General features: G+C 46.7%; 2 protein-coding genes, 1 long non-coding RNA gene and 1 pseudogene across 4 annotated transcripts; 1 reads left to right on the top strand and 3 right to left on the bottom strand.

The window, feature by feature from the left end:
• Nucleotides 1-21,773: 21,773 nt before the first annotated feature.
• On the bottom strand, nt 21,774-23,241 carry LOC118473440 (kinesin-like protein KIN-10A). The gene is made up of 5 exons (XM_035962820.1): nt 22,998-23,241; nt 22,806-22,913; nt 22,498-22,608; nt 22,058-22,413; nt 21,774-21,957 (listed from the first exon to the last, which is right to left on the bottom strand). Exons 1-5 carry the CDS (start codon nt 22,998-23,000, stop codon nt 21,774-21,776), a joined length of 762 nt encoding a protein of 253 aa, XP_035818713.1. The 5' UTR covers nt 23,001-23,241.
• A 4,685-nt stretch (nt 23,242-27,926) lies between these two features.
• Nucleotides 27,927-30,453, bottom strand: LOC103638278 (bifunctional phosphatase IMPL2, chloroplastic). The gene is made up of 3 exons (XM_008661237.3): nt 29,424-30,453; nt 28,539-28,650; nt 27,927-28,305 (listed from the first exon to the last, which is right to left on the bottom strand). Exons 1-3 carry the CDS (start codon nt 29,508-29,510, stop codon nt 28,235-28,237), a joined length of 270 nt encoding a protein of 89 aa, XP_008659459.1. The 5' UTR covers nt 29,511-30,453; the 3' UTR covers nt 27,927-28,234.
• A 421-nt stretch (nt 30,454-30,874) lies between these two features.
• Nucleotides 30,875-34,496, top strand: LOC103638279 (SPRY domain of Ash2 superfamily - glycerol kinase superfamily pseudogene; annotated as a pseudogene). The gene is made up of 4 exons (XR_004549286.1): nt 30,875-31,539; nt 32,359-32,424; nt 32,661-33,669; nt 34,125-34,496. The product of XR_004549286.1 is annotated as an SPRY domain of Ash2 superfamily - glycerol kinase superfamily pseudogene (transcript).
• Nucleotides 34,497-37,064: 2,568 nt separating this feature from the next.
• LOC103638277 (uncharacterized) lies at nt 37,065-38,576 on the bottom strand. The gene is made up of 5 exons (XR_002265037.2): nt 38,489-38,576; nt 37,791-38,013; nt 37,561-37,688; nt 37,290-37,447; nt 37,065-37,104 (listed from the first exon to the last, which is right to left on the bottom strand). It is a non-coding gene; the product is annotated as an uncharacterized lncRNA (long non-coding RNA).
• Nucleotides 38,577-71,268: the final 32,692 nt, after the last annotated feature.

The raw sequence follows: 71,268 nt of genomic DNA, 5'->3' as shown, positions 1-71,268 counted from the left end.
CATTTCCCAGTTCTCTACAAGTGGCCATACTCTGAAGGCTATATGCTCCTGGATTAAATCTCTTGTACCAATAAAAAAGCAGACAATACCGAAAGCTGAAAGTCGCCTAGAGTGGGGGTGAATAGGCAAATCTGAAATTTATGAAGTTTAAGCACAACTACAAGCCGAGGTTAGCGTTAGAAATGTAAACGAGTCCGAAAGAGAGGGCGAAAACAAATCACAAGCGAATAAGAACGGATGACACGGTGATTTGTTTTACCGAGGTTCGATTCTTGCAAACCTACTCCCCGTTGAGGTGGTCACAAAGACCGGGTCTCTTTCAACCCTTTCCCTCTCTCAAACGGTCACCTAGACCGAGTGAGCTTCTCTTCTCAATCAAACGGGACACTAAGTCCCCACAAGGACCACCACACAATTGGTGTCTCTTGCTTTGATTACAATGATCTTGGGAACAAGAAAGAAGGAAGAAGAAAAAGCGATCCAAGCGCAAGAGCTCAAAAGAACACAAAAGTCTCTCTCTCTAGTCACTAATTTGTTTGGAGTGATTCCGGACTTGGGAGAGGATTTGATCTCTTTGTTTGTGTCTTGGAATGAAGTCTAGAGCTCTTGTATGAGGTTTGATGGCTGAAAACTTGGATGCATTGAAGTGTGGTGGTTGGGGGTTATTATAGCCCCAACCACCAAAATGGTCGTTGGTGGAGGTTGCTGTCGTATGGCGCACCGGACAGTCTGGTGCGCCAGCCACGTCACCAGGTCGTTGGGTTCCGACCATTGGAGCTTCTGACAGCGGGGCCACCGGACAGTCCGGTGGTGCACCAGACAGTCACTGTTCACTGTCCGGTGCGCCTTCTGGCGTCTGCTCTGACTTCTGCACGCGCAGGCGCGCACTGTAGCGTTGCAGACGACCGTTGGCGCGGACGACCGTTGCTCCGCTTGGCACACCGGACAGTCTGGTGCGCCAGACCAGGGCAGCCTTCGGTTGCTTTGCTCCTTTCTTTTTGAACCCTTTCTTTGAACTTTGTATTGGTTTATTGTGAACCTTTGGCACCTGTAGAACTTATAATCTAGAGCAAACTAGTTAGTCCAATTGTTTGTGTTGGGCAATTCAACCACCAAAATCATTTAGGAAAAGGTGTAAGCCTATTTCCCTTTCAATCTCCCCCTTTTTGGTGATTGATGCCAACACAAACCAAAGCTAATAAATAAGTGCAGAATTGAACTAGTTTGCATAATGTAAGTGCAAAGGTTACTTGGAATGAAACCAATATACATTTCATAAGATATGCATGGATGCTTTCTTCATATTTAATATTTTGGACCACGCTTGCACCACTGGTTTTGTTTTTGCAAACTTTTTTGGAGATTCTTTTCAAAGTCCTTTTGCAAATGGTCAAAGGTAAATGAGTAAGATTTTGAGAAGCATTTTCAAGATTTGAAATTTTCTCCCCCTGTTTCAAATGCTTTTCCTTTGACTACAACAAAACTCCCCTTCAATGAAATTCTCCTCTTAGTGTTCAAGAGGGTTTTAGATATTAATTTTGAAAGGGGTTGTACCAATTTGGAAATTTTATCAAAAATAAGCTACCATTTGAAAAACCTACTTTTAATACAAATTTGAAAGACTTCATTTTTGAAACTGGTGGTGGTGCGGTCCTTTTGCTTTGGGCTAATACTTTCTCCCCCTTTGGCATGAATCGCCAAAAAGGGATACTTGTGAGTGAAATATAAGCCCTTTCTCAAACTTTCTCCCCCTTTGGTAAATAATATAGGAGTGACGATTTTACCAAATTGGAGAACGGTGTGGAGCGACGACGAAGGATGAATATTTCGATGGAGTGGAGTGGAAGCCTTGTCTTTGCCAAAGACTCCAATTCCCTTTCAATCTATGACTTAGCATGTAATATACTTGAAAATCACATTAGTCATAGCACATGAAAGAGAGATGATCAAAGGTATATAAATGAGCTATGTGTGCAAAAATATCAATCAAAATTCCTAGAATCAAGAATATTTAGCTCATGCCTAAGTTTGGTAAAAGTTTTCTCATCTAGTGGTTTGGTAAAGATATCGGCTAATTGTTCTTTAGTGTTAATATAAGTAATCTCAATACCCCCCCGTTGTTGGTGATCCCTCAAAAAGTGATATCGAATGGCTATGTGTTTAGTGCGGCTATGCTCAACGGGATTATCCGCCATGTGGATTGCACTCTCATTATCACATAGGAGAGGAACTTTAGTTAATTTGTAACCATAGTCCCTAAGGGTTTGCCTCATCCAAAGCAATTGCGCGCGGCAATGGCCTGCGACAATGTACTTGGCTTCAGCGGTAGAAAGAGCTACAGAATTTTGTTTCTTAGAAGACCAAGACACCAGAGATCTTCCCAAGAACTGGCAAGTCCCTGATGTGTTCTTCCTATCAATCTTACACCCTGCCCAATCAGCATCGGAATATCCAATTAAATCAAAAGTGGATCCCCTGGGATACCAAAGGCCAAACTTAGGAGTATAAACTAAATATCTTAAGATTCGTTTTACGGCCCTAAGGTGAACTTTTAGGATCAGCTTGGAATCTTGCACACATGCATACGGAAAGCATTATATTCGGTCGAGATGCACATAAATAGAGTAAAGATCCTATCATTGACCGGTATACCTTTTGATCTACGGATTTACCTCCCGTGTCGAGGTCGAGATGCCCATTAGTTCCCATGGGTGTCTTGATGGGCTTGGCATCCTTCATTCCAAACTTGGTGAATATGTCTTGAATGTACTTTGTTTGGCTGATGAAGGTGCCCTCTTGGAGTTGCTTCACTTGAAATCCTAAGAAATACTTCAACTCCCCCATCATAGACATCTCGAATTCTTGTACCATGATCCTACTAAACTCTTCACATGTAGATTTGTTAGTAGACCCAAATATAATATTATCAACATAAATTTAGCATACAAACAAATCTTTGGCAATTGTTTTAGTAAAGAGAGTAGGATCGACTTTGCCGACTTTGAAGCCATTAGCAATAAGAAAATCTCTTAGGCATTCATACCATGCTCTTGGGGCTTGCTTGAGCCCATAAAGCGCCTTAGAGAGTTTATAAACATGGTTGGGGTACTCACTATCTTCAAAGTCGGGAGGTTGCTCAACATAGACCTCCTCCTTGATTGGTCCATTGAGGAAGGCACTTTTCACGTCCATTTGATAAAGCTTAAAGCTATGGTAAGTAGCATAGGCAAGTAATATGCGAATTGACTCAAGCCTAGCTACGGGTGCATATGTTTCACCAAAATCCAAACCTTCGACTTGTGAATATCCTTTGGCCACAAGTCGGGCTTTGTTCCTTGTCACCACACCATGCTCATCTTGCTTGTTGCGGAAGACCCACTTGGTTCCTACAACATTTTGGTTAGGACGTGGAATAAGATGCCATACCTCATTCCTCGTGAAGTTGTTGAGTTCCTCTTGCATTGCCAACACCCAATCAGAATCCCTTAATGTGTCTTCTACCCTGTATGTCTCAGTAGAAGACACAAAGGAGTAATGTTCACAAAAATGAGCAACACGAGATCGAGTGGTTAGCCCCTTATGAATATCGCCGAGGATGGAGTTCACGGGGTGATCTCATTGTATTGCTTGATGGACTCTTGGGTGTGGCGGTCTTGGACCGTCATCATCTTTCTTGTCTTGATAATTAGCATCTCCCCCTTGATCATTGTCCTCCTCTTGAGGTGGCTCCTCTTGATCTTCAATTTCATCATCTTGAGCTTGATCCTCATCTTGAGTTGGTGGAGATGCTTGCATGGAGGAAGATGGTTGATCTTGTGCTTGTGGAGGCTCTTCGGATTCCTTAGGACACACATCCCCAATGGACATGTTCCTTAGAGCGACGCATGGAGCCTCTTCATCATCTAGCTCATCAAGATCAACTTGCTCTACTTGAGAGCCGTTAGTCTCATCAAACACAATGTCACAAGAAACTTCAACTAGTCTAGTGGACTTGTTAAAGACTCTATATGCCCTTGTGTTTGAATCATAACCAAGTAAAAAGCCTTCTACAGCCTTAGGAGCAAATTTAGATTTTCTACCTCTTTTAACAAGAATAAAGCATTTGCTACCAAAGACTCTAAAATATGAAACATTGGGCTTTTTACCAGTGATGAGTTCATATGATGTCTTCTTGAGGATTCGGTGAAGGTAGAGGCGGTTGATGGCGTAGTAGGTGGTGTTGATTGCTTCCGCCCAAAACCGGTCCGAAGTCTTGTACTCATCAAGCATGGTTCTCACCATGTCAAGTAGAGTTCTATTCTTCCTCTCCACTACACCATTTTGTTGTGGCATGTAGGGAGAAGAGAACTCATGCTTGATGCCCTCCTCAAGGAAGCCTTTTATTTGTGAGTTCTTGAACTCCGTCCCATTATCGCTTCTAATCTTTTTGATCCTTAAGCCGAACTCATTTTGAGCCCGTCTCAAGAATCCCTTTAAGGTCTCTTGGGTTTGAGATTTTTCTTGCAAAAAGAACACCCAAGTGAAGCGAGAATAATCATCCACAATTACAAGACAATACTTACTCCCGTCGATGCTTATGTAAGCTATCAGGTCGAATAGGTCCATGTGGAGTAGCTCAAGCGGCCTGTCGGTCGTCATGATGTTCTTGTGTGGATGATGAACACCAACTTGCTTCCCTGCTTGACATGCGCTACAAATCCTGTCTTTCTCAAAATGAACATTGGTTAGTCCCAAAATGTGTTCTCCCTTTAGAAGCTTGTGAAGATTCTTCATTCCAACATGTGCCAGTCGGCGATGCCAGAGCCAGCCCATGTTAGTCCTTGCAATTAAGCAAGTGTCGAGTTAAGCTCTATTGAAATCAACTAAGTATAGCTGACCCTCTAACACTCCCTTAAATGCTACTGAATCATTACTTCTTCTAAAGACAGTGACACCTATATCCGTAAAAAGACAGTTGTAACCCATTTTGCACAATTGAGAGACAGAAAGCAAATTGTAGTCTAAAGAATCTACAAGAAAAACATTGGAAATAGAATGGTCAGGTGATATAGCAATTTTACCAAGTCTTTTGACCAAACCTTGATTTCCATCCCCGAATGTGATAGCTCTTTGGGGATCATGGTTTTTCTCGTAGGAGGAGAACATCCTTTTCTCCCCTGTCATGTGGTTTGTGCACCCGCTATCAATGATCCAACTTGAGCCCCCGGATGCATAAACTTACAAAACAATTTTAGGCCTTGTTCTTAGGTACCCAAACGGTCTTGGGTCCTTTTACATTAGAAACAAGCACCTTGGGTACCCAAACACAAGTCTTTGACCCCTTGTGTTTGCCCCCAACATATTTGGCAACTACTTTGCCTGATTTATTAGTTAAAACATATGATGCATCAAAAGTCTTAATTGAAATGTTGGGTTCATTTGATGCAATAGGAGTTTTCTTCCTAGGCAATTTAGCATGGGTTGATTGCCTAGAACTAGATGCCTCACTCTTATACATAAAAGCATGATGAGAGCCAGAGTGAGACTTCCTAGAGTGAATTCTCCTAATTTTGTGCTTGGGATAACCAGCAGGGTATAAAATGTAACCCTCGTTATCCTGAGGCATGGGAGCTTTGCCCTTAACAAAGTTAGACAAACTTTTAGGAGGGGCATTAGGCTTGACATTGTTTCCATGTTGGAAGCCAATGCCATCCTTAATGCCAGGGCGTCTCCCATTATAGAGCATGCTTCTAGCAAATTTAAATTTTTCATTTTCTAAGTCATGCTCATTAATTTTGGCACTAAGTTGAGCTATGTGACCATTTTGTTTCTTAATTAAAGCTAGGTGATCATGAATAGCATCAACATTAATGTCTCTACATCTAGTGCAAATAGTAACATGCTCAACGGTAGATGTAGAGGGTTTGCAAGTATTTAATTCAACAATCTTAGCATGTAAAATAGCATTTTCATTTCTAAGATTGGAAATGGAAACATTGCAAACATCTAATTCCTTAGCCTTAGCAATTAATTTATCATTCTCAAACTTAAGGCTAGCAAGAGATTCATTCAACTTGTTAATCTTAGCAATTAAACCAGCATTATCATTTCTAAGATTAACAATTGAATCATCACAAACATTTGATTTCTCAACCTTAGCAATTAATTTGGCATTTTCATTTCTAAGGCTAGAAATAGTGTCATGGCAAGTGCTAAGCTTACTAGTTATTTTTTCACATTTTTCTACCTCTAGTGCATAAGCATTTTTAACCTTAACATGCTTTTTGTTTTCCTTAATAAGGAAGTCCTCTTGGCTATCCAAGAGTTCATCCTTCTCATGAATAGCATTAATCAATTCATTCAATTTCTCTTTTTGTTGCATGTTAAGATTGGCAAAAAGAGTAAGCAAGTTATCCTCATCATCACTAGAATTATCCTCATCACTAGAAGTTGCATACTTAGTGGAGGATCTTGATTTTACCTTCTTCTTGCCGTCCTTTGCCATGAGGCACTTGTGGCCGACGTTGGGGAAGAAAAGCCCTTTGGTGACGGCGATGTTTGCGGCGTCCTCGTCGGAGGAGGAGTCGGTGGAGCTCTCGTCGGAGTACCACTCCCGACAAACATGGGCATCGTCGCCCTTCTTCTTGTAGTATCTCTTCTTTTCTCTTCTCTTTCCCTTCTTGTCGTCGCCCCTGTCACTATCACTAGATAATGGACATTTAGCAATGAAATGACCGAGCTTACCACATTTGTTGCACACCTTCTTGGAACAGGGCTTGTAATCTTTCCCCTTCCTTTGCTTGAGGATTTGGCGAAAGCTTTTGATGATTAACGCCATATCCTCATTGTCGAGCTTGGAGGCGTCGATGGGGAGCCTACTTGATGTAGACTCTTCCTTCTTCTCTTCCGTCGCTTTGAAGGCGATGGGTTGCACCTCGGGTGTGGAGGTGGCGCCTTGCTCGATGATTTGTTTGGAGCCTTTGATCATTAGTTCAAAGCTCACAAACTTTCCTATCACTTCCTCGGGAGACATTAGTTTATATCTTGGATCACCACGAATTAATTGTACTTGAGTAGGATTAAGAAAAACAAGTGATCTAAGAATAACCTTGACCATTTCATGGTCATCCCATTTGGTGCTCCCGAGGTTGCGCACTTGGTTCACCAAGGTTTTGAGCCGGTTGTACATGGCTTGTGGCTCCTCTCCTTGGTGAAGCATGAAGCGACTGAGCTCCCCCTCAATCGTTTCCCTCTTGGTGATCTTGGTCACCTCGTCTCCTTCGTGCACAGTCTTGAGCACGTCCCAAATCTCCTTTGCACTCTTCAACCCTTGCACCTTATTATACTCCTCTCGACTTAGAGAGGCGAGGAGTATAGTGGTGGCTTGGGAGTTGAAGTGTTGGATTTGTTCGACCTCCTCCGAATCATAATCCTTGTCCCCCTTCTTTTGTACCTGCGCTCCATACTCAACAATATCCCATATGCTTTTGTGGAGTGAGGTTAGGTGATGCCTCATTTTATCACTCCACATAGAATAATCTTCACCTTGAAACATAGGTGGTTTGCCTAATGGGACGGAAAGTAATGGAGTGCGTTTTGAAATACGAGGGTAGCAAAGAGGCATCTTACTATACTTCTTGCGCTCATGGCGCTTAGAAGTGGCGGATGCCGATTCTGAGCCGGAGGTGGAGGGTGACGAAGAGTCGGTCTCGTAGTAGACCACTTTCTTCATCTTCTTCTTCTTGTCACCCTTCTGTTGGGACTTGATGGAGGAAGAGGATTCCTCCTTGTGCTTGTGGGCAGACTCCCTTGAATGCGTTCTCCCCGAGCTTGCGGACTTGTCGCCGGTCCCGATGTCCCTCATGGCGGATGCTCCCGACATTTCGAGCAGTTAGGCTCTAATGAAGTACCGGGCTCTGATACCAATTGAAAGTCACCTAGAGGGGGGGGTGAATAGGCAAATCTGAAATTTATGAAGTTTAAGCACAACTACAAGCCGGGGTTAGCGTTAGAAATGTAAACGAGTCCGAAAGAGAGGGCAAAAACAAATCACAAGCGAATAAGAACGGATGACACGGTGATTTGTTTTACCGAGGTTCGGTTCTTGCAAACCTACTCCCCGTTGAGGTGGTCACAAAGACCGGGTCTCTTTCAACCCTTTCCCTCTCTCAAACGGTCACCTAGACCGAGTGAGCTTCTCTTCTCAATCAAACGGGACATTAAGTCCCCACAAGGACCACCACACAATTGGTGTCTCTTGCTTTGATTACAATGATCTTGGGAACAAGAAAGAAGGAATAAGAAAAAGCGATCAAAGCGCAAGAGCTCAAAAGAACACAAAACTCTCTCTCTCTAGTCAATAATTTGTTTGGAGTGATTTCGGACTTGGGAGAGGGTTTGATCTCTTTGTTTGTGTCTTGGAATTAAGTCTAGAGCTCTTGTATGAGGTTTGATGGCTGAAAACTTGGATGCATTGAAGTGTGGTGGTTGGGGTTATTATAGCCCCAACCACCAAAATGGCCGTTGGTGGAGGCTGCTGTCGTATGGCGCACCGGACAGTCTGGTGCGCCAGCCACGTCACCAGGTCATTGGATTTCGACCATTGGAGCTTCTGACAGCGAGGCCACCGGACAGTCCGGTGGTGCACCGGACAGTCAATGTTCACTGTCCGGTGCGCCTTCTGGCGTCTGCTCTGACTTCTGCGCGCGCAGGCGCGCACTGTAGCGTTGCAGACGACCGTTGGTGCGGACGACCGTTGCTCCGCTTGGCACACCGGACAGTCCGGTGCTACACCGGACAGTCCGGTGAATTATAGCGGAGTGGCCTCCCCGAATTCCCGAAGCTGAGCAGTTCAGAGTGATTCTCCCTAGTGCACCGGACACTGTCCGGTGGCGCACCGGACAGTACGGTGCGTCAGACCAGGGCAGCCTTCGGTTGCTTTGCTCCTTTCTTTTTGAACCCTTTCTTTGAACTTTGTATTGGTTTATTGTGAACCTTTGGCACCTGTAGAACTTATAATCTAGAGCAAACTAGTTAGTCCAATTGTTTGTGTTGGGCAATTCAACCACCAAAATCATTTATGAAAAGGTGTAAGCCTTTTTCCCTTTCAAAAGCCTTTTGGCACGCTTCGGCGGCTTCGTCTATCTTAACCTTCGGCCTTCGAAGGCCGAAGCAGGACCAAATGGGGCACATAATAACCTCCTTAACATCCTCCCTCGCCACTAAGTCGTTCTTCACATAAAACCATTCTTCCATCCAATTCCCTGGCCACCTCTTCCGAAATGTTGGCACTGGGTAACTCGCGTTGGGACGGGCGATGAACCCGTAGCAACCAAAGTTTTTGTGATACTGTTCCTTCCCCGTGGCCTTCGTCTCATACATGAGTTCGTGCATGCTGCAGAAGCACTTTACACACGACTCTAACCCCTGACTCTTTACCGCCTAGACAAAAATCCCCATCCTTAATATAGCTTCGGGGGTAATCTGATGGAGGAAGATCTGATAAATTTTTAACACTTCGACCACAAACCTGCTCAATGGAAACCGAAGCCTAGCTTTGAAGAAGCTTCGGTAAATTACAACCTCGTTTTCCTCAGGGGCAGGGACGTTGTTGTCTCCGCCAGCTCTCATAATAAACATGTCCCAAAAGTATCTTCCCCTCATATTTTCAAGATGACTTTGCTTGATGGTCGATTTTCCGAAAATTGCATGACTCGATCTCCAGGGTCGATCCTCGGAGTCTTCGCCTCCACTCTCTGCATCATAACTGTCACTGTCACCAGTGTCTTCAGACAGGCCTTTCAGGATTTCCTTGGTAATCTTCTCTGTATTTGACTTCTCCATTGACTCGATAAACCTAGCTATATAAGGATTAGCAGCCTTCTTCTGCTCAAAGAGCTTCTCCTCTTCAGTGAGCTTCGTCTCAGCAGCAACTTTCTTGCCTTGAGACATCTTTTCTTCGAAAATGATGAAAATGTGTCCTTAAGACCGAAGCTTAGAAAGCCTGAGAAACTAAGCAAGCGTTGGTGAGCAAGAGCTATAAAATTGAGCAAACAAAGCAAATGGCACAAACAGTGTACCAAATCTGGTCAGGGTGAGTTCTTATTTATACGCTCGGCGCGCTCCAAATTGGAGGGTCCCGCCTGTCATTGACTGTTGCTATTCTAGCAAAGGGAAGGTGTTTTTTTGGACCTTCGACTTAAGGCCTTCGTCCATTTCGCAGTCTCAATTTGTTATCCCAAATAAATTAATACTGCGAGGGGCTATTGTTGGGGGCCTTCGTCCTTTGAAGGTCCTCAAAAACATGATTTAACAATGTCTTCCAAGTATGGCTTATGGACAGGTATCTTCGGATTCATGATAAAAGCGTACACAATGAAGAGCGTGATCGAGACGAAGGTTGTTGTTGCTCCAAAGCTGTGCATAAGGGAGCTTCGGCTAAATCGCAGAAAAGGGAACCGACTTAAAAGGGAAAAGGTCATTCAGTCCTCATAGATTTTTCTATAAGCCGATAGTAAATGTAAAGGGCATGCCTGTAATTTCTCATAGGTTGTGTCCTGTGCCTATAAATAGATGAACAGTACCCCCGTACTGTTCACGCTGACTTGTATCTGCTTTTGCATCACACTTGTGCTTTTTTGCCTTCTGACAAGCCGAAGGTATTTTTGTAATTCAATATTGTTCCTACTTTTCCATGATTATATAATGAAGAATAAATAATATAATATAATTATTTGTGTTGTCTCTTATATGTCATATGTTTCTTCTTCTATTTTTACATATATTGCAATGATGAAGGTATGCCCTTCATGACCTTCGTCTGAAGATCATTATATCCTAAGGGAAATAATGCTTTGACGGACGAAGGACATTAACATTTAACATTTTGTGTTGCCTTGTTCTTAACTCATAGCATTTGAGAACAAGTCCCCAACAGACTTCATCGAGGACGTAAACTTCTTTCTCAATGCATTCAAGTGCTCCGGGGATATCTTCGGCCAAAAGACTGGTCTCTTCGGATGCAGCTCCGACTGAATTGAATATACTTTTTAGCCGAGCAGCACATTGGGCTACAAAGTTCAAACATTTATTCTTCAGAGCTTTGAGTGCTTCACTCAGCTTCAGGTTCTTCTCAGCCTTAGCCCTGATTGTCATATTTAAAGCTTCGGTTTCACGGCTGAATCGGCTAGAGTTCTCTTCCAAAAGTATCTGAGTCTTCTTCAACTCTTTGCTTCATTTCTCATTTTGAGCCTGAGCTTCGGCAAGTGATCCTTCGGTTGAATGTAGCAGGTCATCTTTTTCTTTCAAAGAATCTTCAAGTTTTCTGATCTTATCTTCAAAGCCTTTGACGACAATTTCATTCTTTTTATCTTCGTCATCTTGTTGCATTTTCAAGACTTTGCTTAGCAGTAAACTCTGGAAAAATGAACTAAAGTTAGAATACCTAAATCAACATGAAGATACAACGATAACTTATAAAGGAGTCTTACTTTGAAGTTCGAGTAATATAAGCTGCCAATGATGTGCTGACATCTGTAGCAGTTGATATCCTTTTCAAGCTTTGGGAATCCAATGCTCTTAGACGGAGTGCTTATAATTTTAGCTCTGGTGCGGTCGCGGATGCATCCCACAATTTCTTCATCAACCCCACTGAAGAGCATTGATCCAGGCTGGTAACTGTAGGATATGGCAAATTCCTTTAACTCTGATATGTCCTCCTCGGAAAGCTGTTGGCCGCCCAGGTGCCGAAGGTCGAAGTTCAAACTTTTCGAAGAGGTTTCGTCAATTCTTTTCCCTTTATCAGATGGCACTATGGCTACATCTTTCTCCGCAACCACGTCCGATATAAGTCTGTCGATTTCTGACAGGGTGGTTGCGAGATTCTCGGCTTCGGCTGCAGCGGTAGCTTCGACATCGACGGGTATGGTAGCTTTGTCTGCCGAAGCTGAGGATGGGGTATGTTCAATAGCTTCCATTATATTCATCATAAACTGCTTCTTTTGCCCCCCCCCGTTTTCCCCCTCGGCAGTCGAAGCGATTTCCCTTGACTACAAGAGGCTAGTCAGATCCAACCTCAGATGACTTAGCAGTGCAAATGGGAAAGGTTCAGTCATTACCTTCAAAATCTCCGAGACCTCAGCATCAGAAGACAAAGAAGGGCTTATAGTCTACTTCGGCACATCTTGTACCTTTGTCTCCTCAAAGGATATCTTGACAAGCTTCCGTTTCTTGGGAGCCAATTCCTTCTGCTCCGATACAGTTTTCTGCTTTTTCAAAGCCTTATAGTCCTCTTTAACTGACAGGATAGCCTGCCTATTCAGAATGCTGACAATTCTCTTCCTTTTGATTCCTCCAGCCCCTTCATCAAGCCTTTCGTAATCAGGATACTCAAAGTTCAGAGCATCCATCACACGGTTTAGCCTTCGCTTTGGGCGGGTGCCAAAGGCAACGATCATTAATTGATCTTCTTTCTTTGTATAATTTCCAAGAATTTCATTGCACATGGTTTCTATTAATTCTAACCACTCATTGCATGGTTCTTTAAATCTTTTATGAAACTTAAAACGGTAAGGCAGACAGACAAGCTCATACTTTTTCCCTCTTCTTTCTTCTTCGACATTCCCCAACCGCCAAAAGTCGGGAATGCCCGGTTCGCCAGATATTCTTGTACCAAGTCTCTAGTGTTGATATGCTCAGCCACGACCCTGAACTCCACTTCAGCTAGCTGGCAAGGAGACCCCAACTACATATTGCACAGGGGGCGAGTCATGCCGAAGTTTAATCTCAGTGGACTCATCACCATGCTCATAAGTTTTTCCCTTTTCTTCTCGTCTGCTTTCATGTAAAACCATTCGCTCGTCCAACTAGTCGGCCACTTGGTGCGGTAGCCTATCACAGGAGCCTTCGTACCCTTTCGGTATGCGAAGTTGTAGCATCCAAAGTTTTTGTGCAGGCCATCAGCCCTTGCCTTCGTCTGGTAATGAAGCTCATATACCCGACAGAACCCTTCGGCGTTAGCACTCTTTCATTAGCTTCGGAGAGCCTAGATGTAAATGCTAAGCATGACAATGGCGTTCGGGGTTAGCTGATGGAGGTAGATCTCAAACTTCTTTAAAACTTCATCTATCATCTCGTAAAGAGGGAACCGAAGTCCCGCCCTGATGAAGCTCTTGAAAACCACAACTTCATCTTCCTTTGGCTCAAGAATTATTTCCTCTCCAGCAAAGCGAACCAGTTCATCATTTTGCCCGAAATATCCTAGCTTCTTCATTAGGATTAAATCTTTAGCCTTAACTATGGACCTCCCAAATTCAACATGGCTGGGCTTAGTTGGACATAGAATGCTATCGTCATCTTCACTTTCATTATCACTCTCAACTTCAGTCACGGTCTGTTCAGCTTCGACATTAGAGGCACCTTCGGTAATAGCTCCTTCTTGCAGAATCAACCCTAATCGCCTCATCATTTCTGAGATGGGTGCTGTCTCAGTCGTTTTAGTTTCATCTCCCTCGTGGGATACCCTTGCAGTGGATCTTACTTTGGCCATTTTGTTTCAGCCTTCAATGAGCTCCTGCTCAGTATTTTCCACCTACTGAACACCTGGGTCCTCAGTGGCTTGCTCGTCTACTCGCAACAATACAAACAAACATGGTACAATAGAAATTAACATGACACCAAACATGAGATCTGTCACACCCGAGTTTTAGGGGCACCAAGACTCGGGCGTGAAATAATCACCAAGTGTGCTAGGATCAAGTCTCACACATATGATGACTCATGGTACAGAAACGAATGTCACATCTTTACTATATAATAGGAGTTCTGTGCAAAATAAATAAATAATTACATGATATAAAGACAACGATCTAGCAACCCAAAGTTGACTGGGAGATGATGGCCTAGACCTCTCACGATCTCATCGCAGCATCCTTTATGCGCCTCATCCCGTGGTACCTGTTCTTGAACTGGGGGATGTGAGTACAACAAGGGTGAGCTCACATACGTTCATCGCTCAACAAGTTGTGGGGAATAAATAGTTCGCAAGGATGTAGATATCGACTCATGTGTTGCAAATATTGCTATGATTGCTGACTTGAATGCTAGAATTGAAAAATAAGTGTTCAAGTTATAAATGCTAATGATGAACTAGTGAAAATAAAATTTGCTAGGGTATACAATTGGTAGGCATCCCTCCATTAAGGATGGTCTTAGTTTCCATAAGGGAGCCAAAGCCAAGAAGAGACATGAGGCCCAAATTCATTAAGGAGAAGGGGAAAGCGCCTATGGCTAGTAGTGTTTATTCTTGTAAGAACCATGCTTACATTTATGTTAAGAATTTTCACCATGCTAATCACAATGTTCACGATGCTTGTGTTGATCATATTGTTTATCCTATGTGTCATGATGTTGTTTATGCTTCTCATGCAATGAGTGTGTCTTCTAGTAGTGCATCCTTTGTTCATGGTAAGAGTAGAACTAGGCACAATGATTTTCATGCTATAATTATTCATGTGCCTAATGTTAGGAATGCATCTCATGGTCATTCTATTTCATATTCCACTTATGATGCTTCCTACGTGCTTTATTGTAAATCTGGTAAAGTAGTTGCTTCTCAAGTGCGACTCAGGCACAAGAATGGCAAGACCTGCATTTGGGTGCCAAAATCATATGTGACTAACCTGACAGGACACAACTCTAGCTGGGTACCTAAACCCCAAGCCTAAATTCATTTTGCAGTTTTATGCATTCGGAGACTCAAGATGGATATTGATAGCGGATGCACAAACCACATGATGGGGGAGAAGCAGATGTTTTCCTCCTACGTTAAGACCAAAGGTTCCCAAGACAAAATAATATTTAGAGATGAGAATCAAGGCAAGGTAAAGGGGTTGGGTAAGATTGCCATAATTACCAAGCAAACTATTTCCAATGTTTTTCTGGTAGAATCACTTGGCTATAACCTACTTTCTGTTAGTCAGCTTTGCTCCATGGATTACAATTGCTTATTTCACTAATGTAGATGTAACTGTCTTTAGAAGAAGTAATGGTTCAATAGCTTTTAAAGGTGTACTAGATGGCCTTCTTTATTTAGTAGACTTTTCAAAAGATAATTGTGATCTAGATGCATGTTTAATTGCTCAACAAGGGTCGGTTGTGGCATCACCGTCTAGCACATGTTTAAATGAAGAAACTTCATAAGATTCTAAAGGGAGAACACGTGTTAGGACTAACTGATGTCTGTTTAGAGAAAGATAGACCTTGTGCAATTTGTCAAGCAGGGAAGCAGGTTGGAACAAGTCATACGAGCAAGAACATCATGATGACATCAAGACCGTTAGAGTTGCTTCATATGGACCTATTTGGCTCCGTTGCTTATCTTAGCTTCAGCAGAGGTAAGTATGGTCTTATTATTATAGATGACTTTACTCGCATCACTTGGGTATTCTTTTTGCAGGATAAATAAGAAACCCAAGGGACCCTTAAGCGATTCTTAAGGCGAGCTCAAAATGAGTTCAACTAGAGAATAAAAAAGATAATGAGCGACAATGGTACTGAGTTCAAGAACCTACAAGTGGAAGAGTACATTGAGGAGGAAGCAATCAAACATGAGTTCTTCGCCCCTACACACCACAACAAAATGGAGTGGTGGAAAGGAAGAACATGACGCTCATCGACATGGCGAGGACAATGCTTGGTGAATACAAGACGTCAGATCGGTTTTAGGTGGAAGTTGTGAAAACACAGCTTGCCATGCCATAAAATGCCTATATCTTCACTTCCTCCTCAAGAAGACTGCGTACAAACTCCTAACAGGTAACAAACCCAATGTTTCATACTTTCATGTATTTGGGAGCAAATGTTATATTTTGGTGAAGAAAGGTAGGAATTTCAAAATTGCTTCCAAAGCTTTAGAAGGGTTTTTACTAGGTTATGATTCAAATAGAAGAGCATACAGGGTCTTTAACAAATCCTGTAGACTTGTTGAAGTCACTAGTGATGTTGTATTTGATGAATCTAATGGCTCCCTAAGAGAGTAAGTTGATCTTAATGATATAGATGAGGAGGATGTTTCGACGACCGCACTAAGGAACATGGCGATTGGAGATGTGCGACCATAGGAACCACAAGAGCAAGATCAACCTTCATCCTCAACCATGGTGCAACCCCTACACAAGATGAGGAACATGTACCTCAAGATGATGGCATTAATCAAGGGGAGCATAGGTAGAAGAAGACAAGGAGGATTAAGATCAAGGTCCACAGGTGCCTCAACCCTGAGTCTGCACCACCATCCAAAGAAATCATCTGGTGGACATGATTCTTGGTGACATCAACAAGGGAGTAACCACTAGATCTCATGTTGCTAATTTTTGTGAGCATTACTCTTTTGTTATGCCCAAGTCATAGGTTTATACTTTGAGGAGACTTTTGCTCCTGTAGCTAGGTTAGAGTCAATACACATTTTATTGGCCTAGGTTGCTCACCATTTATTTAAGCTTTTCCAAATGGATATGAAGAGTGCCTTCCTCAATGGACCGATCAAGGAGGAAGTCTACGTGGAGCATCCGCCTGGCTTCGAGGATGACAGGTATCCCGGCCATATGAATAAGCTCTCTAAGGTGGTCATGGGCTTAACCAAGCACCAAGAGCATGATATGAATGCCTTAGAGACTTTCTAATTTCTAATTCATTCAAGGTTAGGAAAGCTGATCCCACTCTCTTTACTAAGAATTGTGATGGTGATTGTTTGCATGTCAAATTTATGTCGATAACATAATATTTGGTTCTACCAATCAAAAGCCTTGTGAGGAGTTTAGCAGGCTTATGGTGCAGAATTCAAGATGTCTATGATGGGAAAACTGAACTACTTCCTAGGATTTCAAGTCAAATAGCTCAAGGAAGACACTTTCATATCACAAACGAAGTACACGCAAGACATCCTCAAGAAGATTGGGATGAAGGATGTGAAATCCATCAAGACACTAATGGGGACAAATGGGCATTTGGACTTCGACACTGGAGGTAAGTCCATAGATCAAAAGATATATTGGTCTATAGTAGGATCATTGCTTTATTTATGTGCAAGTAGACTGGATATTATGCTTTTCATTTGTATGCGTGCTAGATTTCATACCGACCCCAAGGAATGTCACCTTGTGGATATGAAGCGAATTATTAGATATTGGGTTCATACATCTCAACTTTGACCTAATTGGGTACTCAGATTCTGATTATGCCGCGTGCAAGGTAGATAGAAAGAGCACACCAAGGACATGTCAGTTTTTAGGGAGGTCCCTGGTGTCCTGGAGATCTAAGAAACAAAAAATTCGTTGTCCTATCCACCACCAAGGTCGAGTATATTGATGTAGGCCATTTTTGTGCGCAATTGCTTTGGATGAGACAAATTCTAAGGGACTTTGGCTACAATCTAAGCAAAGTCTCATTCCTATGTGATAATGAGAGTGCAATCCGTTTAGTGGATAATCCTATTGAACACAGCCACACTAAGCACATAGACATTCGACATCACTTCCTGAGAGACCACCAACAAAGGCAAGATATCGAAATAGCCCATGTTAGCACCGATCACCAGCTATCTGATATCTTCACCAAGCCTTTAGATGAGAGTAGGTTTTATGAGTTGCATAGTAAGCTAAATGTCTTAGATTCGTGGAACTTAGATTGATTTATAGCATACATCCTTTATATGCCTTTGATCATGGTATTTATGCTTTGTTTCATATTATTGCTTATTTTGGTGCTCAAGTTGTAGAATGCCATCCCCAGACCTCACAAATTCAAGTGTAATGATGCACATGTTTAGGGGGAGGATATACTACAACTTGACCCTTTGAGACTAATGATTTGTTTGAGTTGAGTATATGTAGTCTCAAAGGAGGATTGAAAGAGAAATGGTGAATTTGGACAAAGGAAGAAGCTTCCACTACATAAACGATATCAATGTCATTTGGTTCAAATTCTCTTGGTTTCTCATTGTTTTCTATGTTCATTCACAATATTTGGTGAGGCAATGGGGTTAGGCCACTTAGTTTCTTCGTTTTTTTCTTAACGCCAAAGGGGGCGGGAAATTAAAGGTCAAAGCAACTCGATTGAACACCACTTGAGTTTTTAAAAAAGAATTTGAGGTTTAAACTTGTCTTTTTTATCACAACCCTCTTGATAGCAAAGAGGAGCCCTTTTATTGCAAAACCTGTTCTCTTATGAGGGAGAAGTTATCTTGTGAGGAAAAGGGGAAGTTTTTGGTATTTGATCAAACCAAGTGTTTAAAATTGATTTATTTTTTTGCAAAACCAAGTGTTTTTTACTTAGAAGTTAGAAAATGGTTTTGATTGCAAAATCCAAAACAAGTGATGGCTATGTGATCCAAATATACCAAATACTTCGACCAATTCATTTGTTTGAGTTTGCAATTCAATTTGCCACTTTTGACTCATATTAGTTTAAGTTAGCCATATTTGAGTTGCTTTAGGTGTATTGGCATAAATCACCAAAAAGGGTGAGGTTGGAAGGGAAATGTGCTAGATAGCCATTTCTACCTGTTTTGGTGATTAAATGTCCAACACACCACCATGGACTAACTACTTTGATATGAGTATGAGCACATGTTGGCTTGAAGGCAAATTGAAGGAGCAAAGTCCAAATAAGTTAAACTAGGAGGCCAAAAGTACAACTTTAGGTAAAACAAGATAAACATGAGGTTTTAGTGTTTGAATAAGTTGATTAGGCCTATTACAATGTTTCTAGCACTTGCATTTGGTCTCTAACTCCTTTTGTAGCAAAATGTGCATTTTGGACTTCGTTTGAGCCAATTCAGGAACTCTATTGAAGGTCTGTGAAAGAGGTGAGTTTCCCACACTTAGTCAATTGAATTAGGTACTAATTATGTTTGTCTAAGTCATAGGGAAGCTCCCAAGGGCAATGACAAAGAGTTGGAAAAGTTTGGCTCAAAAGAGCCAAAACTGGGTAGTTCTAGGCCTCACCAGACCGGTCTAGTGGTGCACTGGACTGAGACCACAGGGGCTCGGGACTTGGTATTTTGTTGGCCTAGTGCACTGGATCGTGCCGGTGTGCACCGGACCACCCATACGGATGAATACTGAAGTCTCGGGAATTTAATTTTATAATTCACCGGACTGTCACTGTTTATGGTTCGGTGGCACACCGGACCGCCTCCAATGGCTACTCTTCGGCGCACGCGGGCAAGCCAACCACTAGCTGACGTGAAACTAAGCCCGGAGGTGCCCTGGGTCGGTCCAGTGCCCATCAGCAAAGGAAACTACCGGTCAGAATCCCGGACTCGAGGCACGTGGACTCGGTCCGGTGGCACACCGGACTGGTCTGGTGCCCCCACAGGAAGTTGAATTTTCAGCATGCTTTTGCAAGGAAGGAGCAATGGCTATAGGGTATTTTGGGGCTATAAAGCACCCCCATGGTGACCTCCTTCAGCACCCAAGCACTCCAAGAGCAACACATAACTCCAACACTCTGCCACGACGTTGTCCAATGATTCTAGTGAGATCAGAGCGTTGTTTTGAGTCATTTCTTGTATTACTTGTGTTTGCACACTCGTGATCTTTCTAGCGTTATGTTGCTGTGTTTTACTCTTGTGTGTCTCCCCTCTCTTGCTTCGAGTTGTAAGTCTGATCTTGTGTACGGCTGCAAGAGACTCTAATTTGTGGAGATTTCTTGCGAACGAGGATATAAGTGATAATGAAGACTGTGACACTCAAGTTCGATCTTTGGAACACTTAAGAGGGGTTGCGTGCAACCCTTGATCGTTGAGACACCACAACGTGGAGTAGGCAAACATTTTAGGCTTGACCGAACCATGGAAAATCATCGTGTCTTATGTGCTTATTTGATTGTGATTTTTCTCCCTCTTCCTAAGTCTCTGAAATTCACATGCAATATTGCTCTTAATCTGTTTTATATATTGAAAGTGCAATCAAGTGAAGAGGACTTGCTTTCTTCCTCCCTCTACTTAAACCTGGCTTAGTTTCACTAACTCTCATTTCTAACCAAGTTTTGTGTTTTTAGTGTTATTTTTGCAGGATAACATATTCACCCCTCTAGGTGCTCTCACTTCCGTCTCGAAGCAGATTTGGTTTTTGCACTTATTGCATTTTCCTCTTCTCCTCAACCCCTCCACGTTGGATTTTGAGACAATCTTTGTTCTTGATGTTTGTGGGAATTGTTTGGGGTTACATGTTTGAGGACTACCCTGAGATCACTACAAGGCTTTGGTTCGAGCATATCTTCTTTGTGTGCAGCCTTGTAGCAGTTTTGTTCGAAATTGCAAAACCCCAAAAACCCCATTTGAAATCGAGTTTTTGAAATAGGTTTTGGTTCCACTGATCTTTTCATGCTCATACTTCATGAATCACTTCTTCCTCTGCGTTTGCTGTCTGCAAAATTTGGGGTTATTTTGACCATTTTTTGGTTGTGTGGCGCTGCTGCTCTGACGTGTGGCAATGCCGAACCTCCATGCGACACTGCCTCTTGGTTCTGCAGGTGCTTTTCTGGACTGTTTGGTGCAGCCAATCGACACTGCATTGGGTTGTTCCTGCTGAAGTGTGTTTGGTGTTCCAAGGGTCTAGATTGAATTCTAGAATCAAGTATGGTGTGCTCAAGTTTGAGAATAATTGAGACTCACATTCATCCCCTCTGATTGCCTTTTCCGGTCCTTCAAAATTAGAGAAGCAAACAACATCTAAGAAAGACAATTCTAATGTTTACATGTTTGACCATTTTACATGCAACTACATAACCAACGTAAGCAAATATCTAATTCTTCTCTAGATAATACTCCTTTCGTTTAAATTGTAAGACATTTTAGTTTAGTTTTTCTATATATTTGATTTTGTTATGTATATAGATATAATGTATATTTAATCATATAACAAAAGTTATCTCTACTACTTCTTATGTCTTTAGTGTAGGCGTCCACGTACCAGTTTTGACGCACGATTCTGGCATCGCGCGATTCCTCCTCCATCCCGCGTAGGCCGGCGAGATCCACGGACGGATGCCCCCGCCCGCGATTCCCCTCCCCGCGCCCGCAGCCGCCGCTGCCGTCCTCGCGCCCGTAGCCGAGGACAGCCGCCGCACCCGTTCTTCCCTGCATTCAAGTCGTCGCCCCACTGCAGCCGCATCCAAGGCGTCCTCCATTCCATCCATGGCTCCATCCAGGGCATCCCTGCCCTCACCGATTCTTCCCTTCAGCCGCGCCCACAACTCCCCTTTCCATGTCCTCGCGTCTTCCATTACAGCCGCATCCAAGGCGTCACCCCCTTCCATCCATGGCAGCCCGCGCAAGATTCTTCCCTGCAGCCGCGCCCACAAATCACGCGAATTCCCCTTCCATGGCGTCGCCCCTTCCATCCATGGCAGTCGCGCACCCTCTGCGCCCTTCCATCCATGGACGCGGCTCCCTACGCGCCGCGATTCTTCCCATACGCTCCCTCCGTGCTGTTTGCGGCTGCCAATCCTCTCCCTCCGCGCCGCGATTCTTCCCATCCTCTCGCGGCTGCCTTCCCCCATTAGTGTAGGCGTCCACTCTCCCTCCCTCCGCACACCACATCTGCGCACTCCGCGTCCACAACCGTCGTCGGTGCTCTCTCTAAGTGTGGCACCACTGCGTGCTCCAGGCACATCATCGGTGTGTCGCTGCCGGTGACGAAGAAGGAGCCCCGCTCCCACCGGCCGGTGTGCCGCCACTCCGCATCCGTGCCCAGCGCTGGTGTTCCACGGTAACCGCTCCTCTACTCATCTTCCTATCTCTCTCCAGACACCACATCGGTGGAATTCTGCTGATCAGGGGCCCGGGGCGAATGGGCGATGGGTTTGCCGGATTCGACCCCACGGAGAGCAACCTCGACTGTGTGGGACTTGGGAGCCAAGCAGACCACCGACAGAAGAAACCCGAAGGTGATGTGCGCTGCTGCACGCGCGGCGGGCCTGTCCCCAAGTTGACGACGCTGTGCCTCGTGTGGGACACTGACGCATCGCCCTGTGGCTTATCCGGTGGCGCAGTGCCGCGTCTCGCTCTCCCACAGACCACGACCACGAGACGGATAGGTTGATTAGCTCTCGCATTAACCTTCCTTGTCTGCCTGAACGCTCGAAACGCGCCATGCGACGGTGTGTGCGGGCGATCTGCTCCGACTCGCTTGTTAGAACGCTACTCCAAAGAGTTCCAACAATCGCTTTAGATGTTACTTTCAGCCAGTTCTCCTCTACAGATGACTCCTCGGAGCTCATTTTGTCCCTAGGTGTTGCGGCATGAGCAACACGGACAATACACTTTGCCTTAGCACCATATTCCAAAGTAGAAACTGTCTTGTGCAGTTCCTTTGCGTCAGGACTAGCACACAGAATCATCAGGATTTTTGATTTGTCATCCTCGAATGAATCCTGAAATGCAATGAAGGAAATATTTAGATCATCATTAGGGAGGAGAGGCTGTATCAATAAATGTACTTTTTTGTAGTAGTGTACCTGTAGTAGCATTGTGAGTTTGCTGTCCCTGAATGGAACATGGGAATCACCATTAGCAATAGACTCAACCACTCGCTTCAAAGCAGTGTTCCCTTGATTGATTTTTGCTGTCTGTGAAAAAAGTAGCAACACTATTGATCGCACATGTGGCTTTTGACAGTGGTACAAATTCATGTGGCAAGATCAGTGTCAAACTGACTGTCTATTAAACACACAGAGCAACTTCTTAAAAGAATTGTTCAGAGTGCAATTGGAAGTTTGGAAAACATAGATGCTACAAACATACATGAATCGGTTGCATAACACACCTGCATTTTGGCTTCAAATCCTGTTTGTCCTGCAGCTTCTATGTTTTCAGATCCAGCCATGTCCACAAGCATTAATCTTCCTCCCACAGATGGGACATCCAGGATAATCTATAGATGCAAAGTATACCTCGTAAAAATCTTGGTTTTAAAAAAATGAACGTTCAAAGTGATGGTTGGTTGAATGCAACAAACCATGCAATGGCTCCGTGAACTTCTCTCATTGCAAAGTGTGCTCTTCACAGTTCTTCATTTTTCCACCTTAAACACTTCTCTTGATATCCTCCCAGCTTCATTTCCAGACAATTCTCTTGATATCTTCCCCAATGTGAGAACAAAGGGGGACATCGGCCCTGAAAACCACACAGACAATTGACTTCTTTTTTTTATTCATCATTTTTTGCTCTTAAGGCTTGTTCTACAAGTGTTTATTATACTATATTATACTCATTCAGATCTGAACTTTTGCAGTTGCGAAGGGAATCTCAAATAACAAAATTTGTCGATTTTAAGTTTCTTCATCAACCAGGTATTTTCTTAACAATTTCATTTGAAACTCAGTTATGCCTGACTACATTTATCATAGAGTGTTTACTGAAATTGGGTATGGGGGTTTCATTGTAGTAGTTTGTTGTTTTGGCTAGCGAGGGGTGCGAAGAAGGAAGGGATTTGCGCTTGGTTGACCCGGACCGGATGGCAGGACACCGTCGGGGGTTCGCTACAACGCAGCGACGGCTTCCGCAGCTTCTCAAGCCAAGGTAAGCTTTCAAGCGAATTTGTTGTTGCAACTGTTCTTTAGTAGCCTGTGATATGTTAGTGAATTTGTCGCTCAAACATAAAATGAACTAACTTCTTTTCAATGCTTCCCCTAATATAACTTTTATATATGACATATGTTAAGTAATACAATGAGCTTGTGTGTTGTGGGGTTTTTTATTGGGGTATAAAGTTTATATATGCATTCTTCCGGTATATATCGGTTGATGCTAATTTTTAGATAAAATTGTGCGTGGGGAGGCATTAGACATTCTCTCTGTAGAGTCGAAGGCCTTATTTTGCTGCTCGTCTCCAAATAAAATCTCGGCAGAAGTAGTTCAGTTTTTGTTGTGTCTCATTCCTTTTGCATGAGAAGGAGTTCGGCTTCACAGGAAACTGCTACAAGATGCCCAACACATGAGTGGCAAAGTTCATCAATACTAATCAAGCCTATAAGACAGCTCAACAGATTCCAGTAATAAATCCACAATTTCATGTTTAGTGTAAGCAGCATCACCGCCATAAGAAGTACTTTAAGAGCACATTTCCTGTTTTTCATTAACTTTTACATTTGTCTTGGCTATGTTAGAGGGGGAAATACATCCATTGCATACCAACCTTTTTTCTATGGTGCACATGCCTTCGAGGAAAAACACACAGAGGGCTTGTAGGTCCTGCAATGACCTTGTTAGTGATCAATTCCCCTTTGGCCTCCCTAGAACTTGATCCTGGGCAAAAATCAGCACCTGTTACACCTTTCAGTTTATCAGTAGTGCGAGTCCATAATATGTATCCTGGTTTTCCCACTTTAATAGTAGGAAAACCTGGTCCTATGTCTATAAAGTTTGCACTCTGATGACCTGCATCTTGCTGACCAACCTCTCCATCTTTAACTTGGAAGGTAGGGTTCCTTCCTCCAGTCACACTTCAACTTATCGGTGGAAAATGCTTCTGTTCTGATCCAAGCCATGTTTTCCAGCCCTCTTATCACTGTCATCAGATATCCTTGTGCTGTCAGGTTTCTGTAGTTAAAATTTTGCCCTGTAGTCTTTAGACAGTTCCAGGATCTGTGCTGCTGACACCATGGTCTGTGCTGCTTCAATATATAAAGAACAACAGACAAAATCAAGAAACCATCGTAACTAAAATACATCTGATTTGTTAACTTAACAATTCTCAAACTAATTGTTTCCGAGTCAGATCCTTGCATACACTTGGTAAACATAATTTCAAATGCTTGAGACGTATTTAGTGAGCCTAAATGAGATTGTGCATTCTTCAGAATATGCCAGTAGGAAAAACAATGTTGCGTATTAGGGAAAATTTGTTTGACTGCCTGCATAATAGCTTCATCCTGATCAGTGAATATTGATTTTGGCGATCGCCCTCCCATTGACTCCAAGAATGATTTAAATACCCATGCATAGGAAGTTACAGTCTCATCTAACAAGAACGCGCAGCCAAAAACAACATTCTACCAATGGTGGTCAACACCAACAAATGGCGCACATATCAAGTTATATTTGATTAGGAAGTTACAGACTCCTTAAAGCGAGCACTACTGATGGATCTCCGGCTGCTTCTGTGAAACAGAAAAAAGAACCGGTGTGTAGCTATTAGCAATATATTCTCATTTATGTCATGGTATTTTAGGGAACTTTATTTTTCCAATCTTATGAACCAAAACTGATCATGACAATAGTGTTTCGAGTTTTAATGCTTCTCAAAGTATCTGTGTCCAAACTAAAGTTTTGGAAATCCAATCCCAAATCAGAACTAAAAAAATCCATATATATATATAAAAACACTCATATATTATTAGTTTCTCCAAAGTATTCTTTGATCATTATTAAAAATAATTTATTACCAGAAGACATGTGTTCCATTTAAATTTAAATTTAAATTTATGTTAAAGGCTACAAGGTTTTGATGGAACCGGTCGTATTGAACCGTGAAAAAGCCGTAGCGGACCGCCTAAAACGGATGCCAATGTAAGTTATTATATAAATATATTTACACAAATTTGTCTATCAAAGTTATGACCGTTATTAAGTCGTATATTTAATATAGCTTCAGGTTGTTTGACGACTACCGTGATGAAGATTTTTATTATGGGCTACCGCGGAAATACAGTATTGTCGCTCGGGTAGAAGTTAAATTCCCGATTGAACCACGTTTTCGTGACAGACAACATTTCGTTTTATCTGACATCAATGTAAGCCAACAATTCTTTAAGTTTCATTTTTAAGGTTACACGATCTTCATACCATCGACTCTTCTCCTACTGAAATACATTTAGGGAGCCAAGATCGAGGTCATAACATATTTGTATCAGACAGTCAAACATTTCGACAATTTGCTCCATGAAAAGCATGTTTACAAGATGCATAATGTAAAGTTTGGTCTTCATCCGGGTGAATTTAATTTTCGACATCTAAATAGTCCCATGGAATTGTATCTCAACCAACAAACTATCGTGGAGCCATACATTGTTCCAATTCAAGTGGCGCCATTCCCAAAACAAATATTCTTGAACCTTGCTGATATTGTCGAATTGCCAAACAGGACTTTAGTCGGTAAGAATATATCGATCTCTTAATATTATTAAAATATCGTTTACACAAAATTCAGTATTAATCCATTTATAAATTGTTATTTTTATAGACATTATGGCTATTGTAGTCCACTTGGATACAATTCATCGCACAATGTGGGGCCCTTTCAGAAAGATTGTTATAATGGATGCTAGGTATATTTCAGTAATTGTATTTATATATTCAAATCTAAATATTACTAACCTATTCTTAACAAAATCAATGTTGTAGGGGGTCTTTGCATATCATTAAAGTTTGGGGTGACCTACTAAACAAAAATGCACTCCGCAGGACGTTGGCTAAGGAGGATTATGGCATAATAATTGAGACTATGTTTAGGCGGTTCAGAAGACAAGGTACAACATGTATTTACGCCTTGCAAACACATCTCTCACTAAGTTTTGCTTTATAACGATCCATGCTTAGTTTTTATACTAGGTGAGTGCCCGTGCGTTGCAACGGGAACATATAATACCACGATAACTTATATACAAAATGTGTATTATAATGTTATAAGAAAAAGTTTCATAATCCATTTATGATCCTAGCCATACATAAATTTGTTATTTTAATCTAGTTATTTCACCACTACATTGCAATCATCAGTACTATGCAGACTTCAATATATGTCAAGATTTGCATGGTCTCGTCGTTGGAGAGCACGTCCCACACCTGCCAGAAGAAGTTCCCTCGTACATTGTCAGTCATCAGGCACACACCAACATACGCGCTTGCTTAAACAAAAAGACAAATGTGTGTGTTTATGAAGAGAATTAAAGGCAGACCAGCACAAAAACTACCCCAACTACGACAAGGATGACTAACTGGTCATTGTTGTCGGTCATCATCTGCGTCACCTCCGGCGCCGAGATGACGCCACAGTCCTTGATATAGTAGTCGTCGAACGCGCGCGACATAGCGAGTACAGACAGCTCTTGGCTAGGCTGCCAGACGAAGTGCACCCGGACTCATCAGCGAGGTAGTACACCTGGTCGTTGCACCACTGGATGCGCTACCCCTCTGCATACATCATGTTCGAGAACGCTCACACAACGTCAGCAACGGACGTCGTCCTAGCGCATAAGAATTTATGGCCGGTCAGTAGCGACTTACGTGGCAGATTGGGCTTCAGGTGGACGATGAGTTGGACGGCGTGATGGCACCGTTGTCGGATGCGGTGTCCAGAACAACCCGGGAGTCGGCGGCGTTGGCGCCGACCATGAGGTCCCCCTACTTGATGATGGACAGCACGGTGCAGCCGCTTTGGACTGTGTCCAAGCGACAGCGGCGCCGGAGCTTGTCGTCTATAGTGGCGCATGCAGCCACGTAGAACTGCTTCCAGATGTCGAACTGGCAGTCGCCAAGCTTCTTCTCGTCGTCGATGAGCGACGCCATTGCGAGCGCCTTCTATTAGTGGTGTTTGTTCAAGGTTTCCGAGTAACAAACATGGATTCATCCTTGGTGTTGGTTTATGAAAATGACTCACAAGTTAAATCCATAGAAAAAATATTATGCAGAATAAATGCCACGCATGCAAAAAAAGAATTTAATTTGAAAACATTATAATACCATGAAAACAAACAATATATATGTGTACCTATTCTTTTTTTATAACCATTGGACGATTGGAGACATGGCTCAATGACCCTTGGGCATCTGAAGCCAGAAAACGTCATCGCCTAAAGCCCAGACTGACCCTAGACTTCGATCCAAAGTTCAAGGCTGGAAATCATAGTTCGCAATTCAGCTATGGTGCAGCACCCAGAAAGCCATGGAAGCAACAACAATCAAACTCTCGATTAAGCATCCCCAAGCACTGCACAATGGAGCTGAATTGCTGGGTGCAAGGGAAGCTCACACTAAGGTAATACCTCACACATTTAGCGTTCCCAAGACATAATATCTGCTTGGTGCAAACAGCAAGCCACTGCTTGGTAGTTTACAACCAAGCTGTCTATTATTAGTGCAAAGGTTGAGGCCAACCAACAAGCATACAGGTAAAGCTTATTATTGGTCATACAAATATCACATGTAAATGTCTAAATAGTTGGTTATTAGTATAATGCTTATCTAAAGAGCACGCTAGCGCCACTGCAACGCATCAAGGGCCTCTTTGTGGACACGGGCATCCCCAACTGCTACCACGTTAAAACCTACAAAAAAATCAATAGTGCAGAATGAGATGAACTAAAACTTTGTTGATTAAAAAGCAAGGAGTGCACGATTGAAGTGACATAGGGCAAGTTTTTGCCATAATGCAGTTTGGCACAATTAACCTATGAAATTACTGAAACCAGAGGGCCACTCTGGAGCTAAGGAAACATAGAAAGGACTTGAAGACATCAAAAAGGGCTTCATGAATTTTAAAGAGGGATGAAGATTATACTTGTGGATTGTGATTCTGCAGTAACAGGCCAATAGAGCTTGTCCCCTCTCCAATCAGTTATTGATCCTCCAGCTCCTTCAATGACAGGTACCAGCGAGAGGAAATCATATGGCTGCACCAAGCCACCAAAAAAATTAGTTACTGTAGTGAAGAACTTTCATTCATCTGGGCACTAAATGTATATTAGATTGGCAGCTGTTATTCTGTAACATATTATCACGTTTTTTCTTTTCCCTAAGATTGCAGTAGCAACTATAGTCATGTGAAATCAAATCTGAGTTTAGAGAAAAAAAAATTCTAAACTTCTGTTCTCTATCATGTGTGAAGATAACTTCCTCATGATATCTCATATATCTTTTCAAATGGTTAGCCAGCTATTTCAAGTATTAAATGATCCAGAAGTTGAGAAAACATAGATTGATTTCCTAGAGACATAAAAACAGTACCTAAATGCATATCAAGGCTTAGCAGCAAGACATAAAAAACTCAAAGTTAGGCCCCTCAACAATAGCATCGACTGGGCAAGCCTCTTGGTAGAACCCACAGTAAACGCATTTGGTCATGTCAATATCATATCTGTGAAGAGATAAAAACAAAATAAGATCATATTAAAGTTTAATTACTAAACACAGTGAGTAGCTAGAGCAGTAGGCGCGTGTTGCACGCCTACAGTAGCATGCGTCTGGTATCAGACGATAAAAGTGTAGCTAAACCAAAATTGATTATCTTTCCTATTCTCTACTTCATTTATTAATTTGCTCTTGCTTTGATGAACTGTAATGCTTGCTACTGTTTCTTGGTATTTCCTCCTTTTGGTTTGGTCATCTGTCTGATTTTCTATTGATTCTTTTTAAAAATCACCATTCTTTTTTTGTAATAACATACGTATATGATGGATGAATGTACCATACGAATGGCCAAGTTCTTTTGAGTAGTAATGAACAAACTGTTTGTTTTTGTTTTCCTCTTCATTCCTGATCAGATGTCCAAGGTTCCGAACTGCTCTGTCTGAGCAACAGGGGGGCAAGAAACATTAAAAAGAAGCGAGAAACATTATAAGAACACACACCTGACTTGGGTCAGGAATTGCATGAATCTAAAAGGCAAAATGCACAAGAGATTGCTGAGGGATTGCAGTTTCACAAGTCATAGACCAAATGACAACTTATCATGATGATGTATTATTCGATAGAGATGTAGGGAAAGAAAAATATTGTTACTGTATTGTATATTATTTTTTGGGAGCGGATGGGAAGGAAAACTCGTTCCTTCCTTTGTACTCATTATTCAGATTGTCAACCTGTTTTAAATGTTTTACAAACAGAAAGTACACCTAAAGCACTAAAACAACTGAACTCCACACTATAGCAAGATTTGAAAAAATACAGATGAGACAAAAATTCCACTGGCAAGGACATACCTGAAGGACTGAGAAGATCACAGAGAGGAAGGTGATTTTGTTGGGCCTAACAACTAAGTTGGATGGATGAAGTTGTGCATGAGATCTTCATTTTTCCCAATACTAATTAGTGAACTGTACTTTAGTGTGGAAACTAAGACTGCATCAGTTACATGGTAGTTTGGTTTTCTTCTTGTTTTATGTCTCCTTAATTTTTCAGCTTATGTTTTGTCTCTAAATTTATTTTAGATTATAAAAATGAATGTATGTCTATCTTAAAGACTGAAGTGGTACTATCATGGCTTGCTGCAATTATAATGATGATCTGAGTTAAACCTCTATACTTTGGATAAACATTAGATCACTAAGCTAACTGTGACCCAGTCAGAGTTTTAAAATGGGCATTTCGGCACTGGAGTAAGGGCTTGTATGTTTGGAATTATTTGCCCAGATTATATAAACTGGAGCTACAGGCAAGCAACTGCTAGGACCGGTGATTTTGGTAGGATAAGATAATTGTTTTTGGAGTAGAAGGCAATACATTTTTGTATCATCTATAGATATAAAATAGAAAGAAAATATATCTTTTTTCAGGTATATGCTGGTACATGCTTTGGCCTTAAAGAGATTTTTTCATGTGTATCGTTTGGATCTGTTTTTGTAGTTATCATACAACAGCACTGCATAATAAGGTTTCGGCGGCATAGGCCCTATTTTCGGCAGCTTCTGGCTGCCGAAAATGAGTTTTCTTCCTGTAGTATCACTTCAACACTGCATAATAAGGTTTCGGATTTCAACAATGCAGCAATATGATACCTATGCTGACTGGAAAGCATATATTTTAAATTTTATATCTCTACTACTCCTTAAGATGATAAGGAGGGCGTCCACACCCTCACCACGGCTCCGCCCGTTCCCCCCCACCCCGCTAATCTCGCCGCCACCACGCCGCGCGAGCACCGCGCACGCCCCCGTCTTCGCTCTCTCCCCAGAATCGCCTCAATCCCTGCTCTCTCCTCGCCCCATCCTCTCGATCTGGTGCCGCCAGAGGCTCCAACCCCAGGCCCAACGCCGGCGGCGAGGAGGAGTTCCTCCTCGTCCCCGCGACCCGCCTCGCCGCCGAGCGCTCCGACGACGCGCCCGGCCAGCCTGTGCTCCTCTCCCGCGTCTTCAAGTCCGAGCGCATCGAGCTCTCGGAGGACCGCCTCATCGCGGCCAGCACCAAGGGCTTCCGCATGGTGCGCGCGACCCGCGGCGTTGTGGCAGGGGCGTGGTACTTCGAGGTCAAGGTCGTGCACCTCGGCCCCACCGGCCACACCCGCCTTGGATGGGCCACCAACAAGGCTGACCTCCAGATGCCCGTCGGCTTCGACGCCTATGGGTTTGGGTACCGTGACGTCGATGGCGCCAAGGTGACTAAGGCTTGGAGGGACAAGTACGCTGATGAAGGGTACGGGGAAGGAGATGTCCTGGGGTTCTACATTTCTCTGCCTGATGGGGAGCGGTATGAACCGAAGCAGCCTGACCTGATTCAGTACAAGGGAATGCCTTTTCACGTCCAAGTCCCCAAGGAGGAGCAGAAGACGCCGGATCCTGTCCCTGGTGAGTACTCATTTTGTTTGCCTTTGTTACATTTTTAGTAACTTTGTCATATTATTTTTTGGTCCCATAGAAGGGCACGTGTGAGTCTTTTACATAACCTTCCTAATAAAATCCCTGACCTCGACCTTCACCTGATGCCTTCCTTTTGACAATTTCTGTAACTGTGCAGTCTGTGGCATGACAATTTCTACCATAATTCTTTAGATTTAATTCTGAACTGTGAGTCCAAGAAGTACCAAAGAAAAGGTCCAAGCTATAACATTACAAAATTTACTGATAATTTGTAGAATCATGACAATCTGGAGACAATTTTCAAACTATAACAAATCATGAATAACTATAGAATATCTTAGGGTCCAAGTCATGATCTGTAAAAGGACAAGTATAAAAACCCTTTTTCTAAACTTATGTATGATACAATCTATGTACTAACAAGGCAAGAACAATAGAGCATGGTGGGCGGGGGGAGGCAGGAACGAGCGGCGGAGGAGGTGAAGCTCGACACCGACAAGGGTCCTTAGTGTTTTCTTGAAAATTTCTGACTGAATTATTGATAAGTATGCAGCTCGACATTCCTATATATGCATACTGGTGAATTATAGATTGTATCATACATAAGTTTAGAAAAAGGCGCTCACGACTATGTAAGCTGAATTACAACATAAATACACCTTGTTAGCAATATATGTCTTATTCCTAATAGTCAGTAGGTATGTGCCCGTTTGCTTACCTCGTTATTTTTATTATTTTCATTAGTGATCTTATGTGCCTGTTTGCTTATGTTCATTAAAACATGCATGTCTGTTTCTTGTTATACAGGTACCCTCTTCTGATCAATCGAAATAGGCAATTTGCATTGCCCTCTTCTGATCAATCGAAATACAGGTACCCTCTTCTGATCAATCGAAATAGGCAATTTGCATTGCCAACAATGAGATTATGGCTGGTTCATATGTTCATTAAAACATGCATATTTTTATTATTTTTATTAGTGATCTTACAAATGTGGATTAGAATGGTTGGACATCAAGTTTTCCTCAACGAGGGAGCTGAATTACAAAATGGCAATATATGCATACTTATTATGGATTGTTTAGAGCACTTACATAGATGTTTGTTAGGAATGTTTCCGACCTATGTTGCAACGGCGGAGGAGGTGAAACATTATTTTGGTACAAGCTCGACACCGACACCGACACCGACAAGGCTCTATAATAGCAAATATCTTTTGCTTTCTACTTAGATGACATCTATTAAATATAAATTTGTGTACAACAATTTCCTGCCAGGTCAATGAATCTGATCAATGAAGGGTAAGTATTTATATTTCTTAATATATTGGTTGATCATTCAGAGGTCAATGAATCTGTCCGGTAAGTCCTCCTTGATTTGTACAATCTAGAGTGGAGTGGTCCTCTAATCGGTACATTTTTTGGTAATTCCACAAAAAAATTTTGGAGTGGCCATCAGTGACTAAATGTTCTTTCTGAATTTGGATCTTTGCTAGCAAGATTATTTGCTTGCTCTTCTGCTTCCAAAAGTTCACAAAATGGATAGATAGTTCCAGTTAATCTTAGTCCATTATAGGTATGGTGATGCTTGCAAAGGCTCTATTTTCATTTGAACTACTATACACCACTTTAGGATGGGAGTCGTTTCATTGAAACATGAGTTTTTTTAATCATCAAGATTTTGGATTAAGTGTTAGTACTTAGTAGAAATGTGATATTAGTATAAGGCTAATTACCAGTTTGTTGCAATCAATGCCACCTATGGTTGGTGTTTCTTTAGTTGCTGATGCAACTGAGGAGCTCGAGCACGACACGATTAACTCGGGAATTTTATGTAACGTTGATGCAAGGACACTGACTTTTATCATCAGAAAGACTTCCTACTGTTGTTGGTATGGATTCTAGCAGCTGGATTTTAGTTTTTGTATTTGGTGAACTTTGTTCAACACACTCGTTGAAGTTAACAGTAACAGATACAAGTCTATTATCCTGATATTTTTAATATGCATTTGCAGGCATTAGCATAAATCATATGAAGGAAGTAGATTCACATGCACCCGTGAAGCAGAAGCTACAATTATTTCCAATAAATGAAGCTACTCTTAAGCCATTTGAGAAGGTAAAACATGGTTTCTTGCTACTAGCAAGCTGCATATGAACCATAATTATCCTTAGTCTCCGTATTTTTATTTTGATAGTTTTTACTGGTGAATTATTGATCCAACACCTAGGTTCTTGTTGTTGAATTCATGCATGTCGTAGATGAAAGATGACTTATCCATATATTTTCATAATTAAATTTGTGACCAATTATACTACCGTGCTTTCAATACATGTTATTTTTGCTCCAAAAGGCCATGCTTTCAGTTAGTGTTTTTGGCTTGTTGGAAATGGGCGAAGTTGAGATGCTAACTCTCCTTGCTTCTCTCCTATTAAGACCAACTCAGAACACAGTCAATCTTGCGTGAAAAATTATGCATGTTCACAATAGTAGGCTGTTAGCTTCAAGTAGTACAAAATATTTATATAATGCATTGGATGACTGACGATAGCTTGGTTACTTCCTGCCTGCAGGTTGATTTATTAGACAGCCCTATTGCCAGACTACCTGACATAGAGACCACAACACTTGGAGCCACATATGTTGCTAGCTTAGATGCAGGAGTTTGGACCAAGGAACAGTTATTTGCAGGTTAGCACAAGGAGAACGCGACAGTCTTTGGCCCAAAACTGGATGAAGCGCACAAGAAGAAGAGGGCTGATTCATGGTACAAGACGGTTTCAAATCATTCGATTTGGCTGACCTTTCTCTGTAAATGTTTCTTGTCCGCGCTGCTCTATCTGTTTTTAGAAGATGCAAATGAATAAATTGGTCTTTGCTGGTATTATTCTTAACTACTTTTTATTTACTGTCTTTACAAAAGCGAGTACAAGAATATCCTCAAATTTTCGTCAGGAAGTGTTTTTCTAGAATATTTATGTGTGCAGTGTGCTTCCATAGACTTGAATGGTTTGCATAGACTATCCCATCAACATAGACAATTGGAGAAGCTCAATTTCCGATCTGCAGCTTTGCTAGAGAATTTTGATTAGTATGCATTAGTTATTGCATCCGAGAAAAAAGACTTAGGGTACATAAGCCTTGTGCTTTGTCAATATTAAAAGTAGGTCTTGGATGAGCAATATGACAGAAGCAACATTTGTGACCTATTTTTCCTGCTACTGTTTGTCTTGCATGGACAACAAGTTTGGCTCTTTGGACCGACACAATTAGCTCGAGCAGCCCACGCAACACCTCCATCGGGCCACTTAGAGACACCTCCCTCCTCCCGAGTTGTGCTGTCGCTGTCCCTTCCCTCCCTCGTTGGCACCTAATCTTATCAAAATAAACCATATAAAATTAAATAGTGAGATAAGTTTAAATAGCCGATGTAAAGTTGGGAGTAACAATGCATTGGTTATTGACAGAAATTATCAGATATTTATTCATTTTTATGTAATTGGTGTGCAATATCATTTTATTGAATAATTTATGTACCGTCGCAACGCACGAAAATTGTACTATTTAATGTTATCTTTGTGGTCCATGCAAGGGGATCTCCATCGTGTTTCGCAAGATGGACACGTCCATCATGTTTCTCAAGATGGGAGCCGCTAAGCTCTTGTTTAGTTCAGTGTAGATCCTCATGTAGTCACGCTCCTCATGTCTCGGATCCTCCTATCCATATCCCGATGTCCGATGATGATGCCTAACAACATTGTTAGCCTGTCATCGACCCGGGCGAGCAACAACAGATCCCTCTCAATATTTTATGTGTCGTAGCAACGCACGGGCACCTAACTAGTAGAATGTGAAGAGTGCAATGGTGATACTTTGTAGTCACCTGACCTTTAAACTTATTACTTGTATAACCATTGCCATCAAAGCTAGCGATGGAGCCACCCAAGTCTCTATTCAATATAGATTAGTAAATTTCAAAGGAATAGCTAAATAATATTGACATTTAAGCAAACAATTATTTAGTGTTGAAAAGGAAAAAGTAACATGGTGAATACCTCGAGATGGTGGACAACGATTCATAAATTCTGGCTCCGGTGAGTACCTCAAGGTGGTGGAGAATGATTCATAAATCCTAGCTCCTTCAGGCACTGTTATAAACTACTAAATTCCATGCCGATTATCTGTGACGCCCCACAACTCCTGGGTCCCTCAGCCACCTGCATATCAAATTTTCAAGTATTAATTAATACCCAGCATTGTAGTGGCGAGAAAACTAAAATACTTTTTTGTAGAATATGCAATTACAAATGGTGTTGTTAATGGCAGTGAAGCTATGTCCAAAGAATCCCATGAAAATTTGACATCTAAAGAACCAGAGGACAGTGGAATAAAGAATATGTTACGAGGGGACCTTGATATACCCGTTCAATCTTCAGAATCTACTCCCTATTGTCCTTCTCATGAATCATTTGCTATCAGTGACCATGAGTCTGTTGTTCCCACTATTGTTGAAGGTGATAAAGAAACCAGTGGAGAACAGTTTGATATACAATCAAGGTTTTATAAGCCAAACTGATTTGGTATAGCAGAGGTTGGATGAGGTATGTTAACTCCTGTTCTTTTTTTAATGCTTGCTTGAGATCAAAATCTTCACTATAATTTTCGTTCACAATTGGTGTAAATTATGAAGAAAGAACACATCCATCTATCAGAGAAGTATAATTAAAAAAGAAAAATAACCAAAGATGATAATAGCTAGCATTAACATAAAAAATCATGCAAGCGCAAAAGCTCCAAGTAGGTTATGCCGAGACTACATATGAAATGTGGCCTCCTTTGTTAACTAAAAACAACCTTATCTATTCACATATATTCAATAAACTACTCAACAAGAGTATCATACCAGCAAAGTAAACATTGATCTTCTAAAGGTGATTGAACTCACTGCCTTTATTGTTTATCCATTTGAACTTCTTATATAGGAGGATAAAACCCTAGTAACAGTACAATATCAATATTACATAGTTTATTCTAAATTTTGCAAAGCACCATTTCTTACAGCACAAACAATCATCAATAAAATAGAATTAAGGTTATTGAAGAACACATGTAGAACCCTGTAAAACGTGTATTGCACAGTTGCATTCAATAGGCCTAGTAATATAGAAATTGTGACAAAGGACGGTGACAAAGGACCAGGTTGTTGTTTTCATTTAAATAGAATAATTTTGTGTAGAAGTTATAAATCTTAGAAAACAAAAGAATATGTAGATTTGATTAATTATAGTTTGCATTGACATAATATGCTTTCTACTACGAAACAGTAAAAGTTCACCATTTTCGCAAGCAACCTAAACATTTAACAAACAGCGAGACATAAGATAACTTGTGGCCTCGTCGCCATTGGCGCCAAACCTGCCTGTCATACGGTCTTTCCTGTGCCAAAGCTGAATTTGGAGGAGAAACAACTTACTGTTGTGAAGCCGCTTTAATCGATTACCTTTGCTCCGTCCAAAGGCTTGACCATTTGGGTTCCAAAGTTGATTTGAGGGGCTGCATATAAAATTAAAATGAGAATACAAAGATTTTCTTTAAAAACTGATTCCTGTGAAGACAATCCATGTAATGCCATTATGATGAATATTCAACCAGACCTGTCTATCTAAAAATATGACCTATGACATTTCTTAGAAATTTAAAAATAACTAATTATAGGAGAACAAGCAACAGACACAGACCTGACTCTCATGGAGAAGGAATTGATGTCCTTGTTAAGCATATCCAATAGAAAGATTGCCTAGATCACCATGTTATCAACACGATTCACATTGAACTTCATCTCAGCCCTGTTGTAGCCATGCCTTAGGTCAAGCTGGGCCTTCTCCAAGTCAAAATCCTACAATCACCATAAAAAAATTAAGCACATCAGGCATCCAACTTCACAACAAAACTTGATATTTGATACAATATGCATAAGCCAAACAGCCAAAACTTTGCAAGCATACTCACTCAATTTCTCTGAATCAGTAACATTTTTCCCATCTACTTGTTTGACAAAAAGATTGACATCCCGATAACCTTTGCTAGATGACCCTTTCTTGTCTGATCTGAACTGGCCGTAAAATATCTAAAAATATCTGAAACCGGGTACCAAAAACCAGGGTATAAATAAGATAATATGCACATCATAGATCATTTGATCAAAACCATACACAAGTACAGTACAGAGCTCTAGATACCTGAATGTTGCACTCCTTCATCGTCCTCGTGTCGTAGATGAGCCTCTTCTGGTCAGTGCAGATAATTTGGACCAGTGTACGCAGATAACAGCGGTCGTCCGGACCTTGTTCAGCTATGTGCTGAGCGAGCTCGAGCAAACCTCGATGTGAGTTAGTTCCACCCTGAATAGATCCTCGGTGATTTTCGGCGGAAGGGAAGAGAATCCCTGCTAGAACCCTTCCACTGACACACGTTAAAGTATACATGCAGTTGGGATTAAATTATACATTTCCTCTTCGCTACCACAACTACCAATCATTTTATTTTATTTTTAGTTTTCCAAAAGAAAAACCATACATGCAGTTGGGATTAAACTATTAAGCTTAAAAGTATTAATAAACACGCATTAGATAATCGAGTCTTATTAGAAATAGTACTAATTCATTCGTATTCAATAATATCAAACAAATTAATATGGATGAAGACATAACCATCAAAGTATTATAGACATTAACTAATCAATAACAGAAACAATTTCTAAGAAAAATACAAAAAACATTGACCTTAATTGTTCAAACTGTTGGTAAGCATTTGTAGAACACAACAATACATTTTTATATTCGTTAGTAATGGTTGTTTGTTCGTAAATACTGACAAGAAAGTGAAAAATGAAGACTTTATAGTTTTCCTTGCATTAGAAAAAGAAACATGAGTTCACCATATAATCGTTGTGAATTTCCATATTCACACGTTATGAATAGAACGCAGGTACTCCAATGGTTTTGTTGGTACTGAATAAAAACCGGAAATGCAACCTATTAAAATAAAGATTGGAATAATGAAAAGACAAACGGCTGATTAAAGTATAGTACCTTTTTTTTGCAGGCAATCCACATTATATAATCATAATGAAAAGACAAACGGATGATTAAAGTATAGTACCTTTTTTTTGTAGACAATCCACATTAGATAATCACTCATAAGCATTGTTAACTTATGGTTCCGGTAAGGTATATGTTGTCCATCAGAAGATAAAGAACCAATAACATCAGCCAAAGCAGAAAGAGATTTATTTATACTTTGCGCTTCTTTCAATTGCTTTCCTGCGGAACCAGATTTTTTCACCCCTCTCAGAACCACCAAGGTCCACAAAACTTAGCTATTCAAACAGAGAAACACTGTCAATTCTTCCCTTTAATATGAAACAAACTCGGACATTAATTGCAACAGCCCAAGGACTGTTTAGAATGCAATAGTTTCAGAGGAAACTGTTTAGTTCCAGCAGAAATATGAGAAATCACAACTTTCCAAAGAACTTTATGCAGCATATTAGTCTCTTTTTTGTTAGGTACACGATATTTTCTGCAACTTGTCTGTTTGAAATAATCATATCAACTAAGACGAACAACACAAAGAAAATGTGTAGTACTATGCATTATATGAAAGTATAATAATGGCAAACAGAGGGAGGGATCTTATCAGCTTATTAACCCATATCACCAGCTAAAATGCAAACATAAATAGCTAACAAAATGTATACAGTTGGAGGCCAACAATTTGGTACTAAATGATAAATAAAAGCCAATATTAGTTACTCCGGCATGCAGTTACCTCTGTGAATATCAGAGCATCTAGATCTCTTCTTAGTCAGTAGCAAAAAAGGAAAACAACAGTCTCTAGTTCTATGTAGAGGACATGAGGCAAACCAAAGACATTCAGTGGTCATGCACTGCATAAAGTATAGTACCTTTTTTTACAGACAATCCACATTAGATAATCATAATGAAAAGGCAAACGGCTGACTAAAGTATAGTACCTTTTTTGCAGACAATCCACATTAGATAATCACTCATAAGCATTATGGTTCCGGTAAGGTATATGTTGTCCATCAGAAGATAAAGCACCAATAACATCAGCCAAAGCAGAAAGAGATTTATTTATACCTTGCGCTTCTTTCAATTGCTTTCCTGCTGAACCAGATTTTTTCACCCTCTCAGAACCAGCAAGGTCCACAAAACTTAGCTGTTCAAACAGAGAAACACTGTCAATTCGTACGTAGATAGGCCAGCTAGTCATCGCCATCGGCGAAAGCTTCGCCTCGGCGTGCAGTGGCGCGCAACGCGTACAATAGGACAGATGAAGGAGGACGACAGATGGAGTGGTCTGAAAAAAAGAAAAGGAAAGGAAAGAGATGAATGAACAGGGAAAAGGCACTTACCGTCCTGCGACAGGAGAGATGAGGTTAGGCCCTGGAGCTTTGTCATGGCACAACGCCCCGCCGGTGATGCGTATCCTGTGAGCCGCTCACAGGCGCGCGATTTGGACACCCCGCTGCTCGATCCATGCATGCATCCTCCGATCCATCCATCCTCGTCCAGCAGCTGGCTGCTCGACCCCCAACTGTACACGTATGTGCACGCCAATGGCAGAGACGACAGCCAATGAATCTGCAAGAGAGTTGCAAGTGTGTGTGTATATATCATAGGTGGAAACAGAATAGTGAATGACCCAACATTCTGTCAGCACATGAATATTAGTAGTTAGCCAGTTTTGGTTCATGAGAGCAAACCACTTGGTTCTCAGTTTTTACTCCTTCAAGAATGAAGGGACAATACTTTTTTTGGATTTTTTCTCTTTAATTGGCGGCCTTACCTAGAAAAACATAATGAACTTGTAATCTTGCAAAAAACATAATGAATAGTCCAGTGCTCACATTATAGGAGTTCACTGAAAATCCTGCAAAAAGCAGAATTAACTGAAAAAACAGATGAGTAGTCCAGTCCTCACAAGAACATCAGCACCAAACATGAGTTCAAACTGGCAGGCATTTTTCTCAGAAGAAATAGAAGGGGGAATATATGATACTGGGAAAATTATTACAACAGGACAGCCAAAGCATGTCAACATATTTCTTTACTTTGATAGGACACAAGACAAAATTACAGTAGAACTTGGCAGTCCTGAATGTAATAAAAGCAATTGTTAGAATTAAACCATGGTGAAATTACTCATCTAGTGAATATCCAAACAAAATCTGCAGACAACGTGAAACCATTACACTTATCATGTACCTCTTGAATGCACGCAAAAATACCTTTCATCAAGGGAGTTCTGGAGGCAGACTATGGGAACGTTGGCTTTTCTTTCTTCAAGACAACCAACAGATAAATTTTATTTGTTGAATTTCCACGCCATGGTTGAATCTCCCTCAACATCTCAAGGATGTTGCACGTGAAACCCCATGAATTGGTTTTAAAACTAATTGGACCTCTGGTGTTTGGCTGCCATTGTTCGGGGGCCATGTAATTTGGACTTCCAAATCTCTAGATGAGGTCTGGATTAGGTAATGAAAGGCCAAACAGCAAAGGATGGAATCCCAAAATCCCCCAGCGCAGCACAACCGTTTTTGATACCCGACAAGCCCCAAGAGGAGGTGACCGACACTGAAGTGGAGGGCAGGAGTAGGACAATGCATCTGGACTGAGGTGAGTAGGACAGTGCATCTGGACTGAGGTGGGTGGAGTGCCTATACCTTGAAGGAGGTGATGGCGGCCTAGCTGCAGGAGGCCAGCGATGGTCCGATTGGGGGTGGGCATACATGCTTGGATGGAAGAGCAGATAAGAGAGCAGCGACGAACGGATCCAGGGCCGTTTGTGGAGAATCCGTTGTTGGTGGAGGAGGCGAGAGAAGCGTCAGCGCTCATGGCCGTTCATGGAGGCGCGTCATCGCCCGTCGGCGGCCGCTGCGTGCCACCCATTGTTGTGCTTCGTTGGCACGATCCCACCGTCGCCTCTGCGTCCGCCTCGAAGCCATGGCGGGGGGGGGGTACGGTTGGGGTCAACGGTGCGGCGGATCAGCCCGGACCTCGTACCGTGTCGAGGGGAGGGGGAGGGGCGCGTTGCCAAGTGGATCGACCTCGTGGGCGACGCCGCCGAAGGGTGAGCGGGGCGGTGCCTGCACGACGATGGGTGGGGGTGGGTGGTTGCCAAAGGCAGGGACGACTTGGACGGGGGAGGGTGAGGGGGCGGGGGCAGAGCACGGTCGGATCGCACGAACGGTCCAGATTCACGGATGGCAGAACAAAAAAAGGCAGGCTACTCTTAGAGCCTTAATAAGTAGTAGAGATTTGGCGACGTTGTTATGTATAAGTTTTTTACTCATCCTGATATTTTTAACCACAACTTACACACTTGCAAGTTATAGACTGTTACATAAATTTGATAAAAGCTCAAAAGCATCTAAAGTGTCGATCTGGAGGTCACGTTCACATAGAAAATGCTTTCCAGTTCAATTTCCTGAAGCGAGATGGTGATGTTGAAATTAAAACAGAGGAGCTATATCCAATTAAAGATATGACACAAATATGTAGCGCTGAACGAAGGGTGTTACTTTACCTAGACCATTATATGGTACATATGAGTTTGCAATCTAAACAGTTAGTGTTTATGTAATTTATTCTTATGCAAGTATTTATAATTGTTTTGTAGGTGTTTATTCCGATAAACATCCGAGAGACGCACTGGTATCTTACCGTGATCCATGCAAGAAATATGGAGATACAAGTGCTCGATTCACTTGGTACTTCACAATACCGCAAAGACCCCACTAACTCTGTGAGTATGCACAAACTAAACAATTATAAATTCAATATTAACTTATCCCAATCTCTAATTTTGTTTTACAATATATAAAGATTAAAGGACTGCAAAGACAAATTGATATGATATCTCAACGTAAGGAGTTAAAAGACCACATGTGGCCAGACCTCCAGTTGCTTCTTGGCCGCTCAGAGAAATAGACATGGGATATGCAAAGCAGACAGATAGGTACGCCCTAAAATCTTCTTTACCAACTTCTTCATTCATAGTAATCTTTATGTTGATATTAATGTATATTGTAGCTCTTCATGTGGCCTCTTTCTTTTGAACTATATTGAATACTGGACAGGGGATGAACTGTCTGACAGTTTTACCCAGATATATTTGTCGGCGTTTCGAACCCGGGGGGTCCCTGGACCGACAAGTAAATTGTCGCCGCGTGCCCCAACCCAGATGGGTCGGCGCGAGACGGAGCATGAAGGGGGGAAGAAGCCGGAGGGAGACAGGCGTAAAAGGGGAAACCCGCGGCCTTCGTGTTTGTCCCGCGCCCAGGTCGGGTGCGCTTGCAGTAGGGGGTTACAAGCGTCCACGCGGGAGGGAGCGAGCGGCCTTACGCGAGCGTCGTCCCGTCCTTCCCCGCGCGACCAACCCTCTGTAAGAGGGCCCTGGACCTTCCTTTTATAGGCGTAAGGAGAGGATCCAGGTGTACAATGGGGGGTGTAGCAGTGTGCTAACGTGTCTAGCGGAGAAGAGCTAGTGCCCTAAGTACATGCCATCGTGGCAGCCGGAGAGGTTTGGGCACCCGGTTCGTGTGGTATCGTGGTCGTCGGAGGAGCGCTGGAGCCTGGCGGAAGGACAGCTGTCGGGGCTGTCGAGTCCTTGCTGACGTCTCCTTGCTTCCGTAAGGGGGCTGAGAGCCGCCGTCGTCATAGAGCATGCGGGGCGCCATCATTACTTGTTTACCGGGGCGAGCCAGATGGAACGCCGGTCTTGTTCCTCGTAGCCTGAGTTAGCTTGGGGTAGGGTAATGATGGTGCCTCCTGTGACGTGGTCGGTCCGAGCCCTGGGTTGGGCGAGGTGGAGGCTCCTCCGAGGTCGAGGTCGAGTCTGTCTTCCAAGGCCGAGGTCGAGTCCGAGCCCCTGGGTCGGGCGAGGTGGAGACCGTCGGCTGAGGCCAGGGCTGAGTCCGAGCCCTGGGGTCGGGCAAAGCGGAGTTCGTCGTCTTCCGGGGCTGAGCCCGAGTCCGAGCCATGGGGTCGGGCGAAGCGGAGTTCATCGTCTTCCGAGGCTGAGCCCAAGTCCGAGCCTTGGGGTCGGGCGAAGCGGAGTTCGTCGTCTTCCGGGGCTGAGCCCGAGTCCGAGCCCTGGGTCGGGCGAGGCGGAGTTCGTCGTCTTCCGGGACCGAGCCCGAGTCCGAGCCCTGGGGTCGGGCAAAGCGGAGTTCATCGTCTTCCGGGCCCGAGCCCGAGTCCGAGCCCTGGGTCGGGCGAGGCGGAGTTTCCTATGGCGCCCGAGGCCGGACTTGGCTGCTGTCAGCCTCACTCTGTCGAGTGGCACAGTAGTCGGAGCGGCGCAGGCGGCGCTGTCCTCTTGTGAGGCCGGTCAGTGGAGCGGCGAAGTGATTGCGGTCACTTTGGCTCTATCAACTGAAGGGCGCGCGTCAGGATAAGGTGTCAGGCCACCTTTGCATTAAATGCTCCTGCGATACGGTCGGTTGGCGTGGCGACTTGGCCAAGGTTGCTTCTTGGCGAAGACTGGGCCTCGGGCGAGCCGAAGGTGTGTCTGCCGCTGGAGGGGGTCCTTGGGCGAGACGTAAATCCTCTAGGGTTGGCTGCCCTTGCCCGAGGCTAGGCTCGGGCGAGGCGAGATCGTGTCCCTTGAGTGGACCGATCCTTGACTTAATCGCACCCATCAGGCCTTTGCAGCTTTGTGCTGACGGGGGTTACCAGCTGAGATTAGGAGTCTTGGGGGTACCCCTAATTATGGTCCCCGACAGTAGCCCCCGAGCCTCGAAGGGAGTGTTAATACTCGTTTGGAGGCTTTTGTCGCACTTTTTTGCAAGGGGACCGGTCTTTCTCAGTTGCATTTTGTTCCGGTGGGTGCGCGCGAGCGCACACGCCGGGTGTAGCCCCCGAGGCCTCAGAGGAGTAGTTTGACTCCTTCGAGGTCTTAATGCGTTTCGCGATGCTTCGGCCGGTCTGGTTGTTCCCTCATGCGAGCTGGCCGTAGCCCGGGTGCACGGTCGGGTTCCAAGTTCTCGGGCTGGTATGTTGACGCTGTCAACGGTTTGGCCGAAGCCGGGTTAGCGAGAGCAGCCCCCGAGCCTCCGCACAGGGCGAGAGGACGGTCAAGGACAGACTCGACTTTTTTACATACACCCCTGCGTCGCCTTTCCGCAAGGAGGGGGGGGGAAAGCGCCATGTTGCCCTTGGAGGGCGCCGAACATGGTGTCTCCAGTGAGCTGCTGACGGGTAATCCGAGTGGACGCCCGTGCCCCATTTATTAGGGGTCGGCTAGAGGCCCGGAGGCGCGCTCCAAAAGTACCTGCGGGTGATCTGCCCGACCCGGTCCCCTTTTGACGGGGTCCGAGGGCTTGATGCCTCCCTCTGATGGGATTCCGTTACAAGATCGTTCCCGCTGGCCTCGGAAATGTCCTAGGGTACCTCGGGAGCGTAGCCCGAGCCTTGGTTATGTATCAAACGTACCCAGGGTCATCCCTCGCTTTGCGTCTGAGGCGGCTGTGAACCCTTCGAGGGCCAGCCTACGAACCCCTGATCAGTAGTGGGCGCGGAGCCCGAGTGGCCTGAGGCGGCGGTTGAACCCTTCCGAGGGGCCGGCCCTCGAACCTCTGACCAGTAGTGGGCGCGGAGCCCGAGCGCTCTGAGGCGGCTGTTGAACCCCTCCGAGGGGCCAGCCTTCGAACCTCTGATCAGTAGGGGGGCTCGGGGCCCGTTTCCTTCGTGGAGAAGGATCCCTTTCGGGGTATCCCCTTTCCCGGTCCCTGTTGTAAGAGAGAGAAAGAGGAAAAGGATACGAAATCGAATGACGTGGCGTACCTTTTTTGACGCGGTCATTATGGCGAAGGCGAAGCGTCGCCCGCTTCTCCTGCCAAAGGTGCCGCATGTCCCGCCGCAGAGTTAATGCGACGGGACGAGTGGTTCGAGGAACGAGCGTTTCGCTTTGAGTTTTGAATCCCGCGGTGGGTTCGGGCGACGCGTTGAACGGGTCTCGCCTGGGTCTTTATATATTCGGGAGAGGGTCCGGTGACGGTTCTTTGCTCTGCTACTTGCCTCGTTCTTAGGTTTTCGCAACCCGAGGGATTAGCCAGAGAAAGGGAAACTGCCCACCCAGTCCTTTCTGCCGCCACCTCCTCTGCTTGGTGATGGCCGACCGGGTGACCATTGTTCCGCCGCGCGACCCATGGCCTTTCTCCACAGTCACGGCGGATGACCTGGAGGCCCTCGTCGCTGAGGGTTTACTTCGCCCTCTCTTCGATGAGAGGCAGCCGGAGTGGATGCCCCCCCCGAGCGGAGCCGCCCCGTCCCCGCTGCCGGGGTATGTCGTGAGCTTCGTCTCCTTCCACGAGCGGGGGTTCGGAGTGCCGGCAAGCCGCTTTATGCGGGCGATTCTGCATGTCTACGGGGTGGAGCTGCACAACCTCAGCCCTAACTCCATCTCGCAAGCCGCCATCTTCGCAGCGGTTTGCGGAGGATACTTGGGGATTGACCCTCACTGGGACCTCTGGACTCATTTCTTCTCCGCGGAGCTTTTTGCTTCGCCGACGGGGGAGAGAAGGGTCCGCGCGGTAGTGCGGGCTGGTGGCTGCATCCTCCAGCTGAGGCAGGCGCGAGCGCCGCAGTATATTCCCGCCATCCTTGCGTCCTTGAACAAAGGGTGGCGGCGCCGGTGGTTCTATCTCCGAAATGACGACGGGAGGCTCCCGTCATTTTCTCAGCGAGTGGTGACCGTCGCCGCCGATGCTTGGCGCTACGGGACCCCACACGACAGACAGAAGAACCTCCAGCCCCTTCTAAAGGCCCTGGAGGTGTTGCGGAAAGGAGGGCTCACCGCTGCGGGAGTGATTGCTGCCATTCATCGACGGAGGGTGCTTCCCTTGGCGGAGCGGTGGTTGCCGCTTTGGGAGATGACGCCAGAGGCCGACTTGGAGGGTTCGTGGATGTCCTCGGATCCTCTTCCCGTCGATGACCTCCATGGGCGGGTAGCCGTCGCATTGGGAAAACCGGACGCCGGTGCCCTTTCTCAGCCCTTGATGCGTCCCGAACGTGGGTGTGTGTCCCTGGTGAGTGTCCGCTCCTTCTTTCTCCTTGCGTCGGATTGCCCTTGGTCCTCACGGCCAAGACTTTTCGTCTGTCTCCAGGAGGTAGGGTGTCACAAGCCTTCCCGACCACCGGTCCTGGAGGACGCGGTGGGCCGCGCAACGAGAAAAAGAACGCGAAGAAGGCTCGGGCCCGCGAGCGGACGCGGGCCCGAGACGCCTTGGAAAAGCTCCGTCGTCGGCAGAAGAGGGATGGACTCCCGAGGGAGCCGTCGCCGGAAATGCCTGACGACGACGACGATGAAGACGATGGCGAAGATGACGATATGGCTGCCCGCCTTGGCCTCAGCCCGGGTTTGAGGCTAGGCCAGGAGTCGTCAAGCAGCCCCCGAGCGGGCTGGCGCCGTCGGTTTCCGGGGCCGGGATGCTGGGGTCCCGGTTCGAAGAGCGGGGCAGACCGAGGGGGTACTTGACCCCTCGGCTGGGGAAGTTGAGGTGACCCCGGGGAGTCAGGCCGAGCTGCCTGTTCCCCGAAAACCGTCGCCCGTGCCGGCTGCGCAGGAGGGCGATCCTCAGGTCGTCGTGGCAGCGCTTGGGCAGTCCGTCTCCCGGGCGTCTAGGGCGCCCAAGGCGAGGATGGTACCGAAGCTGGCAGCGAGGCAGACCTCGGCGGTACCTTCGGGGGTCGAGGTTCGAGAGACCTCCCCACAGGCACAGTTGATCATGGCCCAGAGTGGGTAAGTACCTTAGGATGTCTTCGTCTCGGCTCCTCCTTTGTATGTCCCGACCCTGACTTTCCTTTCCTTCTTAGCAAGCGGAGTCATGGCCCGACCGATCTGGCTCCCCGGAAGGTCCTCAAGACGGCGTCGGATTCCGCAGCCGGTGCCGCGCCGGGCCTCGCCAGCCGGCTGACCTTCTCGCAAGACGCCCCACAGTGGGGGGCTCAGGCGGCACCAGTTGCCGTGGAGCGAGTTCCCGAGGCCGGCTCTTCTGTCGAGGCGGCCGTCGCGCTGGGGGAGGCGGCTGGCGCGGCCGTGGCCTCGAGCCCACCAGACATGCCGCCGGCGCTGGCGCCGGCTGCTGCCGAAGCCGTTGCCGTCCTGGCCGTGGAGCGACCCGTCGCCGCCGACGCTGAGATGGCCGAGGCGTCGCTACTTGGTGCCTCAGAGGAGGGGGGTGTGGAACCGCGACCCGTCCCGCCGAGCGGCAGCCTTGTCCCTGCGCGGCGGAGCTCCGAGGGGCGGCGCCAGTTGCTCCGGTTCCGGACCCGTGAGGCCTCGGATCCCTTCTTCGTTCTTGACGATGAGCGGGAGGAGCAGTCTTGGGACGAGCTCCGCGAGTGTGCCGAGGCAACGGTGGGGTCGCTTCGGTCATCCTTGGAGGTCTTTTGCAGGGACGTCCCCAAGATCATCCAGGTAATGATTTCAGGCATACCTTTTTTCGCGATCAAGACGTCCTTTGTGACGCCCCGCTTCCTTCCCTCAGGATCTGACGGATCTGAGCGCCGCCAAGTCGTCGTTCATCCGCCGCGAGGTCGATGTCTGGGGTTCGCTGCGATCCCTGAGGACCTCGCTTGCCAGGGCTACCGCGCGCCTCTCCCAGCAGGGCGCCGAGGTGGCGGACCTTCGGTTGCTCTGTGCCGATCTAGGAGCAGAGGCAGCAGCGACACGCGCAGAGGTGCAGCGACGGCAGTCGGAGCTTGACCAGGTCACCGATGAGCGGGACCAATCTCGGGGCCGGGTCGCCGAGGCCGAAAGCCGGGCCGGAGCCCTTGCAACAGACCTAGCCGTAGCCCAAGCCGCATCCTCGGAGTAGCGTGCCCGAGCCGGAGGTATGTCCTGACTGTTTTAAGTTTTCGTTTCAGCTCGGTTCCTCCACTTGTGTTTGAGGTCTTGCGCTTTGGCTGTTCGCAGAGCTCGAGTCTGCCCTTGATGAGTCCACCAGGGCGCTTGCTCAGGCGGCCGAGCAGAGGGAGGCCGACCACGCGGCCATGTCCGAGGCCATCTTGGCTTTCTGCCGGGTCTTTGGCTTCGGCGACGTCCCCTCGGGAAGCTCCCCTCAAAGTCGCCTGCAGGCCTTGGGTGACCATGTGCGTGGTAGACTCCGCGAGGCGCTACATCACGGCGTCAGGCGGGCCTTCGCCGTGCTTGCTTCCCACTACGTCGTGGATCTGGAGCGGGTCAGTGAGGGGTATTGCCTCCCTGACGAAGATGAAGCCGCCCTGGCTGAAGTCCAGAGGCTCGACGCGGCCGCCGCGGACCCGAGCGCGGTGCTGGCAACAACCTTCGAGGCAGAGATCCTCCCGCCTGCGCCGTCGTCCGAGGCCGGGGTGGACTTTGCCGAGGGTGGGGACGAAGCCGAGGGCGCGGCTCCTTCTCCGGGCGACGCCTGACTCTGCTGGAGCAGTTTTCTTTGAATGCACATGTGTCTTTTGCGGCCGCTGAGGCCCGAACACTTTATTATCGTAGTATAAAGTTGTGCTCCTTTTCCTTCCATTTTGCGTATCCGGCCCCGTTCATCAGTAGCAGGGTGGCTTGCCCAAGTAGGAGTCATTTTTCGTGGTAGGTGATGAGTGAGGTATCCGTATCCCAGAGGTGTAGGAGTCCCTCGGCTCGGTCGGCCTTGCCACTTACATGCGCCCTCGTTCGCTTCTTCGGGTCCTGCTACTGATATAGTCGGGGAACGCAGCAGCCTTTTTGATGGAAGACTTTTTTTTCGAGGAAAATTTTGACACAGAGGGGGTTCCCCCTTCTAGCCCCCGAGGGAGGGTCGGGCTTTGCCGAGGCAAGGCTGACCCTTCCTTAATGACTAGACTTCGTGTGTGAACGAGGTGTACGAATAACTTGAAAGCATCTTAAGGGTAGAAGCAATGTAGCTGTCAGATGTTCCAAGCGTTGCTGTAGACCTCGCCTTGACTGTTGGCCAGCTTGTACGTTTCGGGCTTCAGAACCTTGGCGACGACGAACGGCCCTTCCCAGGGAGGCGTGAGCTTGTGCCGCCCTCGGGCGTCTTGTCGCAGCCGGAGCACCAGGTCGCCCACCTGGAGGTCTCGGGACCGAACCCCTCGGGCGTGGTAGCGTCGCAGGGACTGCTGGTACCGCGCCGAGTGTAGTAAGGCCATGTCCCGAGCCTCTTCCAGCTGGTCCAGTGAGTCTTCTCGATTAGATCGATTGCTTTGGTCGGCGTAGGCCCTCGTCCTCGGGGAACCGTATTCTAAGTCTGTGGGCAATAGGGCCTCGAACCCATAGACTAGAAAGAACGGTGTGAAGCCCGTGGCTCGGCTCGGCGTTGTCCTCAGACTCCAGACCACCGAGGGGAGCTCCTTCATCCATCGCTTGCCGAACTTGTTGAGGTCGTTGTAGATCCGCGGCTTGAGTCCTTGCAGGATCATGCCGTTGGCACGCTCCACTTGCCCATTCGTCATGGGGTGAGCCACGGCGGCCCAGTCCACCCGGATGTGGTGATCCTCGCAGTAGTCCAGGAACTTTCTGCCGGTGAACTGGGTGCCGTTGTCGGTGATGATGGAGTTCGGGACCCTAAAGCCATGGATGATGTTGGTGAAGAACGCCACCGCCTGTTCGGACCTGATGCTGTTTAGGGGTCGGACCTCGATCCACTTGGAGAATTTGTCGATGGCGACCAGCAGGTGCGTGTAGCCCCCGGGTGCCTTCTGCAAGGGGCCGACGAGGTCCAGACCCCACACAGCAAACGACCAGGTGATGGGTATGGTCTGCAGAGCCTGAGCGGGCAGGTGGGTCTGCCTTGCATAGAATTGACACCCTTGGCAGGTGCGGACAATTCTGGTGGCGTCGGCCACCGCGGTCGGCCAGTAGAAGCCTTGTCGGAAGGCGTTTCCAACAAGGGCTCGAGGTGCTGCGTGATGGCCGCAAGCCCCCGAGTGTATCTCTTGTAAGAGCTCCTGGCCTTCGGTGATGGAAATGCATCGCTGGAGGATGCCTGAGGGGCTGCGGTGGTAGAGCTCCTTCCCGTCTCCCAGCAAGACGAATGACTTGGCGCGCCGCGCCAACCGCCGAGCTTCGGCTCGGTCGAGGGGTAGCTCTCCTCGGTGGAGATATTGCAGGTACGGGGTCTGCCAGTTTCGATTAGGCGTGGCCCTGCTCCGCCCCTCCTCGACGCGTAGTGCCTCACCCTAGGGGGCCGAGGGTGCCTTGGGCTGAGCCGAGGGTGCCTCGGGCCGAGCCGAGGGTGCCTCGGACGGAGTCGAGGGTGCCTCGAGCTAGGCCGAGGCCTTCTCGGGCTTGGGTGTGTCGTCGGTCTTGACGGAGGGTTGATGCAGGTCTCGGGAGAAGACGTCCGGGGGAACCGTTGTTCGCCCCGAGGCTATTTTAGCCAGCTCGTCCACAGTCTCGTTGTAGCGTCGGGCGATGTGGTTGAGCTCGAGCCCGTAGAACTTGTCTTCCAGGCGCCGAACCTCATCGCAGTAGGCTTCCATCTTTGGGTCGCGGCAGTGGGAGTTCTTCATGACTTGGTCGATGACGAGCTGCGAGTCACCGCGAGCGTAGGTGCTTCCCGAGGGGCGAGATGAAGAGCAGGCCTGCGCCTGCTCCTGTCTTCATCAGCGACCCGTCGAAAAACATGGTCCAGAGTTCCGGTTGGATCGGAGCTGTTGGGAGCTGGGTGTCGACCCATTCAGCCACAAAGTCCGCCAAGACCTGGGACTTGATGGCCTTCCGAGGGGCGAACGAGATCGTTTCACCCATGATTTCCACCGCCCACTTTGCAATTCTACCCGAGGCCTCTCGGCACTGGATGATCTCCCCCAGGGGGAAGGATGACACCACAGTTACCGGATGAGACTCGAAGTAGTGTCGCAACTTCCGCCGCGTTAGGATCACCACGTACATCAGCTTCTGAATTTGTGGGTAGCGGATCTTGGTCTCGGACAGTACCTCACTGATGAAGTAGACTGGCCTCTGGACGGGCAATGCATGCCCCTCTTCTCGTCTCTCAACCACAATCGCGGCGCTAACCACCTGAGTGGTAGCGGCGACGTAGATCAAGAGGGCTTCTCCGGCAGCGGGGGGCACCAAGATGGGCGCGTTCGTGAGGAGCGCCTTCAGGTTCCCGAGGGCTTCCTCGGCCTCAGGGGTCCAAGTGAAGCACTCAGCCTTCCTTAAGAGGCGGTACAGAGGCAGGCCTCTTTCGCCGAGGCGCGAGATGAAACGGCTCAGAGCCGCAAGGCATCCCGTGACCCTCTGTACGCCTTTCAAGTCCTTGATGGGCCCCATGCTGGTGATGGCCGTGATCTTCTTCGGGTTGGCCTCGATGCCCCGCTCGGAGACGATGAACCCCAAGAGCATGCCTCGGGGGACCCCGAAGACACACTTCTCGGGATTGAGTTTTACGCCTTTCGCCTTGAGACATCGGAATGTCGCTCCAAGGTCGGAAAGGAGGTCGGAGACTTTCCTCGTCTTGACTACGATGTCATCGACGTAGGCCTCGACCGTTCGGCCAATGTTTTCGTCGAACATGTGGTTCATGCACCTTTGGTATGTCGCACCCGCATTCCTCAAACCGAACGACATGGTAACATAGCAGTACATGCCGAAAGGTGTGATGAAAGAAGTCGCGAGCTGGTCGGACTCTTTCATCCTGATTTGGTGATACCCTGAGTAGGCATCGAGGAAAGACAGGGTTTCGCACCCAGCAGTGGAATCCACGATTTGATCGATGTGAGGCAGAGGGTAGGGAACTTTCGGACATGCTTTGTTTAGACCAGTGTAGTCTACACACATCCACCATTTCCCTCCTTTCTTTCTCACAAGCACAGGGTTGGCAAGCCATTCGGGATGGAATACCTCTTTGATGAACCCTGCCGCCATTAGCTTGTGGATCTCCTCGCCTATGGCTCTGCGCTTTTCTTCGTCGAATCGGCGTAGAGGCTGCTTCACGGGTCGGGCTCCAGCTCGGATATCCAGCAAGTGCTCGACGACATCCCTCGGTATGCCAGGCATGTCCGAGGGACTCCACGCGAAGACGTAGGCGTTTGCGTGGAGAAAGTCGACGAGCACTGCTTCCTATTTTGGATCGAGCTCAGAGCCGATCCGGATCTGCTTGGAGGCGTCGTTGCTGGGGTCGAGAGGGACGGATTTAACCGTCTCCGATGGCTCGAGGTTGCCGGCGTGACGCTTCACGTCTGGCGCCTCCTTAGAGAGGCTCTCCAGGTCGGCGATGAGGGCCTCAGATTCGGCGAGGGCCTCGGCGTACTCCACGCACTCCACGTCGCATTCGTACGCGTGTCGGTACGTGGGGCTGACGGTGATGACCCCGTTGGGGCCCGACATCTTGAGCTTGAGGTAGGTGTAGTTGGGGACGACCATGAACTTGGCGTAGCATCGCCTCCCCAGCACTGCGTGGTAGGTTTTTCGAAACTCGACCACTTCGAACGTGAGGGTCTCCCTTCGAAAGTTGGAGGGTGTCCCAAAGCAGACGGGTTGATCGAGTTGTCCGAAGGGTTGGACGCGCTTCCTGCGGATGATCCCGTGAAAAGGCGCAGCGCCTGCCCGGACCGGGGACAGATCGATCCGCAGGAGCCCGAGGGTCTCGGCGTAGATGATGCTGAGGCTGCTGCCTCCGTCCATGAGGACCTTGGTGAGCCTGACGTTGCCGATGACGGGGTCGACAACGAGCGGGTATTTCCCTGGGCTCGGCACGCGGTCGGGATGGTCGCCCTGGTCGAAAATGATGGGCTTGTCGGACCAGTCTAGGTAGACTGGCGCCGCCACCTTTACCGAGCAGACCTCCCGACGCTCTTGCTTGCGGTGTCGAGCCGAGGCGTTCGCCACTTGCCCACCGTAGATCATGAAGCAGTCGTGGACCTCGGGGAACTCTCCTGCCTTGTGATCCTCCTTCTTATCGTCGTCGCGGGCCCTGCCACCTTCCGCAGGTGGCCCGGCCTTGTGAAAGTGGCGCCGAAGCATGGCGCACTCCTCAAGGGTGTGCTTGACGGGCCCCTGATGATAGGGGCACGGCTCCTTGAGCATCTTGTCGAAGAGATTAGCACCTCCGGGAGGTTTCCGATGGTTCTTGTACTTGGCGGCGACGACAAGGTCCACGTCGGCGGCGTCGCGTTTCGCTTGCGACTTCTTCTTGCCTTTCTTCTTGGTGCCGCGCTGAGTTGACGCCTCGGGGACATCTTCCGGTAGGTGGCCCTGGGGCTACTTGTCCTTCCAGAAGATGGCCCCAACCGCCTCCTGGCCAAAGGCGAACTTGGTGGCGATGTCCATCAGCTTGCTGGCCCTGGTGGGGGTCTTGCGGCCCAGCTTGCCCACCAGGTCGCGGCAGGTGGTGCCGGCGAGGAACGCGCAGATGACATCCGAGTCGGTGACGTTGGGCAGCTCGGTGCGCTGCTTCGAGAATCGCCGGATGTAGTCCCGGAGAGACTCCCCTGGCTGCTAGCGGCAGCTTCGGAGGTCTCAGGAGTTTCCAGGGCGCACGTACGTGCCCTAGAAATTGCCGGCGAAGGCTTGGACCAGGTCGTCCCAGTTGGAGATCTGCCCCGGAGGCAGGTGCTCCAGCCAAGCTCGAGCGGTGTCGGAGAGGAACAGGGGGAGGTTGCGGATGATGAGGTTGTCATCGTCCGTTCCACCCAGGTGGCAGGCCAGCCGATAGTCCGCGAGCCACAGTCCCGGTCTCGTCTCCCCCGAGTACTTTGTGATAGTAGTCGGGGTTCGGAACCGGGTCAGGAACGGCGCCCGTCGTATGGCCCGGCTGAAAGCCTGCGGACCGGGTGGTTCGGGCGAGGGACTCTGATCCTCCCCGCTGTCATAGCGTCCCCCACGCCTGGGGTGGTAGCCTCGGCGCACCTTCTCGTCGAGGTGGGCTCGACGGTTGCGGTGATGGTGCTCGTTGCCGAGGCGACCCGGGGCCGCAGGCGCTGTGTTGCGCGTGCGCCCGGTGTGGACCGAGGCTTCCCGCATGAATCGGGAAGTTGCGACGCGATGTTCCGAGGGGTACCCCTGCCTTCGGGAGGCAGAGCTTTCGGCCCGTCGGACCGCGGCATCCTCCAGGAGATTCTTGAGCTCTCCCTGGATACGTCGCCCCTCGGTGGTAGATGGCTCCGGCATCGCGCAGAGAAGTATTGCCGCTGCAGCCAGGTTTTGGCCGACCCCACTGGAAACCAGTGGCGGCCTTACCCTGACGTCGTCGGCGATGCGGTGCTGGATGCCCTGGGTAGATGACACACTTCTCCGGCCGGAGGTTGGCCCGCCCATTCCTGCCCAATGTCCCGGCGGAACGGCTCAAGTGTTCCTGCTCCCTCGTCGAGCCTGGCCTGCATCTCGCGGATTTGCTCGAGTTGTGGGTCATGACCCCCCGCCGGGATGGGGACCACAGCTAGCTCCCGAAGGATGTCAACGCGAGACACAGGCCTAGGGGGATCACCGTTCTCCGGTATACCAAGATGGTTGCCTTCGCCGGGACCCCCTAGATCGACGTGGAAACATTCACGACTTGGGCCGCAGTCCTCGTCGCCGAGGCTGCGGCTACCGTCGGAACAGTCGGAAAGGCAGTAGTCGCATGCGGTCATGAAGTCCCGCATGGCACTGGGGTTACCAAGTCCGGAGAAATCCCAACAGAAGTCGGGCTCGTCATCTTCCTCGGAACCCGAGGGCCCGTAGGTTGAGACGGCCGTCAGCCGGTCCTAGGGTGACCGCATACGATACCCCAGAGGGTTTGGACTCGCCTCTATGAGAGCGTCCACCGAAGCGAAGTCACTTGGTGGGTCGAGGCCGAATCCAAAAGGCACGAGATGGGAATCGGTCGGTACCTCTTGGTCGACGGGCGGTGACGAAGTCACGTCAGGGGCAGACTGCACCGTCGTCTCAGGTACGAGGGTGACGCCCAGCAAGTCCTTTGCGAGCGTGTTGGCGTCGTCCGTTTGCTTGGGGTTGGCGTGTTGCGGGGAGACGGCGCTCGTCTTCGTCTCAGACGCGAGGTCGATGCCCGACGTGCCCCCGTTGGGGCGTCAGCGCCATCGACTCGCTCGACAGCCGACGAGGTGCCGCCTCCTGCTTGGCCTCGGTTGCCCCGCCTCCTCCTCCGTCGGCGGGGGAGGGGACGGGACAAGCCCGAATGTTGTTCTTCCACCACGTGGGGAAGACGTCGTCGATTCCGCCGCTGGCGGGCAGGTTGTCGGCCGCCATTATCGCTGTCGCGCGGCGGGGGAAGGAGTATCATGTCGTAGCTGTCGTCGAGGGACATGAACTCAAGACTCCCGAAATGGAGCACCGTCCCGGGCTGGAAAGGTTGCTGGAGACTGCCCATCTGGAGCTTGACGGGAAGCTGTTCGTCAACACGCAGCAGGCCCCTACCTGGCGCGCCAACTGTCGGCGTTTCGAACCCGGGGGGTCCCTGGACCAACGAGTAAATTGTCGCTGCGTGCCCTAGCCCAGATGGGTCGGCGCGAGACGGAGCGCGAAGGGGGGAAGAAGCCGGAGGGAGACAGGCATAAAAGGGGAAACCCGCGGCCTTCGTGTTTGTCCCGCGCCCAGGTCGGGTGCGCTTGCAGTAGGGGGTTACAAGCGTCCACGCGGGAGGGAGGGAGCGGCCTTACGCGAGCGCCGTCCCGTCCTTCCCCGCGCGGCCAACCCTCTGTAAGAGGGCCCTGGACCTTCCTTTTATAGGCGTAAGGAGAGGATCCAGGTGTACAATGGGGGGTGTAGCAGTGTGCTAACGTGTCTAGCGGAGAAGAGCTAGTGCCCTAAGTACATGCCATCGTGGCAGCCGGAGAGGTTTTGGCACCTGGTTCATGTGGTATCGTGGCCGTCGGAGGAGTGCTAGAGCCTGGCGGAAGGACAGCTATCGGGGCTGTCGAGTCCTTGCTGACGTCTCCTTGCTTCCGTAAGGGGCTGAGAGCCGCCGTCGTCATAGAGCATGCGTGTGGCGGAATTGCCCGAATTATTCCAACTTAAGTGCCCAAGTCCCGCCTTAGAGGCTAGACCACACTTAAAAGGGAATAACCCGTCAATCCCTCGGATCTAGTCCGACACGGCCACTGACAGGATCAAGTACCACAATCTCACTCGATGGTGAGTCACAGAGCAAATACAATAAAGCATAAAACCATGCATTAAAGAGTATTAAATTATTACATCATCATCGGAGTTTTCCAAAGGTAGTCATCATTGTTCGAAGTGTAGCGGAATAAAACTAACGGTAAATAAACAGAGAGATGGGGAAGCCTGTCCCATCACTCCTCATGATCCTCCTCAGCCGAGGCGGGGTCCCACTCGACAGTCCAACCCGGTGGCAAGATGGACGGCCAAGTCACTCCAGCAACCATTTCCTCCAGAGAACCTGTAAAAATAATGCCACAAGCAAGGCTGAGTATACTAATACTCAGCTAGACTTACCCGGTGTGAGGAGTCTACTCCTCTACCTCTAGACATGCAGCTGTTTGGCTGTGGGGTTTGGTTGCCAAAAGCACTAGCTGAGTTTCTAAATCAAGTTTTACTTTGTCATGTTTAAGTGTGACTCTCTTAAGGCTAAAAGTGTACTATCTACTCATACATAGTAGCAAACATTATTAGCGATCAACATCTTATATCAACTCATCATATTTCCACTTGTTACTCAATGTAGCAGCATGGATCAAGCAGTCTCATTAGCTGCGAGAAGCAGACGATTCGAATCGAGTTTATATCCTTGCAAGGTAAACCTAAACACACGACATGCAGGGGCACTCCGTCCCCACACACATCAACCGTCCCCATCGATTCCCTGGCAACAGATCAGGGCTCACCGCCTTGGCGTACAATGCCTCACTGACCCCGACTGCCGTCGTGCAGTGACCGCACTTGTACCCACCATAACCGGAATGGGAGACCACGTCTTAGGTCGCGTGAGGGGTAAAGTCTGCGGGCAGGTTCACTCAGGTACTAGGCTTACCGATTTACCATATTTCTCGGTATGTGTTTAGTACGTTCAAACGCTTGACACACGGTACCACACCTTAATCCTTATTCCAATTTTTATCCCGTGAACAACCAATCCCCATGGATTGTTATCCACTAGCCAACCTCATTATGATAAGAAAGTGGATACAACCAATTTCCTGACCTCGCGCGAGTGCTAGAAAAATCACTCGTCTTCTACCGAGATCCTCATTAATAAAGCAGCTACTCGACCTAGCATACTAGTATTCATCTCAACAGGATTCCTGAGATCATGCAACTAGGGTTTCAAACAATTCCTACACCTAAGTGCACAATCAAACCTACAATCATTAAGTGAAGTAAAATAGCATAAATAACAGGTTATGCATAAACCGGGGCTTGCCTTCCAAAGCAGTGGCAGGCAGATCCTCTGATGCGGACTCTGGGACTGGATCTGGGGCTACCTCCTGAGCAGCTCCTTGCTCCGGCACGAGGACGTACTCTTCGTCAGCAAGGTTACAGTCTATCGAAATGCAATGAACATGTATGTCATGATTATGCAAGATTTAATAACATTATGTTGAGAGAAGAAAAACTAAGTTAAGGAGTAACTTAGGGTTTGCTTGGTCATACAGGGCCTTTAGTGGTTTATGCTTATCACTCCTAGGTTTAGATTTTTGTTGAGGATAAACATAGTGGATTTGTATTGCCTTTATATATTTCAGTGGACAATTTACTAGGGTTTTAGGATGACACTAATTTCCATTATTTGTTTTCCTTTAATTTCTATTTATGAAATCAAGTGGGGGTTTGAACTATAACAGTAGCTTAATTTTCTCCAAAAATTCTGTAAAAATTACAGTGGGTTGCCATTGGTCACTATAGCCCCTTCTAGGAAGTTGAGATTCAAAACAAAAAGGCTATGCTTTAGACAAAAATAATAAAAGTTGGGTAAATGGGCCACTTTGTACTACAACTCTTAATTAGGGGTGGGTTCTGTCCTAAAGGTTATTTTTGTTGGCATCTAACAGTAAAAATAGGCTTATGTGCCAAAAATCACAGAAAGCTAAGGGGTGGTTATTTAGTTATGATTTTCTAAAGTTTAATGTCTAAAAGGCACTTTCTACTACATTGTTATTTGAAAAATGTCAAACAGTAGATTTCATATTTTTCCTAAGTTCTTAATAACAAAACATTAACTATCCCAAGGGTGGGGGTGTTTTCACCTTGGGGTTATTTTTGTAGGGTTTTTCTAAGTTTTCCTTGTTTTATTCAAATAAAAGGTATCCCACTCATTTTACACTAAACCAGGGTATGATAGATTTTTCCAGTGAACTACATTGAATAAGTACCCTAACAAAATAAGGGTGCCCTCTGGTTCATTATTTAAATCACCTTTTCTATTTTTCTTAACCTTAAGCATATTATAGAATAAGGGGTAAAAACTAACTTAATGGAGTGGACAAAGAGGTTTAACATTTTTAAACAGGTTAGTAGGTAGATATAAACTTCTCCAAATTTTTCTAACCCTAGTCAAATAGCACAACTATTTTTCTTTCTATTATTGAGCTTTTGGCTAAACCTATAATTAAATCAGAACCTTAAAGTTTTCAATAGTACCTAGGGGGTTTTATATTTTTCTTAAGTAGGTCACATTAATTAGAGTCTGGCAAAATTGGTTTGACCAAATTTGGATGAACTAAACATAAGTTATGAGTTTTTAAAGTTTCTGTTCAAATTAAAAACAGATTTAATAAGAGTTTCCTGGAAAAACAGTTTACACTGAGGTCCCTGGGTTAAAGCTAAATCAATCTTCGCAGTTCTACCCTTGCGCCACTATTCCTCTGGGTCGCTGACAGTTCAAAAAGCCCCCTGACTTTCTCTTCCTCTCACCCGCGGTCTTTCCCCCAATGTAAACAGTACCCGCGGGAAAGAAAAGGGCGACGCGGCTTACTGGCGGTGAGAGAGGTCCGGCGAAGGGCAGGGTTGGCTCGGGGAGGCTCTGGCGGTCATAGCGATGTACGGCTCGACGGCGGGGATGGCCGGAATCGCTCGGTCCACGTGCGCAGGCGGGTGTTCTCGTCGGCGGCGAGTGTACCGGCCAAACCACGGCGATCTGGTTCAATCCAAGGGCACGGTGAGCTTCACGGGGTAACGTAGTGACCGTGTGCACAAGGAATCGGAAAATGGTTGAGTGGATTACCCGATCCACGTACTCCGGCGGGGTTGAGAACTCCGGCGACCGAGGACTGGCCTCTCCGGCGAAGCAGGCTTCGATTCCTCGCTCGGGGAGCTTTACTGATGTGTGCACACTCGTCTCCGAGGGTTGGATGGGGCTGGGGAAAGCTAGACTGGCCAGTCTACGAGGGCAGTGGCTCGGGTGGCCGCGGACACGCCGCGCACGGGCAAACGGCGGTGAACTGAGCTCCGGTGAGGTTTGAGGGTGCGCGGAAGAGTGTAGCCGACGCCTGGGTGGGCTTTATAGGCGCGGGCGCGGGACAGGGCGCCGGCTGGCCGTTGGCGCGACGCGGGGCGCGCGCGGGCGTGCTCTGGTGCACACAGAGCGCGTCGAACACGTGGAGCTTTCATTCTGCCCGTGTTCCACAGCTCACCCAAGTCGCAAACGTGCGAATCTTGGCAAAAATCCGGCGCGAGTCTTTTCCTGGCACCTAGGGTTGTCTCTCATTCGTGAGCTGCCATGGCAGATATGGCCTAGGTAGGGAGATCTCTGGTCGCCAAATCGGGTGTGTCACACTGCCCACTTCGCGACAAAAACCATGCCAAGGCATGTCAAACGTCCAAGTCTCGGGCTCAGCTTTTTCCAGTGGGTGCCTTGGGTGGTATGCCACATTTTTGGTATAGGACATAGGTGGATTTGGTGCCAGCTTCGAGGTGAACACGACTGATCTTTAGTGTAGGTGTAGTTTTTAACTTAGAGAGAAATAGAGAGCTCTAGCTCTCTCTCCACTTGGAGATTTGATTTGGGGTTTCTCCAGGGGTCTTTTTGCAATATTACCTTCCCCTAATTGCTGGTTATAAGGTTACTTATGGTTTTGTCAAAGATTACCCATGTTGTGTACATTTTCTCACTCTCTTTCCCCCCTTATCCAGGGTTTTGGGGAGATAGGGTTTAAGAGAGGTCTAGGGTTCTTTCCCCCCTCTTATCCAAGGTGATAGCTGCTCACAATTCGGGTAATGCCTTTGGTCATTCACATCCCTTGGCTAAAACCTAGTTTCCAAAGCCCTTATACCTTTGCTCCTTAAGTTCTTCCACATGTGATCATAGTCTTTAGTGCCAAGGTGTGCTCTAGCCATGGTAACACCTGGGGTGTTACAGCCCTCCCCCCTTAAAGGAATCTCGTCCCGAGATTTTAGGTAGAGTCCCTTGGAGGGTGCTTGAAGGTGTGTTGGTGCTATTGTTTCTTTATACTCTAGTTTCTCTTGTTAACTGCTCTTCGAATGTCATTCTCTTTGCAACTTCAGAAGGAAGCCCTTCTTAAGTTAAATCCACAACTTAGACTATCCTTGTTATCTAAGTTTTTCTTATAATTGAATTCAAAGGGCAGGTGGGGGTGGGGTTTTGGGATTACGTACCGACTCCTTTGGGTAGAAAGTCGGGGAAGCGGGAGCGTAGAAAATCCTCAGTCTCCCATGTAGCTTCCTCCGCTGAATGGTGACTCCACTGAACCTTATACATTCTGACTGATCTTGCCCGAGTTGATCTCTCCTTCTGATCCAATACCTTGACGGGGTACTCTTGGTAGGACAAGTCTGGTTCTATCTCAATGTCTGGTTCCGGTAGCACTTCAGTGGGTAGACGAACACATTTCCGCAGCTGAGATACATGGAACACATCGTGAATAGCTGACATGCTGGGTGGCAACTTTAGTTGATAGGCAACGGGTCCACAAGCTTCCTTGATCCCGTAGGGTCCAATGTAACGAGGAGCTAACTTGCCCTTGATCCCAAATCTCTGGATACCCTTGGTGGGTGACACCTTAAGATAAACATGATCTCCCACCTCAAACTGTAGAGGCTTCCGCCTCTTGTCATGATAGCTCTTTTGCCTGGCCTGAGCAGCTTCTAGGTTCTTCTTGATAATTCTGACCTTTGCTTTTGCTTCAAGTACCAAATCTGGCCCAAAAATCTCCCTCTCTCCTGCTTGAGACCAATTCAGTGGGGTCCTACACCTTCTCCCATATAAGGCTTCAAAAGGTGCCATCTTCAGACTGGATTGATAGCTGTTATTGTAAGAAAATTCTGCCAAGGAAAGACACTTGTCCCAATCCTTTCCGTAATGTAGTGCACATGCTCGCAACATGTCTTCCAGAATCTGATTCACCCTTTCGGTCTGACCATCTGTTTGGGGGTGGTATGCTGAGCTTCGGATGACATGGGTCCCAAGTGATTCTTGTAATTGTTCCCAAAATCATGCCACGAATGGTGCTCCTCTGTCCGAGACTATAGTCCTTGGTATCCCACGCAGACGAATTATCTGGTCAAGGTAGATTTCTACATATTTCTCTATCCTGTGTGTGGTGTGCACTGGCAAGAAGTGAGCAGTCTTGGTCAACCTGTCCACAATAACCCAAATGGAATCATGGTGCCTGGAGGTATTGGGCAATCCTACTATAAAATCCATGCAAATGTCCTCCCATTTCCAAGATGGTATGGGAAGGGGTTGCAAAGGGCATGCGGCCTTCAAATGACTAGCTTTGATTCTCTGGCAGGTATCGCACTCGGATATGTACTTGGCAATTTCCCTCTTCATTCTGGTCCACCAATATAAAGATCTGAGATCATGGTACATCTTGTTGCTACCAGGGTGCATGGAGAATTTGGAAAGGTGAGCTTCATCCAGTATCTTCTTTCTAAGCTCAGGGTCCTTGGGAACAACCAATCGATCTCCAAACCATAAAATTCCCTTGCTGTTCTGTCGGAAAGACTTGTATTTTTCTGCCTTTTGCTTGATCATGTCTTTGATAACCTGAACACCCTTATCCTCAATCTGTGCCCTCACTATTTGCTCTTGCAATGTGGGTTCCACCGAGATATAACTCAAGTCACCTGAAGAAACAACTTCCAGGTTCAGCTTGCACAGCTCATCGCACAAGGTGGTAACTCTTGCATCCATGCTCATACAATTGCACTGGGCCTTTCTGCTCAAAGCATCTGCCACAACATTGGCCTTACCAGGATGGTAATGCACCTCTAAATCATAATCCTTGATTAACTCCAACCATCTCCTCTGCCTCATGTTCAGATCTGCCTGAGTGAAGATGTATTTGAGACTCTTGTGATCAGTGTAGATGTTGCAGTGAGCTTCCATCAAGTAGTGTCTCCATATCTTAAGAGCATGAACCACAGCTGCCAATTCCAGATCATGTGTAGGGTAGTTCTGCTCATGGGGCCTGAGTGCTCGGGAAGCATAAGCAATGACTCTGTTCTCTTGCATCAAGACACATCCCAATCCCGTACCAGAAGCATCACAATAAACTTCAAAGGGCTTGGTGTTGTCAGGTTGAGCCAGCACTGGGGCTGTTGTCAAATGCTGCCTCAAAGTATGAAAGGCATCTTCACACTTTTGGCTCCAATCATACTTGACTCCTTTCTTCAATAGTTCAGTCATTGGTTTGGCAATCCTGGAGAAATCCGGAATAAATCGTCGATAATACCCTGCCAAACCCAGAAAACTTCGAATTTGCTTCACTGTAGTCGGGGGTTTCCAATCCATCACCTCCTGCACCTTCTCAGGATCAACTGATATGCCATCCTGAGAAATTGTGTGACCCAAGAATTTAATCTCTTTCAGCCAGAATTCGCATTTAGATAACTTAGCATATAACTGATGGTCACGCAGTCTCTGAAGTACAGTATGCAAATGTTTGGTGTGCTCGGCTTCATTCTTGGAATAGACCAGAATATCATCAATGAAGACGGCCACGAACTTGTCTAACTCTGGCATAAACACTGAGTTCATCAGATACATGAAATAAGCCGGGGCATTGGTCAGCCCAAAAGACATCACCAAAAACTCATACAGCCCATATCTGGTAGAGAAAGTCGTCTTGGGAATATCGCTGGCACGGATCTTGATCTGATGGTAACCTGAGCGAAGGTCTATCTTGGAGAATACCTTGGCTCCTACCAACTGATCAAACAGAACATCAATACGGGGCAGTGGGTATTTGTTCTTGATAGTCACCGCATTGAGAGGGCGGTAGTCAACACACATCCTCAAACTTTCATCCTTTTTCTTCACAAATAATGCTGGACATCCCCATGGTGAAGTACTTGGGCGAATAAACCCCTTGTCCAACAACTCTTGCAATTGCTTCTTCAATTCTGCCAATTCCGCGGGAGGCATCCTATAGGGTCTCTTGGAGATAGGAGCAGTCCCGGGTTGTAACTCGATTGCGAACTCAATGTCTCGGTCAGGTGGCATCCCTGGCAACTCATCCGGAAACACATCCGGGTAGTCACGGACCACTGGGATCTTTTCCACTGGGGACTCTATCATAACAAAGGCACAGGAACGGGTACATCCCTGGTCGGGCAAATATAAGGTAGTTTCACCACAGGTTGGTGAGTGCACCTCAATGGCCCTGGCTGCAATATCAATAACTGCTTGATGCCTGGTTAACCAGTCAGTTCCCAATATAATATCCACGCTATCCAAACCCAAGATGAGGAGGGTGGTTTTAATTATTAGACTACCAAACTTTATGGGCACATGTCTGTTGATTTGATAGGTGGCAACCCTGCCTCCTGGTGTTGAAATTGTAATGCCCCCATCGGTGTGGTGAAAGGGCAACTGACACTTGGCACTAAACTTGGCACTGATAAAACTATGTGATGCACCAGAATCAAAAAGAACAATAGCGGGATAATTTAAAACTGTAAAGATACCAGTCATGACGGGTGCTCCCTTTGGAATATCAGTCACGGTGGTGAAGTTTAGCCTGCCCTGCCTCACTTGCACCTTCTGTCTCTTGCCTTGATTTTGATTAACATTCTGCCCCTGCCTCTGCTGGTTCCTAGGGCAATTCTTGGCATAGTGTCCGGTGTTGCCACACGTGAAACACCTGTTGTCATTTGCCTGGTGGTACTGCTGCTGCTGCTGGTTGTTCCTCTGAGCTGGAAACTGGGTACGGTTGGGTGCCGGCTGCTGCTGCTGCTGTGGTCGGATCACCCATCTCCCTTGCTGCTGCTGGGGTCCCCTGTTCTGAGTGTCAGACACAATCCTGAAGCGCTGTGGCTGAGCTGAAGGTCCTGCCACAGGGGTCTTCCTCTTCTTTTCTGTCTGTCGAGCTGTAATGCAGTCCTCTTGGGAGATAGCCATGTTGACCAACTCATTGTAGCTGTTGGCCCTGACGGTGTTGAGACGATCACGGAGCTTAGTGCTGAGCCCCCTCCTGAACCTGTCTCTCTTCTTCTCATCCGTATCTGCGTGATATCCAACATATTGGCACAAGTCATTAAAAGCCTGGGCATACTGCAACACTGTCATGTTGCCCTGAGTGAGTGCCAGAAACTCGTTGAGCTTTCGGTCCATAATCCCGGCTGGTATGTGGTGTCCCCTGAAAGCTGCCTTGAACTCCCTCCATTCCACCTCTCGATCCTCTGGCTGCATGGCAAGAAAATGGTCCCACCAAGTCCTTGCGGGTCCGCGAAGCTGCTGGGTGGCGAACCTGACTTTAGTGACCTCTGAGCAAGCTCCATGGAGTAGCGGGAATTTGGATTCCACTACTCGCAACCACACATCTGCATCAAGTGGATCCTCTGCCCTTGTGAACAATGGGGGCTGAGTGCTGAGGAACTCCTGGTAGGTAGCTGCCGCGGGGTGACGCTGATGGTCTCCACCACCATAGTGCTGAGGTGGTGGCTGACACTGAGCTAGCTGCCTCAAGATCTCATTCTGCTGAGCCATCAGCTCCTGCAGAGTGGGAGGCGGTGGCGGCGGTGGAGGAACGCGCTCATTCTGGCCACGACGCTGTCTCCCAGCCATCTGAAAAACCACATACATACTTAACACCATATCTCCAAGTTCAAGATTTAATCGCGGCGAAAAGAGCCAAAAGCAAAATGATAGATTCCAACTTAAACAAGAGGATTTAAAAAGGCATAAATTTTTCCTTCCAATTTAGACTGATAACAGCATCCATCAAACATGCGTCCAAGAGAGTTTAGCACGATTACATCAATTGTCCCAAAAAGACTCAACTCTATCTAGCCTAGAACCCCAAGGGTGCAAAAGCTAAGCTAGCTGCGAGGAGTCCTACCATCCGACTTCTAACTCTGTCCTGAACACCTAGTGAGCGAACGAGGCAACACTCGACTCAGGGGAAGGTGATCTCCCTGAGCCAGCGGTGTCCACACTAGAGGCAGGCTCATCTCCTCCCTCGATGTCGACGTCCTCGTTGGCCTCCATGTCCTGGATCTCCTGGTGGTGCATATCCAAGTGCCCGTTAGCCTCAGCAAGCTGCTGCTGAGTGTTAATGAGCTGATCCTCGAGAACCTCGATGATGTTCTCCCTGGTGCCCACTAATTCCTCCAACTCTTGGATATCAGTGGATAACTGCTCCACCTGCAAGTCCTTCTCCACCATTTCAGTGGACAAATCAACCACGAGCTCCTCCCTGTTGTCCAAAGTAATCTTTGTTGCCTCCAATAGTGCCATCAGATGGGACATCGCCTCACCACGCATTACTTGCAGACGGTACAGAGCATTCATGCACCGTACGGTCAAGTGCGCAGTCTGTCCTAGGTAGATGGCCCAGATATCCTTGGCATGCTCCACCCGATCCTTCCACATTGGGTCGTCCTCCCTTTCAGCGGGGAACAAGCCAATGGGGTGGGTAGCCAGCTCCAAGGGATGGAATCCGCAGAAAGTGGTCAACCCGTGCAGAGCTATCGCCTCGATCGTGTCCTCAGCTCGGTATCCAAAAGACTCGGAGTCCAAAGAGCGCCAACCTGGCTGCAGTGGATGAGGCTCCAAGGTCATCCTCACCCTACAGCGGGGCACTCCGTGCTTCTCAAACTGCTGCATCGCGTACTGAGGGGGTGTCGTGTATCCGGCCCCCTAAAGTACCTCCCACAAAATGCGGGGAAAGCCCTCTCGCGCAAGCCCGTCAGTGTGGGACAGTGCGTTTCCGTCGTCTGAGGATCCGTGGGAAGTCATCTGTGTACGGTTAAGCGCAAGTAAAAGAAAAAGAATTATAAAAAGAACAAGAAAAATAAAACTCTGCCTTTCTTTAGTTAATTAAAATGGTACTGGTGACTGAGTCGGTTATCATCTTGTTTTTAAGTCTTTACTCAAATATCCATTTGTTTAATTTAGAAATGCATGCATGCTCGTCCCGAACGACCTCACCAATATAAGGGGATAGGGAAGAACTCCCATCCCTTAAAGTGGCCTGTAGGGCCTAATCATTTAGCCACCTAACTACCCTTCTATCCTCCCAAGGCTTCACGTCCTATGTCTATCCTGCTCGTCCTACTATCTATCCAACATTGTTTCTAACAAGTTTTATTTCGGAAAGAGGATGGTATTTACGTTTTATTGATTCCTCTGTGGTGGTACAAGCTCTGATACCAGCTGTGGCGGAACTGCCCGAATTATTCCAACTTAAGTGCCCAAGTCCCGCCTTAGAGGCTAGACCACACTTAAAAGGGAATAACCCGTCAATCCCTCGGATCTAGTCCGACACGACCACTGACAGGATCAAGTACCACAATCTCACTCGATGGTGAGTCACAGAGCAAATACAATAAAGCATAAAACCATGCATTAAAGAGTATTAAATTATTACATCATCATCGGAGTTTTGCAAAGGTAGTCATCATTGTTCGAAGTGCAGCGGAATAAAACTAACGGTAAATAAATAGAGAGATGGGGAAGCCTGTCCCATCACTCCTCATGCTCCTCCTCAGCCGAGGTGGGGTCCCACTCGACAGTCCAACCCGGTGGCAAGATGGACGGCCAAGTCACTCCAGCAACCATTTCCTCCAGAGAACCTGTAAAAATTATGCCACAAGCAAGGCTGAGTATACTAATACTCAACTAGACTTACCCGATGTGAGGAGTCTACTCCTCTACCTCTAGACATGCAGCTGTTTGGCTGTGGGGTTTGGTTGCCAAAAGCACTAGCTGAGTTTCTAAATCAAGTTTTACTTTGTCATGTTTAAGTGTGACTCTCTTAAGGCTAAAAGTGTACTATCTACTCATACATAGTAGCAAACATTATTAGCGATCAACATCTTATATCAACTCATCATATTTCCACTTGTTACTCAATGTAGCAGCATGGATCAAGCAGTCTCATTAGCTGCGAGAAGCAAACGATTCGAATCGAGTTTATATCCTTGCAAGGTAAACCTAAACACACGACATGCAGGGGCACTCCGTCCCCACACACATCAACCGTCCCCATCGATTCCCTGGCAACAGATCAGGGCTCACCGCCTTGGCGTACAATGCCTCACTGACCCCGACTGCCGTCGTGCAGTGACCGCACTTGTACCCACCATAACCGGAATGGGAGACCATGTCTCAGGTCGTGTGAGGGGTAAAGTCTGCGGGCAGGTTCACTCAGGTACTAGGCTTACCGATTTACCATATTTCTCGGTATGTGTTTAGTACGTTCAAACGCTTGACACACGGTACCACACCTTAATCCTTATTCCAATTTTTATCCCGTGAACAACCAATCCCCATGGATTGTTGTCCACTAGCCAACCTCATTATGATAAGAAAGTGGATACAACCAATTTCCTGACCTCGCGCGAGTGCTAGAAAAATCACTCGTCTTCTACCGAGATCCTCATTAATAAAGCAGCTACTCGACCTAGCATACTAGTATTCATCTCAACAGGATTCCTGAGATCATGCAACTAGGGTTTCAAACAATTCCTACACCTAAGTGCACAATCAAACCTACAATCATTAAGTGAAGTAAAATAGCATAAATAACAGGTTATGCATAAACCGGGGCTTGCCTTCCAAAGCAGTGGCAGGCAGATCCTCTGATGCGGACTCTGGGACTGGATCCGGGGCTACCTCCTGAGCAGCTCCTTGCTCCGGCACGAGGACGTACTCTCCGTCAGCAAGGTTACAGTCTATCGAAATGCAATGAACATGTATGTCATGATTATGCAAGATTTAATAACATTATGTTGAGAGAAGAAAAACTAAGTTAAGGAGTAACTTAGGGTTTGCTTGGTCATACGGGGCCTTTACTGGTTTATGCTTATCACTCCTAGGTTTAGATTTTTGTTGAGGATAAACATAGTGGATTTGTATTGCCTTTATATATTTCAGTGGACAATTTACAAGGGTTTTAGGATGACACTAATTTCCATTATTTGTTTTCCTTTCTTTAATTTCTATTTATGAAATCAAGTGGGGGTTTGAACTATAACAGTAGCTTAATTTTCTCCAAAAATTCTATAAAAATTATAGTGGGTTGCCATTGGTCACTATAGCCCCTTCTAGGAAGTTGAGATTCAAAACAAAAAGGCTATGCTTTAGACAGAAATAATAAAAGTTGGGTAAATGGGTCACTTTGTACTACAACTCTTAATTAGGGGTGGGTTCTGTCCTAAAGGTTATTTTTGTTGGCATCTAACAGTAAAAATAGGCTTCTGTGCCAAAAATCACAGAAAGCTAAGGGGTGGTTATTTAGTTATGATTTTCTAAAGTTTAATGTCTAAAAGGCACTTTCTACTACATTGTTATTTGAAAAATGTCAAACAGCAGATTTCATATTTTTCCTAAGTTCTTAATAACAAAACATTAACTATCCCAAGGGTGGGAGTGTTTTCACCTTGGGGTTATTTTTGTAGGGTTTTTCTAAGTTTTCCTTGTTTTATTCAAATAAAAGGTATCCCACTCATTTTACACTAAACCAGGGTATGATAGATTTTTCCAGTGAACTACATTGAATAAGTACCCTAACAAAAATAGGGGTGCCCTCTAGTTCATTATTTAAATCACCTTTTCTATTTTTCTTAACCTTAAGCATATTATAGAGTAAGGGGTAAAAACTAACTTAATGGAGTGGACAGAGAGGTTTAACATTTTTAAACAGGTCAGTAGGTAGATATAAACTTCTCCAAATTTTTCTAACCCTAGTCAAATAGCACAACTATTTTTCTTTCTATTATTGAGCTTTTGGCTAAAACTATAATTAAATCAGAACCTTAAAGTTTTCTATAGTACCTAGGGCGTTTTATATTTTTCTTAAGTAGGTCACATTAATTAGAGTCTGACAAAATTGGTTTGACCAAATTTGGATGAACTAAACAGAAGTTATGAGTTTTTAAAGTTTCTGTTCAAATTAAAAACAGATTTAATAAGAGTTTCCTGGAAAAACAGTTTACACCGAGGTCCCTGGGTTAAAGCTAAATCAATCTTCGCAGTTCTACCCTTGCGCCACTATTCCCCTGGGTCGCTGACAGTTCAAAAAGCCCCCTGACTTTCTCTTCCTCTCACCCGCGGTCCTTCCCCCAATGTAAACAGTACCCGCGGGAAAGAAAAGGGCGGCGCGGCTTACCGGCGGTGAGAGAGGTCCGGCGAAGGGCAGGGTTGGCTCGGGGAGGCTCTGGCGGTTACAGCGATGTACGGCTCGACGGCGGGGATGGCCGGAATCGCTCGGTCCACATGCGCAGGCGGGTGTTCTCGTCGGCAGCGAGTGTACCGGCCAAACCACGGCGATCTGGTTCAATCCAAGGGCACGGTGAGCTTCACGGGGTAACGTAGTGACCGTGTGCACAAGGAATCGGAAAATGGTTGAGTGGATTACCCGGTCCACGTACTCCGGCGGGGTTGAGAACTCCGGCGACCGTGGACTGGCCTCTCCGGTGAAGCAGGCTTCGATTCCTCGCTCGGGGAGCTTTACTGATGTGTGCACACTCATCTCCGAGGGTTGGATGGGGCTGGGGAAAGCTGGACTGGCCGGTCTACGGGGGCAATGGCTCGGGTGGCCGCGGACACGCCGCGCACGGGCAAACGGCGGTGAACTGAGCTCCGGTGAGGCTTGAGGGTGCGCGGAAGAGTGTAGCCGACGCCTGGGTGGGCTTTATAGGCGCGGGCGCGGGACAGGGCGCCGGCTGGCCGTTGGCGCGACGCGGGGCGCGCGCGGGCGTGCTCTGGCGCACACAGAGCGTGTCGAACACGTGGAGCTTTCATTCTGCCTGTGTTCCACAGCTCACCCAAGTCGCAAACATGCGAATCTTGGCAAAAATCCGGCGTGAGTCTTTTCCTGGCACCTAGGGCTGTCTCTCATCCGTGAGCTGCCATGGCAGATATGGCCTAGGTAGGGAGATCTCTGGTCGCCAAATCGGGTGTGTCACACTGCCCACTTCGCGACAAAAACCATGCCAAGGCATGTCAAACGTCCAAGTCTCGGGCTCAGCTTTTTCCAGTGGGTGCCTTGGGTGGTATGCCACATTTTTGGTATAGGACATAGGTGGATTTGGTGCCAGCTTCGAGGTGAACACGACTGATCTTTAGTGTAGGTGTAGTTTTTAACTTAGAGAGAAATAGAGAGCTCTAGCTCTCTCTCCACTTGGAGATTTGATTTGGGGTTTCTCCAGGGGTCTTTTTGCAATATTACCTTCCCCTAATTGCTGGTTATAAGGTTACTTATGGTTTTGTCAAAGATTACCCATGTTGTGTACATTTGCTCACTCTCTTTCCCCCCTTATCCAGGGTTTTGGGGAGATAGG

The sequence above is a fragment of the Zea mays genome, chromosome 9, assembly GCF_902167145.1.
Source record: "Zea mays cultivar B73 chromosome 9, Zm-B73-REFERENCE-NAM-5.0, whole genome shotgun sequence".
Taxonomy (NCBI): domain Eukaryota; kingdom Viridiplantae; phylum Streptophyta; class Magnoliopsida; order Poales; family Poaceae; genus Zea; species Zea mays.
This window is presented reverse-complemented; position numbering and strand designations above follow the sequence as displayed.

Bases quoted from the DNA above. Each gene is read 5' to 3' on its own strand.
- LOC118473440 (XM_035962820.1), bottom strand. The intron at 22,609-22,805 runs GTGTGTTATGCA...CTTTTTTCACAG, and splicing joins GATTTGAAGCCAAAATGCAG to ACAGCAAAAATCAATCAAGG. The intron at 22,414-22,497 runs GTACACTACTAC...ATTGCATTTCAG, and splicing joins AACTCACAATGCTACTACAG to GATTCATTCGAGGATGACAA.
- LOC103638278 (XM_008661237.3), bottom strand. From the start codon at position 29,510: ATGAAGAGGAAAACAAAAACAAACAGTTTGTTCATTACTACTCAAAAG. The intron at 28,651-29,423 runs GTATGTTATTAC...GGCTTGGTGCAG, and splicing joins TACATTCATCCATCATATAC to CCATATGATTTCCTCTCGCT. The intron at 28,306-28,538 runs GTATAATCTTCA...ATTTTTTTGTAG, and splicing joins TGCAGAATCACAATCCACAA to GTTTTAACGTGGTAGCAGTT.